At 44.1% G+C, this 72,089-nt stretch overlaps 1 protein-coding gene across 3 annotated transcripts; it reads left to right on the top strand.

Moving 5' to 3' along the window:
- The first annotated feature begins 45,554 nt into the window (after nt 1–45,554).
- Nucleotides 45,555–60,394, top strand: LOC120051703 (endophilin-A1-like). 3 transcript variants are annotated; one of them, XM_038998592.1, is made up of 9 exons: nt 45,555–45,578; nt 49,179–49,251; nt 49,462–49,605; nt 50,244–50,377; nt 54,999–55,157; nt 56,576–56,679; nt 57,166–57,278; nt 59,472–59,489; nt 59,929–60,394. In XM_038998592.1, exons 1-9 carry the CDS (start codon nt 45,570–45,572, stop codon nt 60,120–60,122), a joined length of 948 nt encoding a protein of 315 aa, XP_038854520.1. In that variant the 5' UTR covers nt 45,555–45,569; the 3' UTR covers nt 60,123–60,394. The 3 variants fall into 3 exon arrangements, with proteins under 3 accessions (XP_038854520.1, XP_038854518.1, XP_038854519.1); XM_038998590.1 differs by lacking the exon at nt 59,472–59,489 and adding an exon at nt 57,927–57,938; XM_038998591.1 differs by lacking the exon at nt 59,472–59,489.
- Nucleotides 60,395–72,089: the final 11,695 nt, after the last annotated feature.

Genomic DNA, 72,089 nt, shown 5'->3' with positions numbered 1-72,089 from the left:
GTTGATATATCACTGATACTGTCTCTCTTTTAGCTATTGTTTAGTTCTATGATGCCATTTTCAGCTGTAATGTAGTGATGTTGTATCGTATGATTTCTATTGAAGGATTAGGAACTACTTTGACTGGATCTGAATTTATACTCCAGTGCAGTGGTGACCCGTCGTTCAGGGCAGAGGTGACCCGTCGTTCAGGGCAGAGGTGACTGGATCTGAATTTATACTCCAGGGTAGTGGTGACCCGTCGTTCAGGGTAGTGATGACCCGTCGTTCAGGGCAGTGGTGACCCGTCGTTCAGGGCAGTGGTGACCCGTCGTTCAGGGCAGAGGTGACTGGATCTGAATTTATACTCCAGTGCAGTGGTTACCCGTCGTTCAGGGCAGTGGTGACCCGTCGTTCAGGGCAGTGGTGACCCGTCGTTCAGTGCAGTGGTGACCCGTCGTTCAGGGCAGAGGTGACTGGATCTGAATTTATACTCCAGTACAGTGGTGACCCGTCGTTCAGGGCAGTGGTGACCCGTCGTTCAGGGCAGTGGTGACCCGTCGTTCAGGGCAGTGGTGACCCGTCGTTCATGGCAGTGGTGACCCGTCGTTCAGGGCAGAGGTGACTGGATCTGAATTTATACTCCAGTGCAGTGGTGACCCGTCGTTCAGGGCAGAGGTGACTGGATCTGAATTTATACTCCAGTGCAGTGGTGACCCGTCGTTCAAGGCAGAGCCCCACCTGTTTTGAGCCACACACGTTTAGCTAAAAAAATATATCAATATATTTATTTTTATTTTTATTTTTTTTGTTGCCTGTTTTGCATGTTATTTTGGGATTAATACGTGTCACATATCAGTTTGCAATCAATTTAAAATATATAATTTTGAGTTAATAAAGCCGCATACAAACATGGTCTCTTTTTTTGCTTTCTTGAGTAAGGCAGCTCCAAAATGCAGTTGTTTCAGCCTAGCTCAGTGCTTTCTGTGTCGGTGGGGCAGCCAGCAAAAAATACAGAGTGTAGAGGTTGGTAATCTTCTCTGATTGCGCCGTAATTGGCTCAGTGTTCTGTCACTCATGGGAACACTACGTCACTGCAAACCTCAGTCTACACGGAGAGCTAGAAAGTTAAAGCCCCCTTGGGTGCTGCCATAGATTTACATCATAAGCGCCCATCTAAAAAGGCTCAAGGTCATTGGCCACAGATAAAATTACGTCAAATCTCGTTATATCTACAGTAGCTTTCTTTGGACTGATCATGTCAACATCTTACTTTCAAAGTCTTAGCTAACATCATCATGATTCATGTCAACAGTCTACTGGCAAATTATTTTCAATCCTTGTCATATGAAGAGAAATTGTAGATAAAACGTATCGGTGCTCATCGGCCATTGGACATAAACACTACACAAGTTGGAAATCGCAAATTCAACAATGAGTGGTTTGGAAGGAATCAGTGGCTAACTGCAAGCATTGCAAAGCAATCACTATTTTGCTTCCCCTCCCTGCTATTGAGTGGAGAGGGTGTGTGGTCCAAGTCTGTGTTTCAGGGTCTCTTTTCCAAGCTTAAAAGGATAAACATTCACACGCAACACCCTGGGCCAGAAAAGGTTGAATACATTGGCCATGCTGTCAATCCATCATGACTTCTGCCCTGTTCAAAACAACTGGAAACTCGGAACTGGGAAATCTCAGACTTCAGTGAGTTCAAGACAACTGGGAATTCGGAAAAAAATTAGCTCCGACTGGGAAAATAAGTTTTGAACAGTCATCCAACTCGGAATTTCAAGTCGGGAACTCAGCCTCTTTCTAGAGTTCCGACCTGAAGATCATTGACGTCATGATTCGACCTAGTTTTTGTCTGAGTTCCCAATAGTCTTGAAAGCACCATAAATCCATAGAATGCCAGACTGCCAAATTTTCCCACAAGAAGGACCGCCGCGCCACCTTCCTGTTCAAGTTAGCACAGCACAACGAGTCCAAATATGTATTGTATGCTGTTGCATAAATTATGTAATATGCCAGGGAAATATTTATACTGAGGCTAAGAAAGTAATACTTAGTGTATGTTGTGTAGTAAGCTGTTAGTAGCCCATGTGCCTCAACCTAATAATTTGGTCCCTTTCCCCCTCATTACTTAGCCTACTGTTCTGACTTGGTGGTGCACATGTACCTATAGCCTGTTTTAGAGAAATGTCATCATCGAATATTGTAGGAGCTTTCATTGTCTCCTTATATGCCCCCTTTATTTATCATACAGTTCTGACTTGGTGTACAGCGATAATACTGTAAGAACGGCCCATGTTCTGAATTCTGGCACTGTACACTTCAAAAGTGCTGAACAAATAGTTATATCGACTACGTCCGTCTTAGCTCGCTCCTTAATGTCTTAATCGAAGTTACGGATTGCCTCTTATCCGCTCATTGTTCCCTTATGCCATAGTTTGTACATCTCAATTGTCAGTAGAAACCACATTTGTTTAAGCAAGTCAGCCATATCAGTTATGTATTTATTTATTTTGAAGCCAGTAAATGAGGCTGAATGAACTGTTTCGCTGCCAGACAAGGCTCCGCTGATAGCCAGGTGTAGCATGGTAAGGATTCACTTCATGGTGCTGAAAAGAAAGCTCTGCTGTTGGGACAGATTTATGTTGGCCTTAACAGTTTGTGGGCACCTTTTGTCACCATTAATGTATTGTATAGTTGTATTGTATATTGTATAGTGGCTTTGCTAGCATACTTCTAAAAAATATATGTTGAGTTTGCCCTACCAAGATTTACATGCTAAAATCGACACTGCCCCAGTGGCATGTTAATTAGAGCGTAGATGCTTGTTCTGTCCATTGTTCATTCGCTGTGCGCCTAGGTCTACCATTTGACCACAAGGTGTCACCAAGACAATGCACTTTATCATTCAGGCAGACATGTATTTTAGCGTTTGGGCCTTAGGTGCTGTGTATACCATTTGACCACAAGGTGGCAGCAATACTGTGTTATACAGTCGTTCTGGAATAAATACATAGTGCCAGAGAGTCATGTTTTTTTAATAGATGCACTTTGGGTTGTTGTCCACATGATGGCCCTATTTCCCATAGGAAAGACTGGCCTGCCTGTACTGGCATTGACAAACTACTTTGTATGCCGGTTTGGGCCTAAGCCTACAGGCGAGTCGAATGTTGTGTTCACATTTGCTGGACGATTTAAATTGATTTGAGTCACACCGCCGCCTCCATGCTATATCACCATAATGCACTAATTACCTGCTTCTGCATTATTCACACGTATCACCATGAATCATACCCCATGTTGTTTATTAGTGTTAACCATATGTGTGAGTAATAGTGTTTATCACACTCAATATGACTCTCTCTCTCACACACACACACACACTGCGATCATATCCTAGGCCTAGACCTCCCACCACCGACACAGAAAATGCATAATATGGCTTCAGCTTGCAAAAATGAGCAATTAATCAGTAATACAATGTTATTGTTGCACATTGAGGCTGTTCACCAACAACCATAGATCTACTTGAGTTCTGTATTAGAGATAGTCAATGAACAGTGGGAAGAAAGCAATGAGTAAATTGAACTGACGTTATATAGTTACACAAGAATGAAGGCTACTCATTTCCAGGGCAGGCATATAAGCCAAGTCTTTAATTTCCACCAATATCTATTTCATAAGTTACCTATCACAGGGCCTCCAGCCACACAGCGTGTGATTTTATAGCTAGATATCGACATTTAGCTTGGGCCCTCTTCCAGGGCTGTAATATTGTCCATATTGGATGCATCTCAAACTGTTTGCCAAAATGCAACTATCGGCCTGCCATCTGGCGCCGAAGGGCTGAGCTGCAAAAATGTGAAGCTACTTCAGCTCAGTGTTAATTTAAGGACCATAGCTAGGCTACTTTTTGATAGTTTGCAGCCAAGAATATTGTGATGGCCGGATGGTGTGTAGGCTAGGTGTATTAGGATGGTGTGTAGGCTAGGTGTATTAGGCTATTCAATATGTGTAGACACATTTGATGTTTTAGTCGTATAATTATTGGAATTAAGTTTAGATTGAATAGGCTCAACTTTTGAACTGATGTATGTTTAATGTGTATTCATTGTCGTTATTAAGCTTGACCTTTAAGACTTCAGTTGGATTGTGGTCATAAGTGTCGAATCTATTTAATGTGTTAACTAGGAAAGGACCTTTAGCTCTGTGTCCCCAATCGTTCCTGCTAGAGCGCCCATGTTGGTTGCTGTCCATGGTGCTAGAACCGACTACGTACGTGGTGCTGAAACTCCCAACTCATAGCTACCGCGGATACAATGTCTGATAGGCTACATGCCTTCTTAATCTGTGGTGTATGTCAATGTCTTGACAAGGTTGTAATGCACATTGTTCTTTTTTGATTTCGTAGGCTATTAAAATAGGAATGAAAGGCCGATTCTTGATTCTAGCTTCAAGTGATGTAATTCCCTTCGTGTCAATTTGGTTTTTCATACTTGTCTGCCATGTCACGTCCCGATTTAGCGCGTATATCCCCTTATTCGCCACACTCTCCTCATTTAAAATGGCGTGATTACAGCGTATGCCCGTTTTAACATGCCTTGTCGTGCAGTGGTAGATAGACTGGCCAACTCTGTAGCCTACGCTGCTGCTTTAAAAAAGAGCCTGGTTGCGGAGCGCTGACGTCACTGGCGTGTCGTACATGTGGGTTTGACATTCGGTAGAATATGCTGATCACTGATCACGGCCCCCGCTCAAAGGAGATTCCCAATAGTTAAGAGCAATACAGAGGGGGTTTCCTCGGAAGCAATATCATCCCACGCAATTAGGAGCCGAGATTCCTGCAAAACAATCCCACATCAACTCGTAATCAATCTAGAATCGTCGTGTATAGCAGCAGCAGGAGCCATGTCTGTAGCAGGGTTTAAGAAACAGTTCCACAAAGCTACTCAGGTAAGCCGCATTGTTAATTCAAATAATAAAGGACATAGTCATGCCTTTTGGATGTAGTAGCCTAATCGTGTAGATGCATTGAGAATGTCAAGGGCTTTCGTGATTGCTGGTTAATGCTGTGTTGAAAGGATAACATAACGGTATCTGCCTCAGTTATGCGCAGCGTTTTTCCATGGTAGACCGTTTGTAGTATATTCGTGGTTGCGTCATGGCTAACACGGATTATTGTGAGGAATTTGATCTACCTACCCCAACTGCACTGCATGTATCCCTTCAATGGCGCTCGAATCCCCTAATGAATGACATTAAAAGGACTGGCGCGACGCAGCAATGCGCCACGGGCCGCTTCTTTCTTATCCCTCTGAAACGTGCAGAGAGAGTGATAAATTAACCTTTGACATCCTATGCAGAGTGATTTCAGGTCAAAAGAACAAAATGGGAATTGTTTTCACGATAATCACTTTGCTCTACGGTCCGTGCTATCCGGGATCCTTGGGATGTCCCTAGCGGATTGGAAAATTACATGTTTTAAATGGTTTAGGTTAAGATTAGGGTTTAGTGTAGGGACGTCCCAAGGATACCGGATAGCACTGACCGTTGGTCTACATCGCAGACCGTCGGTACAGGACAGATGGTCTGAAAATGTGATGGGTACACCTTCTCCACTTCACATGACGTTCCGCCTGTACCGGAGAAAGACTCCAGCTTGGAACAACGAATGATGTTATTATCTTTTTTTTACCTTAAGGGCTGGACCAGTGCATTATTAAATCGCCTTTATGTAACCGTTAAGTGCGTCCTGGTTGAAATCCTCCCATAACGGTTGCGCAGGTTGACCTTTCCGCCCTCTAAAACCGTGCATTTCACGACCGGCCTCTAACTGTCCTGACAAACTAGAGTTAGGCCCACTGAATCTAATTCCTCGCGGGGAGCTTTCTCCAACTTCCTGCCGATGCAGAAAACCGATATCTTAAATCTGTACAATGTGTGAAATGATCCGTATTTTCTGTATAATTGTAATGCATCCCGGTGGTTGAAAAGGATGGACGCATCTACACACTGCAATATGGTTTAGGGCCATCCCAATCTCTGTTTAGTGTTTTTACAGGTTTAAAAATAGACTATAGCTAATGCTGTTTTAATCACTTTGGACGGATCTAAGACACCATTAGGAACTCTCTGTGCGCCCCATTGGCCAGTCCCCTTAAAACGCCCGGCTCACCATGGTTCAGTCCAGCCTAGTTGATGTCCAAAGACGTGTTCTGCACTAGCCCTGAGTGTCTCTAACTGAAGGGCTTACAGTTTATATTCAAGCTGGGTTTAACCTCCCTGGAGAGTTTGCGGGGTGTGCGTTGGAGTGCAGGGTGACATGCGCTCTCAGCATCAACCAGCTCTGGGCCACATGCAGAGTCACTCTGGCCATGTCTACCCTTGACACTTACATGTGACTTCTGCTATCAGAATGCGTAAAATATTGTGTCCCAAAAAGACATGCCTAGACACACAAAAGTGGCTTTGTAGTGCGATTGTGTTCAGATCTGTCTGACCACTTCAGGAGGTGGTCAGGGCTGCATTGTGTGTGTGGATTTCTCCTCAGTCTGGATGCAATCAGGCTACTGAAAGCGCATACAGCGGGCGACGTCATCAGCACTCCTACCACAAGTCTCCAGAAAACCTGTGTTTTGGGACCGAGAGGCACCTTTTCATTATAACATTGGAGGAAATGTGTTCCTAGCGTGTGAGGAGCATGTTTGCTGGCCTTATAAATGCTAGCCAGCTAGCTAATATTTAGAAAAACTATTTTTTGTTTGGTAGTTATGCTAACCTGTTTGCATTCCCTGTAGCGTTGTTTGCTAACTTGCGGGCTAGCTACAGAGGTTAGCTGGCTAGTTAGCTACGGTAGTTAGCTACTGCCATCAGTTGTGTTACTATCATATTTAGCCTATTCCACCGTTTTGTAGAGTGAATACTGACATTTGAATATAGCGCTGGAAAAGGGAATCCAGACACACTGTGGACATGTTTCATGTAGATGCCTGACACGTTCGGAACTCTATGATCAGAACACTAAAACGGCATGAACGGTCAAGTCTAAACAAGGCCTCTGTCCTCTCTCACACTGGTTTAGTACACTACACACACACCCCATGACATTAGTCATCAGCTGACAGTCATTCAGCTATATTTGTATGTGTAGTCACTTGTTAAGAGACAAGCAAAGACAATGACTGAATCATACAGTCAATTAATACTGCCAAATGCACAGTAACAGGTCATTGAATGTCAGCTGCTTCGATCTCAACATTCAGTTCATGTTCAATACACTTTGAACATTGTGTCCCATAACTTTTACGCCACATGCAATGTCTTACCTGTGAATGATGCAGGTTAATGGTTGCTAATGTATTACAAGGCAGTTTCTACCTGTCAGAGTATATGTACTACTACTTTGAGAAACAGTGAGATGTACAAAGACCCTCGTCATGGTTTTGTGGTAGAAGTAGCCAAGCCATGTCTGGGTAGAATAGTGATGTAGTTGTGGTCAGTCACCTGAAGGAGGGAACTGTCTGTCACTGTCACAGTGGGAAACCTCATCTCTCCCTTTAGATTTGACCTCGGAGCACCCAAAGTGTGTGTGTCACCATAGACATACAGATGTACAGTAGTCATACATCATTGGTCCCTACAGCAGAGGGCCTATATGAGTATATAAACCCCAGGAGGTATAGTAGGAGCTCTCTCCTGCTATCTGCCTTTATACACACACACACACACACACACACACACACACACACACACACACACACACACACACACACACACACACACACACACACACACATGCTGCACTCAGTCTCCCATACAGTGACAACAGGGCTCCCTCTATTAATCTGAGAGCAAATGTTATGCCTGTCCCCTGACAGAGGAGATCAGTGGGGAAGATGGGTGGATGAACAGGCCTAAGGAGGGGGGAGGGGCTTATGGGTGGGGTTTCCACTTGGCTGACCCTCAACACTGGGACCCCTCAAGGGTGCGTGCTCAGCCCCCCTCCTGTACTCCCTGTTCACCCACGACTGCGTGGCCATGCACGCCTCCAACTCAATCATCAACTTTGCAGACGACACAACAGCAGTGGGCTTGATCACCAACAACGACGAGACGGCTACAGGGAGGAGGTGAGGGCAATCGGTGTGTGGTGTCAGGAAAACAACCTCTCACTCAACGTCAACAAAACAAAGGAGATGATTGTGGACTTCAGGAAAGAGCAGAGGGAGCACCCCCCTATCCACATCGAAGGGACAGCAGTGGAGAAGGTGGAAAGTTTTAAGTTCCTGGGCGTACACATCACAGAAAAACTGAAATGATCCACCCACACAGACAGCATGGTGAAGAAGGAGCAGCAGCGCTTCTTCAACCTCAGGAGGCTGAAGAAATGTGGCTTGTCACCCAAAACCCTGACAAACTTTTACAGATGCACAATCGGGAACATCCTGTCAGGCTGCATAACAGCCTGTTACGGCATCTGCTCTGTAAGGCTCTCCAGAGGGTGGTGCGGTCTGGACAACGCATCACCAGGGGCAAACTACCTGCCCTCCAGCTACAGCACCCAATGTCACAGGAAGGCCAAACAGATCATCAAGGACAACCGCCACCCGAGCCACTGCCTGTTCATGCCGCTACCATCCAGAAGGCGAGGTCAGTCCAGGTGCATCAAAGCTGGGACCGAGAGACTGAAAAAACAGCTTCTATCTCAAGGCCATCAGACTGCTAAACAGCAATCACTAACTCAGAAGCTGCTGCCTACATTGAGACCCAATCACTGGCCACTTTAATAAATTAATCACTAGTCACTTTAAATAATGCCATTTTTATAATGTTTACATATCTTACATTACTCATATCATATGTATATACTGTATTTTATACCGTCTATTGCACCTTGCCTATGCTGCTCGTCCATCGCTCATCCATATATTTATATGTAAATATTGTCATTCACCCCTTTAGATTTGTGTGTATTAGGTAGTTGTTGTGGAATTGTTAGATTACTTGTTAGTTATTACTGCACTGTCAGAACTAGAAGCATTTCGCTACACTTGCATTAACATCTGCTAACCATGTGTATGTGACCAATAAGATGTCATTTGATTTGGTAGATGTTTTTAATACAAAGCATCAATCTCTAAAAGGTCAAAAGTGTATATTGTTCCTTTGAAGGTTTACATCTGATCCAGGGTCACCTTTTGTGGCTTTGGTCCAGTGACCTGATCTGAAATCAGTTCTAACAGCTGCAATGATCCAGAACATTATTGTATTGGATGTCCCGGGAATCTCAACTGACCCGACATTGACCAGAGCTAATGCTAATGGCTAATTACCCATCAGACCCTGCCTTGCCTGTGTGATTATGTAGCAGATGCTTTGCGGTGTATATTTTATGTTCCATTTCCCTCCTGCACGCTGTGCATTACCCCTTCTTCACTCAGGCTTTATGGGCCAGGGCTCTGTGGGGAACAACGGGCCATAAAAAGCTGCTGGTTTCACTGAGGGATTTAGTACACACACTTAAACAGTTGTGTACACACACACACACACACACACACACACACACACACACTGTTCACTCTCTTACACAATCTCTCTCGCACGCACTGTACAAGGGCAACTGCAATGCAGTCCATTTAATATTGGTGAGAGAGGAGAGGGAAGCACGGGGCATGAAGGTTAAAGCAACCAAGTCTCCCTCCATCCCTTCACTGGACATGAATCCATCCATGGTCTCTTCCTAGAGAAGCTTTATAAGTTGCAATGAGATATTTTTCTAGAGACGTTTAATAAGGTGCAATGAGAAATAGTCTCTCCGGCTCACTGGGAAACATGGCTGTATTACGTCTTTGATTTGGGAAGCAATTAGGATGACTCACGCCTAGGATGGTTTTTCTCCAAATTGGTTGCGTTATTTAGAGTATTTATACAGGAAAGTGTGTGTGTGTTACGCCATCCGTCAACTTTGCCCTTGGTGAAAGAGAAAGAAGGAAATGGAGAGAAAGAACAGGAGAGAGGGACAGAGGGACAGAGAAAGAGCGCTGTGAGTCAGAAGCATCAGTTAGTGTGGAGGAGAACAGATGCTCTCCAAATTCCAGGCTTATATTCCCATGGTAGGATGAGAGGCCCCATACTGAATGTTAGCCATGGCATGATTGACTCACACGTCATAGACTACTGCTGATCCACAGCTACCCACATGATCTAGGCTAACGTTTGTTATGGAGCAAACACATGAACTAGGCTAACGTTTGTTATGGGGCAAACACATGAACTAGGCTAACGTTTGTTATGGAGCAAACACATGATCTAGGCTAACGTTTGTTATGGGGCAAACACATGAACTAGGCTAACGTTTGTTATGGGGCAAACACATGAACTAGGCTAACGTTTGTTATGGGGCAAACACATGAACTAGGCTAACGTTTGTTATGGGGCAAACACATGAACTAGGCTAACGTTTGTTATGGGGCAAACACATGAACTAGGCTAACGTTTGTTATGGGGCAAACACATGAACTAGGCTAACGTTTGTTATGGAGCAAACACATGAACTAGGCTAACGTTTGTTATGGAGCAAACACATGAACTAGGCTAACGTTTGTTATGGGGCAAACACATGAACTAGGCTAACGTTTGTTATGGGGCAAACACATGAACTAGGCTAACGTTTGTTATGGGGCAAACACATGAACTAGGCTAACGTTTGTTATGGGGCAAACACATGAACTAGGCTAACGTTTGTTATGGGGCAAACACATGAACTAGGCTAACGTTTGTTATGGGGCAAACACATGAACTAGGCTAACGTTTGCTATGGGGCAAACACATGAACTAGGCTAACGTTTGTTATGAGGCAAACACATGAACTAGGCTAACGTTTGTTATGGGGCAAACACATGAACTAGGCTAACGTTTGTTATGGGGCAAACACATGAACTAGGCTAACGTTTGTTATGGGGCAAACACATGAACTAGGCTAACGTTTGTTATGGGGCAAACACATGAACTAGGCTAACGTTTGTTATGGAGCAAACACATGATCTAGGCTAACGTTTGTTATGGGGCAAACACATGAACTAGGCTAACGTTTGTTATGGGGCAAACACATGAACTAGGCTAACGTTTGTTATGGGGCAAACACATGAACTAGGCTAACGTTTGTTATGGGGCAAACACATGAACTAGGATAACGTTTGTTATGAGGCAAACACATGAACTAGGCTAACGTTTGTTATGGAGCAAACACATGAACTAGGCTAACGTTTGTTATGGGGCAAACACATGAACTAGGCTAACGTTTGTTATGGGGCAAACACATGAACTAGGCTAACGTTTGTTATGGGGCAAACACATGAACTAGGCTAACGTTTGTTATGGGGCAAACACATGAACTAGGCTAACGTTTGTTATGGGGCAAACACATGAACTAGGCTAACGTTTGTTATGGGGCAAACACATGAACTAGGCTAACGTTTGTTATGGGGCAAACACATGAACTAGGCTAACGTTTGTTATGGGGCAAACACATGAACTAGGATAACGTTTGTTATGAGGCAAACACATGAACTAGGCTAACGTTTGTTATGGAGCAAACACATGAACTAGGCTAACGTTTGTTATGGGGCAAACACATGAACTAGGCTAACGTTTGTTATGGGGCAAACACATGAACTAGGCTAACGTTTGTTATGGGGCAAACACATGAACTAGGCTAACGTTTGTTATGGGGCAAACACATGAACTAGGCTAACGTTTGTTATGGGGCAAACACATGAACTAGGCTAACGTTTGTTATGGGGCAAACACATGAACTAGGCTAACGTTTGTTATGGGGCAAACACATGAACTAGGCTAACGTTTGTTATGGAGCAAACACATGATCTAGGCTAACGTTTGTTATGGGGCAAACACATGAACTAGGCTAACGTTTGTTATGGGGCAAACACATGAACTAGGCTAACGTTTGTTATGGGGCAAACACATGAACTAGGCTAACGTTTGTTATGGGGCAAACACATGAACTAGGATAACGTTTGTTATGAGGCAAACACATGAACTAGGCTAACGTTTGTTATGGAGCAAACACATGAACTAGGCTAACGTTTGTTATGGGGCAAACACATGAACTAGGCTAACGTTTGTTATGGGGCAAACACATGAACTAGGCTAACGTTTGTTATGGGGCAAACACATGAACTAGGCTAACGTTTGTTATGGAGCAAACACATGAACTAGGATAACGTTTGTTGTGGGGCAAACACATGAACTAGGCTAACGTTTGTTGTGGGGCAAACACATGAACTAGGCTAACGTTTGTTATGGGGCAAACACATGAACTAGGCTAACGTTTGTTATGGGGCAAACACATGAACTAGGCTAACGTTTGTTATGGGGCAAACACATGAACTAGGCTAACGTTTGTTATGGGGCAAACACATGAACTCGGCTAACGTTTGTTATGGGGCAAACACATGAACTAGGCTAACGTTTGTTATGAGGCAAACACATGAACTAGGCTAACGTTTGTTATGGGGCAAACACATGAACTAGGCTAACGTTTGTTATGGGGCAAACACATGAACTAGGCTAACGTTTGTTATGGGGCAAAAACATGAACTAGGCTAACGTTTGTTATGGGGCAAACACATGAACTAGGATAACGTTTGTTATGGGGCAAACACATGAACTAGGCTAACGTTTGTTATGGGGCAAACACATGAACTAGGCTAACGTTTGTTATGGGGCAAACACATGAACTAGGATAACGTTTGTTATGGGGCAAACACATGAACTAGGCTAACGTTTGTTATGGGGCAAACACATGATCTAGGCTAACGTTTGTTATGGGGCAAACACATGAACTAGGCTAACGTTTGTTATGGGGCAAACACATAAACTAGGCTAACGTTTGTTATGGGGCAAACACATGATCTAGGCTAACGTTTGTTATGGGGCAAACACATGAACTAGGCTAACGTTTGTTGTGGGGCAAACACATGAACTAGGCTAACGTTTGTTGTGGGGCAAACACATGAACTAGGCTAACGTTTGTTATGGGGCAAACACATGAACTAGGCTAACGTTTGTTATGGGGCAAACACATGATCTAGGCTAACGTTTGTTATGGGGCAAACACATGAACTAGGCTAACGTTTGTTATGGAGCAAACACATGAACTAGGCTAACGTTTGTTATGGGGCAAACACATGATCTAGGCTAACGTTTGTTATGGGGCAAACACATGAACTAGGCTAACGTTTGTTATGGGGCAAACACATGAACTAGGCTAACGTTTGTTATGGGGCAAACACATGAACTAGGCTAACGTTTGTTGTGGGGCAAACACATGAACTAGGCTAACGTTTGTTGTGGGGCAAACACATGAACTAGGCTAACGTTTGTTATGGGGCAAACACATGAACTAGGCTAACGTTTGTTATGGAGCAAACACATGAACTAGGCTAACGTTTGTTATGGGGCAAACACATGAACTAGGCTAACGTTTGTTATGGGGCAAACACATGAACTAGGCTAACGTTTGTTATGGAGCAAACACATGAACTAGGCTAACGTTTGTTATGTAGCAAACACATGAACTAGGCTAACGTTTGTTATGGGGCAAACACATGAACTAGGCTAACGTTTGTTATGGGGCAAACACATGATCTAGGCTAACGTTTGTTATGGGGCAAACACATGAACTAGGCTAACGTTTGTTATGGGGCAAACACATGAACTAGGCTAACGTTTGTTATGGGGCAAACACATGAACTAGGCTAACGTTTGTTATGGGGCAAACACATGAACTAGGCTAACGTTTGTTATGGGGCAAACACATGAACTAGGCTAACGTTTGTTGTGGGGCAAACACATGAACTAGGCTAACGTTTGTTATGGGGCAAACACATGAACTAGGCTAACGTTTGTTATGGGGCAAACACATGAACTAGGCTAACGTTTGTTATGGGGCAAACACATGAACTAGGCTAACGTTTGTTATGGGGCAAACACATGAACTAGGCTAACGTTTGTTATGGAGCAAACACATGAACTAGGCTAACGTTTGTTATGGGGCAAACACATGAACTAGGCTAACGTTTATTATGGAGCAAACACATGAACTAGGCTTACGTTTGTTATGGGGCAAACACATGAACTAGGCTAACGTTTGTTATGGGGCAAACACATGAACTAGGCTAACGTTTGTTATGGGGCAAACACATGAACTAGGCTAACGTTTGTTATGGGGCAAACACATGAACTAGGCTAACGTTTGTTATGGGGCAAACACATGAACTAGGCTAACGTTTGTTATGGGGCAAACACATGAACTAGGCTAACGTTTGTTATGGGGCAAACACATGAACTAGGCTAACGTTTGTTATGGGGCAAACACATGAACTAGGCTAACGTTTGTTATGGGGCAAACACATGAACTAGGCTAACGTTTGTTATGGAGCAAACACATGAACTAGGCTAACGTTTGTTGTGGGGCAAACACATGAACTAGGCTAACGTTTGTTATGGGGCAAACACATGAACTAGGCTAACGTTTGTTATGGGGCAAACACATGAACTAGGCTAACGTTTGTTATGGGGCAAACACATGAACTAGGCTAGTAGAATAGTAGAATGCACAAAGTGCAATTTCTAAATTGGGTAGTGCATCATCAGTTTCTCTTGTCATGTCAGTCATTTCATTACTTAGAGAGCTATTTATAACTTGTCAGAAATGTCCAGATCAAGTAGGCCATGTCAGCTAATGTTTTTTTTATTTAGGTTTTTAGCTCATACATATTGTTGTAATTTTTTTGTCACTCAAATATCACATGAATACACATTAGACATGGCAAATCTATAGAACTGCAAGAAAATTTGCTTTAAACTTGCAAAATTCTCTCCACCACCAAGAGGAGTGTGAACAGTTTGTGTCATGAACAGTGCTTGTACCCATAGAAATAGATGTGGCGCGTGCTGGATGTTCCCCAATGCTGTAAGGGGAGCCCCGAGTGAAAAAGTTTGGGAACCCCTGATCTACCCCATGTTCTGTTATGCTAGCCAAGGGGAAACCCTCTTCTTCACCAGAACATGCCCTCCTCAGAACATTGCTTGTGACATGTTCTGTTTTTAGCCCAGGGTAGCTCGGGGAGAGCTGTGACACACTGGTTTAGAGGCCGTTTGTTAATGCAATTTTGGCTCAGAATTTGAGTGATGGGTTTGATTGGTTCTCTCAAATGTATGCATATGAAAATCCAACAGTAGTAATGGAAGGGGGCGGAGCTCGGGGCCTGTGTGGTCGTCCATAAGTGAGAAAGACATGGAGGAGAACCAACCAGTAAAACCACAGACCCCCTTCATTATAAACACATCGTGCTGACAACATCAAAGAGCCACTCCGAGCTCCAACGTCTGAAGGAGGACTTCGAGAGTTAGGTCTTAGCCAGACTAATAGTCTGCCAACAGGTAACTAAAAATACCTTCAAAAACATCTACTGCTGGGGGAGGGAGAGGGGGAAGGAGGAGAGGAGATGGGGAGCTTAAGAAAGTGTCTGCAGGATCTTTGGCTGTGCAGAGTTTGGCTGTGCAGAGTTTGGCTGTGCAGAGTTTGGCTGTGCAGAGTTTGGCTGTACAGGGTTTGGCTGTGCAGAGTTTGGCTGTGCAGAGTTTGGCTGTGCAGAGTTTGTCTGTGCAGAGTTTGGCTGTGCAGAGATGGATGTTCTAGATAAATGTCAGAAGGGAAAGTCATGCCTCCCACACATTTAGTTGATTTTAATGCTGTCGACATTGGTGATTCTAAGCTATATGGCTACTGTAATCTTCTTATGCACTATTACATGGCAGGTTATTCCATTGGCTAATATGGTTGGCTTAGCCACATGGGTGAGAACAGGAGTAAAATAACATGGAGGTCTCTGTTCAATAGAAGGTTAAAGTGGAGCGTTGTGAACGTTGTGTGTTAAGTCACTCTTCTTAATGAAGCAGTGTTTTTTCACTCCACTGCTGTGTCTAATAAATGATAAATGATTCAGGCCTCTTGTGCTTTCTTCGTCTGAGAGCTACTGTGGTACAGATAGACCGCAGCAAGACAGCGTGCGAGCGGATGTGTCTGTCTGGTGTGTGTGTGTGTGTGTGTGTGTGTGTGTGTGTGTGTGTGTGTGTGTGTGTGTGTGTGTGTGTGTGTGTGTGTGTGTGTGTGTGTGTGTGTGTGTGTGTGTGTGTGTGTGTGTGTGTGTGTGTTCCTGAGATATGATGCTGCAGTTTCTCATTAGATTTCAGGTGGCAATAAGAGCTCCTAAACCAGGTCAATGGAAGACATCAGACATGTTTCTCCACATAGAAATGTAATGACAGATATGAATTCTATGACCGGTTCTATTTCTATGCTCCCCATCACATGGTAGTTATCAGAATAGCATAGACGACAACTTCAAGATGATGATGATGATGAGTAGAGAGATTGATAGTCATTTTGATGATGGTTTTATTACTAACTCCTCATCTCCAAATAAAGGACAAATGGGTGGTGTTTGTGTAACTCCTATGGACCGGTGCAAAACATGGCAGTGTTTATCCTAGGGTGGAGAACAGGGTTTCCATTGCTCTGCTTTGTCCGCAACAGCTGTGGTATCAGCATGAATCAACGTGTGGGGTTTTTGTTTTGGAAAGGTGTGTGTGTGTGACCGAGACAGAGCCATCTCTACATAATACGTGGAGGTGCATTCAACCTCTTATCTCTATCAGTCCAGCGTGGGTAGAGCTGTTACTGAATACTATCTCTTCTAGACTAGAGCTGTTATCATCATGCAGATATAGTATCACAACAGCATGGACATACATGAGGCAAGGTTATGTGCAAGTCACAAGTGCAAGAGGAATTGAGAAACTACAGCGATGGTTCTTTCCTACTTCTTCTTCTCTGTCTCTTTTGTGTTGTACAGTAGTTCCCCCTTCAGGGAGAAAATAATAAGTCGGTCCCAACTAGCCGCAGTTCTAATTAGAGATGGACAGTAGTATATTAGAAGAGAAGTCTCTCTCTTTCTGAAGTGTGTGCAGCATTTTTAAAACCTTAGAGCAGAGGTAATATTTAATAACGAAGTCATACACTTCAATCAGCCAATCAAATGTATTTATATAGCCCTTCTTACATCAGCTGATATCTCAAAGTGCTGTACAGAAACCCAGCCTAATACCCAAAACAGCAAGCAATGCAGGTGTAGAAGCAGGGTGGCTAGGAAAAACTCCCTAGAAAGGCCAGAACCTAGGAAGAAACCTAGAGAGGAACCAGGCTCTGAGGGGTGGCCAGTCCTCTTCTGGCTGTGCCGGGTGGAGATTATAAGAGTACATGGCCATTAAGGCCAGATTGTTCTTCAAGATGTTCAAACATTCATAGATGACCAGCAGGGTCAAATAATAATCACAGTGGTTGTAACAGGGTGCAACAGGTCAATACCTCAGGAGTAAATGTCAGTATGTTTTTCATAGCCGAGCATTCAGAGGTCAAGACAGCAGGTGCGGTAGAGAGCGAGTCGAAAACAGCAGGTGCAGGACAAGGTAGCACGTCCGGTGAACAGTTCAGGGTTCTATCGCCGCAGGCAGAACAGTTGAAACTGGAGCAGCAGCAGGTGGACTGGGGCATGGTCCTGCTGGGAAGGGAGGGAGAGAGAGAGAATTAGAGGGATCATACTTAAATTCACACAGACACCAGATAAGACAGGAGAATTCCACCAGATATAACAGACTGACCCTAGCCCCCCGGCACATAGACTATTGCAGCACTTACAACGTGTGGCATTGTGACAGGTGTCCCTTAAAGGCATTTGCTCTGCCTCCTGTCACTCACATTTCCCTGCCAATCAGAAGATTGGTAGTGTCATTGATCGTTTGCTGATTGGTGTAAAGTGGTTATTTAAAGGAAGAAGATGAATCTGAGAGCTGTTTACCATAGATGTGAGAGATGACAAAGGCATTGATGAATGTAATTTAATGATTATTTCCTTTGTATTTGATTTACTGTAACAAAGTACTGATGTTCTACCTTTGACCTGTTTAACTGCCAGTATCAAACGTCTGCCAGTGTTGAATGTTATGGTTACAGTTAGACGCCACCCTGAGCCGAGGGCACACTGATAAAGTCTCTGACATTGTGATTCTGTAGCAGCTGTTGCGTCTTCCTCTCAGCCTCTCAGGCTGGTGTTTCCAGAACATTTGGTGCCGTCTGATTAGAATATAAAGGGCCCGTCTCCAAGAGGCCAGCGAGACAAAACATCCGCGACTGCTCTTTACTTTTGTTCACTTGAAAATCCCCTTTCCATGGCTTATTGGAGAGGGAGAGAATCCACCCACTGTAATAGCAAGCAGTCACTGCAGCAAGAGCACACACAAACAATCACAATCATATTCAGCCTGACGTGTGTTTGCTGTGTCTGTGCCGAGTTGGAAGAGGGTCCAACACCATGTACATCAACAGTGTCTGGAGGACACGCATCATTAGAACAGTCCAAAGGCTGCCTCTAGCACTGCAGACCAGAGTCACTCAGTACATGGGAATCCCCTTCAGCTCAGGAAGATGTAGCTGTGGATTCCCAGGTTACCGTTGGATACCTTCTGGCATTTTATTCTCATGGAATAATGTCAGAACATTATGTTTTTTAAACAACGGAAATCATGTTTTTTATCGATTTTCATGTGTAATATTTCGTATGTATTCAGGACCACGGTATAATCCACCTGACCATAGTAATGCAGCAACGTATAACATTTAGCAGGGTGGCTTTGGGATGGATGTAGTTGGTGTCTTTGTGTTGAGGAGAGAGAGGTGTTGTGGGGAGAGCGGTGTTGAGGAGAGAGAGGTGTTGTGGGGAGAGGCGTTAGGATATGTCTACTTCAGGAATGGTGCATCCATTGTGATGGATTTAGTAGTGTTGTGTGTGCTGTGCGCTTGGTCAATACATGTTTATGTTTGCGTCCATTGTGATGGCGGATTTAGTAGTGTGTGTGTGTATGGGGCAGCAGCAGCTGCGTTGGACTCCCTGGATGTGGCTGCAGCCTGCCTAGGGGCCTGTAGGGCCGCAGATTGTGAGAGGAGAGGGTGAGTCATCTGGTCTGCCTCTCCTTCCTCTTTCTCATTCTGCTGCTGCTAGTCCTGTATACTGCAGTGCAGTGCAGGGGAGAACCGATCCATCTGGGAGATAAGAGAGGAGGGAGGGATAGTGCGAGAGGTGTGGAGGGAGACAGATGGAGAGAGAGAAATAAAGGGAGATGGTGGGAAAGGCAGGACTCATGCCAAAATACTGTAGGCAGGGGAACAAAGAAGAGAACAGTAGCTGAGAGGATCAAGTCCCAAACACCCAATGTACCTACACACACAGCACAATCTCTATAGTCATCTTTCACTGACTGGATTCTCACTTCAGCGCTGCCCTAATAAGCTAACACACACACACACACACACACACACTGCCTAATAGTCTTACACTAGAACTGCCTCATGAAGAAATGTATTGCTCCTGAAACCAGCTCAATATACCTTCATCAATGAGATGTTACGCAATGACTAACACTTTCTCACCCATCAATCTTGGTCTATTTCCTGGTTGATTTTGTTTTTCTTCTGAGCTCATAGGAAGATATTGTTTATTTGCACCACTGGTGAAAGTCCATTACTCAGTTATTGATGGGTGGAGTAAATGCCTTTACAGCGGTTGTATTGATTTGGGAAAAGACTGTTATAGTGAGAGATGGTGGTGAGTAGCTATGAATCTCCAGTGCTGTCTGTACTTCCTGTACTGAGCTTCAGTGAAAACTCTTGGGCTAAAGCACCCGAAGACCCAAGGATGCATGGATATTGTTCTGTTAGGAGTGGAGAATGGTAGATTTGTCAATTGAATTGTCCTAGAATGGACTAGCCGATAAATGTGTGTGTTCGTTCCTTGGTGCGTGGGTGTGTGTGAGGGTAGTTTAAATGTAGTTCTGCAGTGCAGCAGAAGTGGTGCTGTACACTGGACCCTCTCATCATTCCAGTACCTGAAGATATTCCTTACCCCTCCTTTTCATCTGCGCTTTGTTTTCTTCTTCAAAGTACCTCTATTACTCTGGATTTTTGCCTGCCAATTTCCTTCCCTCAGGATGTACAGTGTTTTTACTTACAGTACCATTTCTTGGAGTGTATTTGCTCAAAGTACTTTGGTTGTTGACGAGTGCACAGATGAGCTTCCCTGAGACGTTTCTGATAGTTTGTGTGCAGAAATTCTTTGGTTGTGCAAACCCACAGTTTCATCAGCTGTCCAGGTGGCTGGTTTCAGACGATCCAACAGGTGAAGAAGCCGGATGTGGAGGTCCTGGACTGGCGTGATTATACATGGTCTGCGGTTGTGAGGCCAGTTGGACGTACTGCCAAATTCTCCAAAACAACGTTGGAAGCAGCCTTTTATTGTCCCCAACACAATGTGCACCTGTGTAAAGGATCATGCTGTTTAAAACCCACTAGAGTCCATCCTAAGTAACATAATAAAAATGAATCTGTCAGTTTAGCTAGAGAGATGTTTTTTTGCGTGGGCTGCGTCTCAATCCACTGCATCCGCCTATGGAAAGCGTCAGAGCTACAGCGCTGTTTGTCAGACCAGGAGACGTCCCAAAAGTCAGCTTAGATCCTGGATCAGCACTCGTACTCAGAAACGCTTTGTGAGTACAGGCCCAGTCCATTAGGGTATTGAGTGAACTGAGCTTCTCAGATACAGAGAACAGGTACAGATACAGAGAACAGCGCTGGGCTGACTCTGGATCAGTATTATAGAGGTTAATATATGACATCCACAGATCCACTCCCGGTAATCCTATTCCCTTTGCCTTGGGTTAGAACGCCCCGTAGCTAGGCAACTAATGCCTAGAGAGAGACAATGAATGGTGACATGGACACTGATTAGGGAACAGCTAATTCCACTAATTAGCCTACCGTTCTAAAGTTCTCTCTGTGTTTGTGAATGACTGACCATTGAAAGGGACTCTCGAGAGGCAATGCATTCAGGAGCTTTTTTTAAACTATCCTCTCATCATAATGATTGTAGGCTGAAAGTGTTACAGGTGAGTGTAGTTCTATGAGCTAACAGCACAGTCACAGCCAGTCATCACTCATTCATTCCTATCTCAGCTTTTGTATTTCCCCGTCCCTGTCTTGGAGAGTGATGACGCCTGGACAATAAACTAGGCAGTTTGATAGGAGGCAGATATAGCAACTCTTTCTCATCTGTCTCTCCCCCTCCCCCTCCCCCCCATAACATCAGTATTCAGGCCATGAAAGATGTTTTATTCAGGAGTTAGATATTACATATTCTGGGCATTACCTACTGCGGCTGGGCAACACAGGAAGGCAGGCTGGGACTGAGAGGACGGACTGGGAGGGGAACGCTCCAGAAGCCTCCAGAAGGAAGACAGGTGAGGGGAGGGCATCCTTAACACATGATGTTCTAAAATCTATATATTGGTATTATGTGTTGATGATGGACTGTTTCATGTTCAGCATTGGCCTGGTCCAAGATGGAGGCAGTATTAGGGGCGTCACAAATAGGATGGATGCAATAGGAGTCATCAGTGCTACATCTGTGGCTTGTAAGGCACACCTGCACATGGTGACACGCCCCAGGAGAACACACACATGCATACTTACAAACACACATACACTTTCGCTGTGTGTTTAAACATGTGGAGCATCCAGGTCACACAGCTGTATTACCAGAATCCTATTAGAGATAGGATTCCCCCCACCTCACACACACACACACACAGTGTCTCTCAGTGTCTCTGTCTCAGTGACAACTCCATTGTGTCCTCCTCCCAGAGTGCTAAGAACCTTGGCGTGATCCTGGACAACACCCTGTCGTTCTCAACTAACATCAAGGCGGTGACCCGTTCCTGTAGGTTCATGCTCTACAACATTCGCAGAGTACGACCCTGCCTCACGCAGGAAGCGGCGCAGGTCCTAATCCAGGCACTTGTCATCTCCCGTCTGGATTACTGCAACTCGCTGTTGGCTGGGCTCCCTGCCTGTGCCATTAAACCCCTACAACTCATCCAGAACGCCGCAGCCCGTCTGGTGTTCAACTTTCCCAAGTTCTCTCACGTCACCCCGCTCCTCCGCTCTCTCCACTGGCTTCCAGTTGAAGCTCGCATCCGCTACAAGACCATGGTGCTTGCCTACGGAGCTGTGAGGGGAACGGCACCTCCGTACCTTCAGGCTCTGATCAGGCCCTACACCCAAACAAGGGCACTGCGTTCATCCACCTCTGGCCTGCTCGCCTCCCTACCTCTGAGGAAGTACAGTTCCCGCTCAGCCCAGTCAAAACTGTTCGCTGCTCTGGCACCCCAATGGTGGAACAAACTCCCTCACGACGCCAGGTCAGCGGAGTCAATCACCACCTTCCGGAGACACCTGAAACCCCACCTCTTTAAGGAATACCTAGGATAGGATAAAGTAATTCTTCTAACCCCCCCCCCCCTTAAAAGAGTTAGATGCACTATTGTAAAGTGGTTGTTCCACTGGATATCATAAGGTGAATGCACCAATTTGTAAGTCGCTCTGGATAAGAGCGTCTGCTAAATGACTTAAATGTAAATGTAAATGTGTCTGGAGACCAGACCACACACACGTGAGTTATAGATGGTGATTATAGATTGCTGTAGGTTCATACAGTGCCTTCAGAAAGTATTCATACATCTTGACTTATTCCATGTTTTGTTCCAGCCTGAATTCAAAATGAAATAAATAGATTTTGTTTCTCACCCATCTACACACAATACCCCATAATGACAAAGTGAAAACGTGTTTTTAAAAATGTTAGCACATTTGTTGAAAATATATGTATTCACAGCCCTGAGTCAATAAATGTTAGAATCACCTTTGGAAGTGATACAGCTGTGAGTCTTTCTGGGTAAGTCTCTAAGAGCTGTGAGTCTTTCTGGGTAAGTCTCTAAGAGATGTGAGTCTTTCTGGGTAAGTCTCTAAGAGCTCTACACACCTGGATTGTACAACATTTTACCCATTATTATTCCCTAAATTCTTCAAGCTCTGTCAAATGTGTTGTTGATCATTGCTAGAAAACCACTTTCAAGTCTTACTATAGATTGTTCAAGCATATTTAAGTCAAACTGTAACTCGGCCACTCAGGAACATTCACTGTCTTCTTGGTAAGCAAGTCCAGTGTAGATTTGGCCTTGTGTTTTAGGTTATTGTCCTGCTGAAAAGTGAATTCATCTCCCAGTGTCTGGTGGAAACCAGATTGAACCAGGTTTTCTTCTAGGATTTTGCTTGTGTTTAACAATTCCAAGCATCGCCATAACATGATGGTCACGTCTGGCTCAGTTGGTAGAGCATGGTGCTTGCAATGCCAGGGTTGTGGGTTCGATTCCCACGGCTGACCAGTATGAAAATGTTTCCACTCTGGATAAGAGCGTCCGCTAAATGACTAAAATGTAAGTGATGCAGCCACCACTATGCTTTAAATATGGAGAGTGGTACTCAGTAATGTGTTGTAATGGACTTTTCCTCAAACATTACACTGTGTATTCAGGACAAAAAGTTAATTGCTTTGCCACATTTTTTGCAGTTTTACTTTAGTGCCTTGTTGCAAACAGGATGCATGTATTCTGTACGGGCTTCCTTCTTTTCACTCTGTCATTTAGGTTATTATTGTGGAATAACTACAATGTTGTTGATCCATCCTCAGTTTTCTCCTATCACAGCCATTAAACTTTTTTAAAGTCACCATTGGCCTCATGGTGAAATCCCTGAGCGGTTTCCTTCCTCTCCGGCAACTGAGTTAGGAAGGACGCCTGTATCTTTGTAGCGACTGGGCGTATTGATACACCATCCAAAGTGTAATTAATGACTTCATCATGCTCAAAGGGATGTTCAATGTCTGCTTTTTTTATTTTGACCTATCTACCAATAGGTGCCATTTCTGTGAGGCATTGGAAAACCTCCCTGGTTTTTGTGGTTGAATCTGTGTTTCGAATTCACTGTTCGACTGAGGGATCTTACAGATAATTGTATGTGTGGGGTACAGAGATGAGGTAGTCATTCAAAAATCATGTTTAACACTTATTGCACACAGAGTGAGTTCATGAAACTTATTATGTGACTTGTTAATCACATGTTTACTCCTGAACGTAGTAAGGCCATAACAAAGGGGTGTGAATACTTTCTGAGGGCTCTGTATATGCTATACACAATTTAAGGCAGTTTGTGACAGGGGGAAAATATTCCCACAGCAGCAGGACATGTGAATTATAATTAATCACATTTTTGTAGAGGTTGATAGATTTTTCGTTTTTCAAAGTGGAAATTACGAACTTCAGAAGCCTTTTTCAACCTCAAATACACTACATGTTTTACATTTCTGCATCGCTGGAAAGTTCTCATGCAACAAGGCGATCAAATTAAAATCCTATATCTGTAACTATGATGGGTACTGTGGTCTCTGTCTGTGTCATTTGTGGACATGAGCATAATGCACTGGGTGTGTGTCAGGGTAATATCAGTGATCTATAGTCTCATTTCTCCTCTGATGTATCAGAGGGTCAGGTATTGGACAAGAGGGCATGAACCCATGGAGTATTGGTAGTTACAAGATTTCATTTCAAGCACATTTTATTGCAGTGTAAACCCATTGTCAATGAGTAAATGTGAAGGGTGTTGGGGTGGTGAACATTTTTGGATCCTTGCATGTGAGTCATTGTAACTCAGGAAGAGAGGGGGAGTAGAGAGGAAAGGATGAAAGAGGAACAGAAGAGGGGCCTATGGGCTTGGGCACTTATCAGGCCTCGGAGAGGAGGAGGAAGAGAGGGGGAGAAGAGGAGTGGAAGAGAGGAGGAGAGGAGAGGGTCTGTACAGGCCTCTGTAGCTGAATGACCAATGTGTCTGTCAGGTGAGATCAGCAGCAGGATAATGAATGGTGACTACAGAGACAGGGGACCAGCTCTGGGGCACTGTGTGAGGGTGCAGGCTTCGTGTGTGTGTGTGTGGGCTTTCATATATGCAGTGTGTGTGTGTCGGTGAGCATCCGTTCATTCCCATGGACCAATCGGGTCTACCGATGACTCATAGACACTAACAAGTGCTCCACCGCACAAACCCCCCTTGAGAAACCAGAGAGGTGTGTTTGGAGTGTGTGTGGTATTCATGTGTGTATGCAGTATTGGAGTGTGATTGTGGGTGTGGACTGTGATTAAGCATGTGTGTGCTTGAAGTGTGTGTTCTGTGTCCCTACACTTGATTCCTTTATGGTCTTGGGGAAGATCAATCAATAAATCAAATGTATTTATAAAGCTCTTTTTACACAGCAGTTGTCACAAAGTGCTTATACAGAAACCCAGCCTCAAACCCCAAACAGCAAGCAATGCAGATGTAGAAGCACAGTGGCTAGGAGGAAACCTTGAGAGGAGCCAGGCTCTGAGGCGTGGCCAGTCCTCATCTGGCTGTGCCAGATCTCAATTGTATACTCCTCACGTCCTCTCTTCTCTCTCCTTGGAGGAGAAGGTCATTGTATGGTAACACATACAGGGTGTAAACCCTCCACATACATACATACATACATACATACATACATACATACATACATACATACATACATACATACATACATACATACATACATATACACATACACACAATTCCACTGTGTTTTTACACATGTGGCGCATCCAGGTCATACAGCTTTATTACCAGAATAGGATTCCCTCCCACCTCTCTCACACACACATTTGTTTTACTATCCTTGAGGGGACCAAACAATTGATTCCCATTCAAAATTCTATTTTCCCTAACTCTTAACCCCTAACTCCTAACCCTTAACCTAACCCCTAAATCTAACCCTAATTGTAGCCCTAAACCTAACCCCTAAATCTAACCCTAATTGTAGCCCTAAACCTAACCCCTAAGCCTAATACTTTTAAAATACACTCTTCTTTTCCTTCCTTCCTTCCTTCCTTCCTGTCTTCCTTGAAGTACGTCACAGATCTGACGTGACTTAATAGGTGAAAGCCATGTGGCTAGCGCTAATCTCTGATGTCACTAATTATAAATGCTGGCTCAAGGAAAGAAAGCAACTTGTTGTCTGTTTGGCCCACTCCTGAAATCATCACTGCAATCTAGTAACCACATTATCTTATGTTATGGCCAGTTGAGATCTATTCAATCTAGGAACCACATTATCTTATGTTATGGCCAGTTGAGATCTATTCAATCTAGGAACCACATTATCTTATGTTATGGCCAGTTGAGATCTATTCAATCTAGGAACCACATTATCTTATGTTATGGCCAGTTGAGATCTATTCAATCTAGTAACCACATTATCTTATGTTATGGCCAGTTGAGATCTATTCAATCTAGGAACCACATTATCTTATGTTATGGCCAGTTGAGATCTATTCAATCTAGGAACCACATTATCTTATGTTATGGCCAGTTGAGATCTGTTCACATTAGTCTCCCTTTATGCGTATTTGCTATTCCATACTAGTTATCCTGCAGTTTAAATCCCATCTTCCTAAATTAGCTCCATGGTTTGAATTGTGTACACACATAAAGACTCATTATTATCCAAAATGCACCTGCAGAAACAAACATCTGTGCATTATGGGTAAACACTATCTAATGTTGTGCTCCCCCTTGGCTGTGACAAACACCCCAATGAATGAGGGATTAGACAGCTTAGATTAAACGAGAAAATAAAGAAAGGATTTAGGTATTTGTAATTACTGTGTGAGTCACTTAGCTGGAAGTGTTGATTTCACATCCGTCATCTGTTGGACATGTTAGAGGCCTGGTTAATACCTGTGCTGTGGATAATGCCGTTGTGTCACGACTGTGTTTCCCCCTCACTGAATCGTGTGTGTGTGTGTGGGGACTGTGGAGAACACTTGCGGAAAAAGAAATGAATGATTGAGAGAGGTAGAACAAAGACAGAGAAAGGGGGAAGAGGTCAGAGACTTGAGAGTTGGTTGGTATGGCAACGCTAAGAGGAGAAAGTTGACTGTGCGGTTCCGGCAGCCTTGGTAGTGTGTGTCCACAGTCCCCCAACTTGTACAGAAACACCTTCTGATATGTTAATATATGAAATCCTCAAAGGGGCTTTCTCCAGTCATTCCTAGGGATTTCCCAGTTGTGTGTTTCTGAATGACTCCTTGGGCACACTTCCAATTCCCATCAGCCCCATCACCCTGAATTGCTTGCCTTAGAAAGGCTTTGAGAACCAGCAATTGCTTATTCCCGTTATCGCATGCAGTAGTCATTAAATATGGATGAGTACACATCACACACACACCCACCCACGTATGCTTCATTCATTCGTACATACACACAGTACATACGCACATACACACACTTACACACACACAGTACATACGCACATATATATACACACACATGCGGTTTTGTGTTTTTCTACCCTCCCTCCCCCTGTGCTATCTTAGCTTTATAACCAAAGCCTGGATGTGTATTATGTCAATGGGGGAAGTTGTCTCAGTGCTATCTCAAATCAAACTTTATTTGTCACATGCGCCGAATACAACAAGTGTAGACTTTACCGTGAAATACTTATTTACAAGCCCTTAACCAACAGTGTTGGTGTAGTAGATCCAGGATTGTAATGATATACCCAGACCTCAGGGCTCAGACTGTCATCAAGCCAACTGAATACAGAGTAGGAGAGACAAGGGCAGAAAATATTTACCAAGTAGACTAAAGTAAAAAAGAATCATAAAAAGTAACACAATAACGAGTCTATATACAGGTGGTACCAGTACCGAGTCAGTGTGCAGGGGTACAGGCTAGTTGAGGTAATCTGTACATGTAGGTGGGGGTGAAGTGACTATGCATAGATAATAAACAGTGAGTAGCAGCAGTGTACAAAAGGGGGGGGTCAATGTAAATTGTCTGGTGGCCATTTTATTAATTGTTCAGCGGTCTTATGGCTTGGAGGTAGAAGCTATTAAGGAGCTTTTTGGTCCTAGACTTGATGCTCCGGTACCGCTTGCTGTGCAGTAGCAGAGAAAACAGTCTATAATTTGGGTGACTGGATTCTCTGACAATTTTTTGTGCCTTCCTCTGACACCGCCTATTATATAGGTCCTGGATGGCAGGAAGTTTGGCCCCAGTGATGTACTGGGCCGTTCACACTACCCTCTGTAGTGCCTACGGTCAGATGCCGAGCAGTTGCCATACCAGGCGGTGATGCAACCAGTCAGGATGCTCTCGATGGTGCAGCTGTAGAACTTTTTGAGGATCTGGGGACCCATGCCAAATATTTTCAGTCTCCTGAGGGGGAAAAGGTGTTGTCGTGCCCTCTTCACGACTGTCTTGGTGTGTTTGGACCATGATAGTTTGTTGGTGATGTGGACACCAAGGATCTTTAAACTCTCGACCCACTCCACTACAGCCCCGTCGATGTTAATGGGGGCCTGTTCGGCACTCCTTTTCCTGTAGTCCACGATCAGCTCCTTTGTCTTGCTCACATTGAGGGAGAGGTTGTTGTCCTGGCACCACACTGCCAGTTCTCTGACCACCTCCCTATAGGCCGTCTCTCCTCCCTATAGGCCGTTTCATCTGAAGCTGTCTCAGTGCTATCTGAAGCTGGCTGATATCTGTTCAGCCTTGCTTGTTTATAGTTTGTTTATCAGTGGGACAATATTGAGACCCGATGATGACCCAATGATGTTCAGAATACCAAGAGAATACACCGTGTAATGGATGTTTGTGTGGAGAAATAAGCATGGAATTGATTCTCCTGCTGTGCGTTGATGATAATGATATCATGTTTGGTATCATCACTGTTCATGTGTTGAGCCCTGAAGGGATTCAGCTAGGAATAGACCACTGGAATGCTGATATAATACAATGCAGTGGAGGCTGCTGAGGGGAGGACGGCTCATAATATTGGCTGGAGTGGAGTCAATGGAATGGTATCAAACACGTAGTCTCCATGTCTTTGATACCATTGCATTGACTCCATTCCAGACATTATTATGAGCCGTCCTCCCCTCAGCAGCGTCCACTGATGTAATGTAGCCTCTATCTCAGCCCTACAGTATAGAGAAAGGGTTGTGGTGTCTTCATAGTCTACAGTGGCTTCGTCTCCCCTTCAGTTGCACTGAGTTGAAGGGACTGGACTGGTGAATGAACTTTTGTGGTAGAGGGTCACCATATGGCTGTCACCTGTGCTGTGTTCTCAGAACTGCCCAGGTGAAGGAGAGGGGGGGAGGAAGCCACTCTGACTATTGAGATGCGGCCCTTGTCTCTCCTGCTCTGTATTCATTTGGCTTGATGACAGTCTGAGCCCTGAGGCCTGGGTATATCATTGCAATCCTGGATCTCCTTTCCCTCCCAGTCACAACCTTATCAACAGAGAGGAAATTCAATCAAATAAACCCTGTGCTCAATGTAATGGACCGACATGTGAGTCTTTAAGGGGGCTTTGTAATTACTCACAGCGGGTTGAGTCACTGATGTCAACATTATGCATATCTGTTTTTTTTGTGTGTTTTTAAAAATATATATATATCTGGGCTCGGCCGGTGCTGTCTGATTGACGGTCTGCGGGAGCGTTTGCTTAGGCCTGTGAGGATGAGGAATGGGTTTCTGCTGCAGTATTGATTTAGGCGTCCACAGCCGACTGCTTGTCTTTCCCAGCTCCCAGGCAAGCCATGAATAACACTACTGCCCTTGATGGTTTGTCGCTGTAGTGAGACGGAGAGGGAACCACTCACATTTCTCTTTATCAGACTGACATGTAGCCAATGTTCCTTTGAGCTCGACTCCATTAATTTTCATCTTGTTTTATGAGATTCATCTGGAAGGTACAGTTTATCTAGTAACGTAGACCAAATTTATAAACACCTTTTTATTTATGCCATGAATATTAGAAATGACCGTATCAATGTACAGAGTAGAAGTGGTATAGGAGATCACTAAGTTAATGTGCAGTGTGCATACTGTGCAGTAAGAAAGTAGCTAAGGATAAAGACTGTATGTCATGTACAGTGAGTTGTAAGAAACAGGACCGTTGACCATGTGGGTGTAATCATTACCGCAAACAAGTTTCTATTGGACACATTCAGGTAGGTCCCTCCCTGTTTTTGTTCTGTTTGGTTCCTAGTGAATACACCCCATGACTCGGTGAAACCTGACACCTGCTGCAGGCTGTAGTGATTCAGAAGCCCCTAGGCTCCCCCTCTCTCAATACCTACAGACCCTGAGGTGGTTTATCACCAACTCCTGAGAGAGACCCTGAGGTGGTTTATCACCAACTCCTGAGAGAGACCCTGAGGTGGTTTATCACCAACTCCTGAGAGAGACCCTGAGGTGGTTAATCACCAACTCCTGAGAGAGACCCTGAGGTGGTTTATCACCAACTCCTGAGAGAGACCCTGAGGTGGTTTATCACCAACTCCTGAGAGAGACCCTGAGGTGGTTAATCACCAACTCCTGAGAGAGACCCTGAGGTGGTTAATCACCAACTCCTGAGAGAGACCCTGAGGTGGTTTATCACCAACTCCTGAGAGAGACCCTGAGGTGGTTTATCACCAACTCCTGAGAGAGAAACCTGAGGTGGTTTATCACCAACTCCTGAGAGAGAAACCTGAGGTGGTTTATCACCAACTCCTGAGAGAGAAACCTGAGGTGGTTTATCACCAACTCCTGAGAGAGAAACTGAGGTGGTTTATCACCAACTCCTGAGAGAGAAACTGAGGTGGTTTATCACCAACTCCTGAGAGAGAAACCTGAGGTGGTTTATCACCAACTCCTGAGAGAGAAACCTGAGGTGGTTTATCACCAACTCCTGAGAGAGAAACCTGAGGTGGTTTATCACCAACTCCTGAGAGAGACCCTGAGGTGGTTTATCACCAACTCCTGAGAGAGACCCTGAGGTGGTTTATCACCAACTCCTGAGAGAGAAACCTGAGGTGGTTTATCACCAACTCCTGAGAGAGACCCTGAGGTGGTTTATCACCAACTCCTGAGAGAGACCCTGAGGTGGTTTATCACCAACTCCTGAGAGAGACCCTGAGAATGAACTGCCATACAGTTACTCCTCCTCTGTTCCTTTTCTCTGCTTTCAGAATGTAATTAATAGCCTCTCTATATTTCCTTGTTTTCCCTCCTGGAGCTGTACATTATAGCACCATAACTACAGCCCACCACATACTACCACCGTATATGAAGCTGTCAGTAACAATCAGGTTCTTGTTATATTTCGCCTGCCGCTACTCTTCCCTCAAGCGACGTTAGCGACTGCAGCTAGCTACGTTGCCTCGGCTTTACATATTCTCTCCCAGATTTACATATTTTAACCGTGGTGTAGTGTTCATGTGCCGTTAAACCGCCACAGAGCAGTTTCACCTTCTACTGTAGCAGATTAAAAGTACTTAGTACAAATGGTGATTCAAAGTGGTGCCGTTGACCTGGGGCTCTGCACTCGTTTGACTTTGTGTGTTCAAGCAGTTCATCCTGTCAGTTTGTCATGACCGTGTAGTCTGGGTGAGGGCTTCTAATAGCCTGGAATCCAAACTGATAGGTTCTGTTTGTTGTTACTAGGTGTTACTAGGTGAAACAGAATTCTAGGCTGGGGTTGTAATGGCCCACCATTGATGTCGTGGATCTTTGTGACTGTGTTAGGGTAAGGTAGGGGATTTCTCCCTTGGCATAGACACCAGTAGTCCAGACCATACTGACACAGAGAGGACTGGTGATGGATTCACCTACCAGAGAGGCCATTACTGCCTCCACAACCACTTGAGACTGAGATGCTGGATGGTGTGTGTATATGTCTACACACACACACACACACACACACACACACACACACACACACACACACACACACACACACACACACACACACACACACACACACACACACACACACACACACACACACACACACACACACTCTCCAAAGACTCATATAACCTGAGTTCTTTCACCTGAGAGAGACATAGCTCCAGAACCATGTATTATCTGGACAATGTAAGCTTTGATCAGGTTCCAGATGTTATAGGACTTCATAACCCTCTGGAGACATCATGGTCTTTCTACATCCCCAGTGTCACAGTACAATCCTCTATTCTTATGTGTCCAGCAACAGTTTGATGTTTTACAATCCTATTCAGTCAATACAGTTCAGTTGTACCGAATCTGTTTTAGTCTGCCTTGTAGTGTCTGTCTGTTTGTAATGAGAGAATGAAGTGTGCTACAAAGGCAAATATATTATAGCCTTGATTTTGTTTGTATAGTAATTCAACACATTTATAAAAAATAATATGTTGTTTTGCTGTCTTCCATTTAGATAAATCATGATTGGTTTATTATTTTTGACATGTCGCTGAGGATGTACCTTTACTTCTTGTTGGAGCTCAGGCAGAATGTATTTAGACGGGGCAATCAGAAGCGCTCTGACAGGGAGCTAGTGAGTTATAGGAGAGGCTTTTCACATATTTTTAGGATGAATGGGCCTCTCATGGATCCAAGGATTAGGACACACACATACGTCACTAAAGATGATCTTAAGCTGTAAGAAATGTCTGTGTCAAAAGAATTGGTTTTGAATGCCAAGTTACATCAAAACAGACAGAGAGCATTTACTGTTAATTCAAACATATCATTGAGAGATCAACCAGATGGTGACAGAATTAGGCTACGTATTGTGAGATTGTATAGACACATTTATAGAAAAGCATTTTCCCCAGCAGAGTACTAATGCCAAGGATCTTATGATATTCATACCAACAAGATGGTGGATGGTACTATCTACACTCTGTCCAGTATGCCACGCCTGAAGCCCCCGAGTCATAAGCCGAATCACCACTGACAAGCTGTTAGCCACTGTGTTAACACCCTAATCACATCCTCACAACATTATAATAACATTAGACAACCCCTCAAGGACAATCCATCTCCCTGTGTGGTGTCATGTCGTAGGAAGTCAAGGCCATCTACAGTCAAATCACTCTCATTATTCCATGTCATTATCCCATGTCATTATCCCTCTCATTCCTTTTCCCCTTTGAAATGGAGATTCCGGCGCAGGCTGGGGCTCGGGCTCGTGATGCATTGTTGGCATGACGACGATGCTGGAAAAAAGAAGGGGTGAGTCACTGGTCGTCGTGGCAGCAGCAGTAGTGTGGAGGATGGAGCCTCTGCACTCCGAGTCGTGACAAATTTCTCTCCTTGTCTTGTCTCGCTCTCTCTCTTTCTCCACCCTCGTGTCTTTCTCTCTCTCCACCCTCGTGATGAGAGGCTTTCTAACCAGGATGAAAGCCTTGGACCCTCCTCACTAAATCCGGCGCTGGCAGAATAGTCGTCGCCCAGAACCGTTCATTTACATAACTCCCAAGGGCCCTTCTGGGACTGAGACGCCTTCTGCCGTATGAGAGAGAGATGCCTACTGCCATGTAGCTGTTGAGAGAGGAGGAGAAAAGCGAGGAAGTTGGAGAGAAAATGACAGGTAGTGGGTGTAGAGAAGTCGAGAAAGGCAGGGAGTAGATTGTTCTGTTATTCACACATTTAGCAAAAATTTCTTCTTGAACGGTGACTGAATGGGAGAGGACATGTTCTAATGACATGTGTGGCTGTGGAATGACAATACCTCCATTTTCATTCTCTTCATATACAGTGGCAAGAAAAAGTATGTGAACCCTTTGTAATTACCTGGATTTCTGCATAAATTGGTCATAAAATTTGATCTGATCTTCATCTAAGTCACAACAATAGACACTGTCTGTTTACACTAATAATGCACAAACATTTATACGTTTTCATGTCTTTATTGAACACACCGCATACACATTCACAGTGCAGGGTGGGAAAAGTATGTGAATCCTTGGATTTAATAACTGGTTGACCCTCCTTTGGCAGCAATAACCTCAACCAAATGTTTTCGGTAGTTTTCTGCACAATGGTCAGGAGGGGTTTTGGACCATTTCGTCTTTACAAAACTGTTTCAGTTCAGCAATATTCTTGAGATGTTTGTTGTGAACTGCTCTCTTGAGGTCATGCCACAGCATCTCAATCTGGTTGAGGTCAGGACTCTGACTGGGCCACTCCAGAAAGACCGATAGCCTTACATTCTCCTGCAAAATGACTTGATAAACTTGGGAATTCATTTTTCTGTCGACGATAGCAAGCTGTCCAGGCCCTGAGGCAGCAAAGCAGCCCCAAACCATGATGCTCCCTCCACCATACTTTACAGTTGGGATGAGGTTTTGATGTTGGTGTGCTGGGCATTTTCTTCACCCATAGTGTTGTGTGTTCCTTCCAAACAACTAAACTTAGTTTCATCTGTCCACAGAATATTTTGTCAGTACCGCTGTGGAACATCCAGGAGCTCTTTTGCGAACTTCAGCAGTGGCTTCTCCCGTGATGTCCTCCCATGAACACCATTCTTGTTTAGTGTTTTACGTATTGTAGACTCGTCAATAGAGATGCTAGCATGTTCCAGAGATTTCTGTAAGTCTTTAGCTGACACTCTAGGATTCTTCTTAACCTCATTGAGCATTCTGTGCTGTGCTCTTGCAGTCATCTTTGCAGGACGACCACTCCTAGGGAGAGTATCAACAGTGCTGCACTTTCTCCATTTATAGACAATTTGTCTACCCATGGACTAATGAACATCAAGGATTTTATAGATACTTTTGTAACCCTTTCCAGCTTTATGCAAGTTAACTATTCTTAATCTTAGGTCTTCTGAGATCTCTTTTGTTTGAGGCATGGTAAGGCAATGCTTCTTGTGAATAGTAAACTCACATTTTGTGAGTTTTTTACAAGGCAGGGCAGCTCTAAACATCTCCAATCTCGTCTCATTGATTGGACTCCAGGTTAGCTGACTCCTGACTCCAATTAGCTTTTGGAGATGTCATTAGCCTAGGGGTTCACATACTTTTTCCAACCTACACTGTGAATGTTTAAAGGATGTATTCAATATAGACAACACAAATACAATAATTTGTGTGTTATTAGTTTAAGCACACTGTGTTTGTCTATTGTTGTGACTTTTGTAAAATTGTATGACCAATTTATGCAGAAATCCAGGTAATCCCAAAGGGTTCACATACTTTTTCTTGCCACTGTAGATATCTATATACAGCCTGTTGTTACAGATTATTTAGACATTCCAGTTAGTAAGACCTGGTTATGGGCGAAATGACATTGAGGAAAGGTGTCGTGATATTTTATCGTCATCTGTTTATCAGATGGGTGTAATTAGTTTTTATGTAAATTTGATCAATTCATTTTATTATGAATACGTTGCTAGCTGATTGAATGACACGAGTACAGCAATGATAGACAGTGTTAATGTCTTGTTGCATGCCAGGGTAGTGTCCTCCACTGTTAATCACATGTGATCAAGTTTATGGTTAGTCCACTGTTAGTAAGGTAAGTAATACCACAGTAGTCAGTGTACACTCATAGTAGATACCGTGTTTATTGTGCAGGAAGGTCAGGCAATGACCCCAGAGGAATGAGGTCGAAGTTATCGTGTGATTCCTCACAAAGCATCATGGGTTATGTGCTGCGCCACGAGTCTCATGCATGCAGGATTAGAATTCTCTCTTTCTCTCTCTGATGGGGGGATGAGAATGAAGGTAGTTGTTCTTTTTACGGCTGGATTACCCCTCTAGATTACACACACACACACACACACACACACACACAATCAAATCAAACAGTTTTAGCAGATGTCATAGCGGGTGCAGCAATGTGCTTCTGTTACCAGCTCTTAACAGTGCAGCAGAAATGTCAAACAAGTACACAAATAATAGTCGAAAGCATGAAATCACGAATGTAATAAGAAGGAATCCATCTCACTGGCATGACTCACCTTAACATGCACACAACATAGACATTCTCAGTCTGTGTACTGTCATCACTCACGCACATTTGCACACTTATGAGTACAAAAGCACAATCTCTTTTGTACTCAAAAACACACACACACACACACAAACAGCGCCAGCTGGTGCTCTTCCCCTCCCCTGTCTCTCCAGCGGCACATGGATGGGGAGGAATGGACACATCTCTCCTCGCGCGCCAACTCATCCTCCCACTGTTACATAAGAGCCATGCAAAGGCTTACAGATCAGATTAGAGCAGCCAGGGGCCCTATACACAACACAACACACACACACACACATGGGTTGGTGACGCAGCACAGCCTGCCAAGGCCTGGGGCCCAGACATGGGTTTGGACATGAGGGTTGACCTCCTCTGTGTGCATGCTCCATTCAACATTATGTATGGAGTCTCTCTCACTCAGATCTATAGAAAGACTGATGCTACACTCCTGTGCTGGAAGGCATTGCTTTACCGAGAGGTAAATCAAGGTTTGTCTTGATTAGGGATTTAGACTCTAGCGACTGAAGACTTGTTTTTGTAGGCTGACTTAAATGACACCCTGTTCCCTATATAGTGTACTACTTTTGACCTGGACCCTATGTTCCCTGGTCAACAGTACTACACCATATATGGTGCCATTTAGGATGCAGCCTTAGATGATGTCATCCATTGGGTGGGAGGCTTTCAATGCCGCTGTGTTGTCTCTGTGGTCTTGTCCACGTCACAGGCTTTCAATGCCGCTGTGTTGTCTCTGTGGTCTTGTCCACGTCACAGGCTTTCAATGCCGCTGTGTTGTCTCTGTGGTCTTGTCCACGTCACAGGCTTTCAATGCCGCTGTGTTGTCTCTGTGGTCTTGTCCACGTCACAGGCTTTCAATGCCGCTGTGTTGTCTCTGTGGTCTTGTCCACGTCACAGGCTTTCAATGCCGCTGTGTTGTCTCTGTGGTCTTGTCCACGTCACAGGCTTTCAATGCCGCTGTGTTGTCTCTGTGGTCTTGTCCACGTCACAGGCTTTCAATGCCGCTGTGTTGTCTCTGTGGTCTTGTCCACGTCACAGGCTTTCAATGCCGCTGTGTTGTCTCTGTGGTCTTGTCCACGTCACAGGCTTTCAATGCCGCTGTGTTGTCTCTGTGGTCTTGTCCACGTCACAGGCTTTCAATGCCGCTGTGTTGTCTCTGTGGTCTTGTCCACGTCACAGGCTTTCAATGCCGCTGTGTTGTCTCTGTGGTCTTGTCCACGTCACAGGCTTTCAATGCCGCTGTGTTGTCTCTGTGGTCTTGTCCACGTCACAGGCTTTCAATGCCGCTGTGTTGTCTCTGTGGTCTTGTCCACGTCACAGGCTTTCAATGCCGCTGTGTTGTCTCTGTGGTCTTGTCCACGTCACAGGCTTTCAATGCCGCTGTGTTGTCTCTGTGGTCTTGTCCACGTCACAGGCTTTCAATGCCGCTGTGTTGTCTCTGTGGTCTTGTCCACGTCACAGGCTTTCAATGCCACTGTGTTGTTTCTGCTGCTATTGGAATCATTACTACTGTAAAGCGGAAGAGTGGGCCGACCACCACCCATGTGCAGTCCTAAATGTAGCACTTCAGGATTTGAGGATCACCACAATCATGATTTTCCTGGAGCGAGAGCGTCTGTGGTCGAAACGAAGGAAAGACAATGAGGGTATAGATTTGTTTTTCCGCTGCATTGAAATTGCATTAATATCAGTCTGAATTTAGATGTTTAAATTGTAATTGCTTGTCTCGTTCTCTCGATTCAGCATATATCTGTGTTAGTAGATTCTTGACACGTGTCTGTGTGCATCCAAACTGACACCCTATTCCCTTCTATAGTGCACTACTTTTGACCAGAGCCCATAGGGAATAGGGTGCCATTTGGGAAACATCCTAAATTAATGTACTTTGGTTTCTGCTGAGTCACAATGCAGTCCGGTCCAGCAGAGAGGAGAGCTGCATCGTAGCATGAGAAGAGAGCTGCCTGCTCTCCCCACCAAAGTGTTGATGAGGACACACAGACCCCCAAGGACTTTGGGAGGGAGAAGGAGAGAGGGAGGGAGAGAAGGGAGTAAGTGAGAGTGGAGTTGGAGAAAGAGGGAAGAGGAGGGAGAGGGAAAGGGAGAGAGACAGTGGGGGGGAGAGACTGGTGGAGGGAGGGAGGGAGGGAGGGAGGGAGGGAGGGAGGGAGGGAGGGAGGGAGGGAGGGAGGGAGGGAGGGAGGGAGGGAAAGAAATAACTATTCTGGGCATTGTTACGCAAGTGTTTTCCTAACCACAACATTTGGCAAAGTCACATACCCCTCTCGCACACCATCTCCCCATCCACCCTCCCTCTCAACCGTCTGGACAGAGAGCGAGAGACTGAGGGAGAGAGCGAGAGTGGGGTAGAGAGGGACTGGGAGAGACTGAGGGAGAGAGGGAGGAAGAAAGATGGAAATATTTTGAAGCTTATTCTGCTCGACAGTGGAATGAGAGAGTAGTCAGAGGACGGGAGGAATAACCTCCTACTCCATGATTGCACATCGGGAGATCCCCTGTTCTCCCCCACAGAGGAAAGAGGGATGAAAAGGAGCGGTAAATCTGAGAGGAAGTGTCAGTTAGGTCTGTGTCCAGCCCAGCTGCTGGCCGGGACGCTCCAGTCTCTTTATAACCTCCTAATCTGGCCTACTGTAGTTTTTAATCCCTGCCCACTGACAGACGTATTTAAAGCAGGGGCCTCAATGTGCCCAGGCCGGATTAGAACCAGGGAGGAGAGGATCTATTAGGATGGAGGGAGGGAGGAAGAAGAGGAGAGGGGGAGGGAGGGAGGAAGAAGAGGAGAGGGGGAGGGAGGGAGGAAGAAGAGGAGAGGGGGAGGGAGGGAGTGTGGAGCAGCAGCAGTGGCCTCTCCACGTGTGGCTCACAAGGGGGCTCCATGTGACGCTGCCGGCCCCGATGCTACCTAGCGCTAAAGCTAACGTTGTATAGCACAGTAACACCCACTAATGATGCGTAGCGTGTTATTTTGGAACACTGCTGAGAGGACAGAGGGGATGGATGGATGGCTAGAGGGAGATTGGGTACAGTGGGGCTATCTTTGAGGATTGTCATTGATCCATGTCACCCTGCCCAGAGATTTACACCAATGGGGAGAGAGAGAGAGCGGAAAGAGAGGATAGGAGGTTATTTCAGGCCGAACTGCTTCCCAGACCACGAGCCAAAGTAATTACACCACATATTCCAATTAGATAATAGAACACACACACACACACACCATATCCTACATTCAGTGATATAACTACACATCTTCATACTGTCCATACATGTGGAATGTACATGGGTAGGTTTGTGTCTAATGGTTAAAGTTAGAATTGGGAGTAGGGAATCTGATCCTAGATCTGTGGTTAAGGGTAGCTTCCACCACTGCTGTTGGATTGACTGGTAGTGTGAGAGCACACTAAGCACCAAGCATCCTCTCTTAGATCTTACTGTGTATGAGGATTTCATCCAGGACATTTGTCTCTTCACACCTATTGAAGGACTTATAGGCAGGACACTGGGCCTGAAGGAAAGCCTTGAGCTTAACACTCTCACATCATGGTCAATGGTGGCCAGGCCTGTAGCCTTTCTAGTAATCTGACTGGCTGGATGGGTATTTATAGAGGAGGACGTGCTGGAGCGCTGCGGAAGGGAGTCTCAGTGGACACACAGTAGAATGAATTGGCTGAGTGCTCTCTCTGTCTCTCTGTCTCCCTGTCTCTCTGTCTCCCTGTCTCCCTGTCTCTCTGTCTCCCTGTCTCTCTGTCTTTCTGTCTCTCTCTCTGTCTCCCTGCCTCTCTATCTCTCTGTCTCTCTGTCTCTCTGCCTCTCTGCCTCTCTGCCTCTCTGCCTCTCTGCCTCTCTCTCTCGTCTGTTATTTAATTCACACAGTGGAACAATTGAGCTTGATCCACTCTGGAGAGGTTAACAGTTGTTTTGGTTTCTTTGGGTGTTAACAATAATCATAATCACATGTTTAATTTATATAGCGCTTTTCATTACATGAAAGGTCTCAAAGACGCTTTTAAAACAGAACAAAGGATCTTCCGGGCCTATTGTATCTATCAGTATAGTTTTAAATGAGAGCGCATCATTTCTGGGAGAAAGACACAACCGTGTTAGATTAACATCTGGCCCTGAGCTTTGTTGAACAAAACACTCTTGTGGAAACGACTAAATGGGATTTTGTTGTTGGAATGTTGTTTCACCTTGAGAAGAAAGCGAGGGTGATGTAGGGAAAAAAGACAGAGGGTGTTGATGCCTGAAGGAAAGGTTAGGTCCCTCCCTCCCTCACTCTGTCACCCATTGGAGCGGGTGACAGTTATAAAGGTCACAGGAGGGGGCATGCGATGTCACCACTCAGTGGGCTAATTACTATCGACTGTTTTGAGCCTCCGAGGCGTTTAGTTCTTTGGGGGGGAAATGAGTCCCTCTAACCTCTGGTAGACTAATGGTGCTTTCTGGTGCTGACATTCAGGTAAATACTCTTTAATTGTTTAGGTTATAAGCGCTTGTTGTATATAACCATCATTCATATTGTTTTTTTCAACCTTTTTTTAAACCAGGTAAGTCAGTGAGATTGACTTCTCTTTTTCAAGTTAAGAAAAGCAGCAATTCATATGAACGAATCATAATAATAATTATACTTCATTCATAACCATTCCTTCAACCATCATTTGTTAACTACGAAGAACCCAAAGCCCAGAATGGAGCTTCAACTAAAAATCCCTGCTAGAAAAACAACCTCCCTGCCTTTCACCACCTGAGCGCACAATCAGATGAAATGGAGTGTTGAGGAGAAAGTGGTTTTACTTATTAGTGACGGGTGATGTATTGATATGGGTTTGTCCCTGAGCTTTCAGTGATTACATTACTGTGGGTGCTGACTCATGTGTTACAGTGCAGCTGTCCAGGATCTAACGGCAGTGAGTGACTTTGAGAACAATACAATATATCCCCAACAGCATAGTAGGGCCTACTGTAACGCCAGGAGAATGATGGGTGTAGAGTCAGGCGCAGAGAGAGCAGAAGTTTACGGGAACAAAACGCTTTAATGTCCACAGTGAAAACAGGAACAGGTACAAAAGGGGTGACGCCAAAACACTGGCGCAAACACAACCCACAGACCAACTGTTTAAAATAAACTGGACAGCGAAAACCCACAATCAAAATAATCCACTCCTGACGTAACATGAACACACAATAAGCCCGCACAAACACTAGCGGGCGAAACTAACCTAAATAGAACCCCTCCCAAAAGCCCAACAAGAAACAGGTGAAAACAATTAGACAGACATAAACGAAAAGGAAAAAGGGATCGGTGGCAGCTAGTAGACCGGCGACGACGACCGCCAAGCGCCACCCGAACGGGAAGGGGAGTCACCTTCGGTAGTATTCGTGACACCTACACACTACCCAGTACCATATTCATCAACTGCAATCTGGAATCAAATCCATTTTATTTATGTAGGTGAATCAAGTGAATGAAAAATTCCCCTTTCTCCATCTGCAGCTGATGTTAAAGAATTGGACCGGTGTAAATAAATTCCCAGCAACACCCATTCCTAAGTGGCGTCTACCGTGCCTGTGTTGTCAGATCAATACAGGTGAGGGAGAGGAAGCCACTTTAGACTATTGAGATGCACCCCTAAGGGCTGGTTTCCCGGACACACATTAAACCTTGACTAAAAAGCATTTTTAATGGAAACTCTCAATTGAAATTTTGTAGCTTTTTAGTCTAGGACTAGGCTTAATCGGTGTCTGAGAATCTGGACACTAATCTAATTAAGCATCGGATGTCACTGCCCTGGTCAGAAGGTAAACAAGGTCATGCCAGTCTGTTTGACCCACAGTGATGATGTGACACGAATGAGGAGGATTTATCAGGTGACATATGAGCCGAGGTGTCCTCCATTGAACCAAACATACTTGACTTGGCAGAGTTTCTATAAATATCGGGGTAAATCCTAACTTGTTCTTTCACTTAGTCAAGCATTGAGATCAATGGGCGACTAAGTTTTTTTTTTAAATACTGAAGAGGATGTTAGGATTCACCCCCCAAGTGAATATTATGAATATTGTGCGTCTTGGCATTGTTGTTCTCAACGGAGTGCCAGAGATTCCTGTGAAAGCTATCCTACAGTATGTCATGCTGCTATGCCCTGGGGTCCTGTGAGTCAATTGTGTGTACTTTTACCTATTCTGTGTGCTCACTGTGTGAAGTCCTATCCACAACACTGCAGTCACTAGTGACGTCACTGCTTGCACCTCCACGTAACTGCTTCAAGGCCACTATTCGCATAACTGACAGCATTAAGTCATTGGCTCTCGTGTTCATTTCAGGCTTTTTTTCACATTTACTGTCATGATTTTGTCCAGGGGGTAGAACTGAATGCAGCTGGCCTATCTAAGGGGAAATCAATGTCAAAATTGGCTCTATTGTAAAAATTCATGGAATGAAGTGGAGCTCGTCGACGTAGATTTTAAAAATCAGATTTTAAGTCTACCTCTAACCTTAACACATTGCTAACCCTAAATTAAGACTAAAAAGCATTTCTTGTTTTTTCATTTCCTGGTGTTCTTACTGTATGTCGCCCACCCCAACATGCCCTCTCGTTTCCTCTCATTTTCTGTTCCTCTATTTTCTCTGTTCTCCATCTCTGGATCTCTTTTTGTACTGCTAACACTACCTATTTTTGTTTTGTCTCCCTCTTTCTCCTTTCTCTCTAATTATCCCCTGTCTTTCTCTTCCTCTCACTGTCACTCACTCTCCCTCTCTCTCTCTCTCTCTCTCTCTCTCTCATTCACCTCTGCTCTCAGGGGCACTCCAGCCATCCCCTATCCTTGCCAAGTGCTATCTTGGGTCAGGGCCACTTGCACACCATCCTCCATTTTGTCTCTGTCCTGCAGCAGACACTCAATTCTACAGTGTAGATCAGGAAAGTGCTGCAGTGAAGGGGACACAAGCAGACAGTAAACACAGTTTCTCCAGCCCACTGACATAGAAACATTACACTCAAAGCAACTCATCCTGTGTCTCCTTAGAGAAGCAATGGGTTCCCATTGGTTCTGCGTGATTTAGTCGCGTTTCATCTAATTAGGTTCTGACGGCCAGACTTCCTGCTTTGCCGGGCAGATCCGCTATTGTGCCAGTCACTGTTAGCTAAAGCTATGCCCCATGTCACGTGTCTCCTCTCCCCTGCATCTTATTCAGAAACACTTCATGAGTTGGGTTTGGACACCATCACCATCGCCGTATGCCTATCTCTATAAAGCATCTGTCAATGTGCGCTCCCAATGTGTGCTTCACTGATATTTCAATCAACGGGATGTTTCTATCGAGGGGAACATTTAATGATCTGCTTTTTTTATGTGTGTGTGTGTGTGTGTGTGTGTGTGTGTGTGTGTGTGTGTGTGTGTGTGTGTGTGTGTGTGTGTGTGTGTGTGTGTGTGTGTGTGTGTGTGTGTGTGTGTGTGTGTGTGTGTGTGTGTGTGTGTGTGTGTCCAGCAGGGGAAGCGATGAAGGCTGCAATGTGCAGTCATGGGTAGTCACAGCACTGGGGTGGCAGACAAGCCATACACACACCATAGCTGTATCCCATCTTGTGATACCTCTCAATACGGTACATGATGTAGTTAAGGAGGAATGCATTAAGATACAGAGTTACTTCACCTATTTATAGTCCTGTGGAGAAATGCAAGTGGCATCTCTCTCGCTCTCTTTCTGTCTCTCACGTTCTCTTTCTTTCTTTCACTCTCTGCCGAAAACAACTTTTCTATCTTAAAAGCCCTAACCTCCAATAGATTTGCAAAATCTATGACAAGGGTCGGCCAATGTTGTTCTGACCATGATTGAATTGGTGATGTTCTGGGAATCGTGTTGTAGGATTGTCCTTGTAGTAATGAAATATGAGATTGGTACATGATGTCTGTCTGGCCTGACGCACACACACACACACACACACACATACACACACACACACACACAAATGCCCTGTTATAGAGGGCTTAATGTTCTGATGCCCGCCCTGTCTGTACCCTGCTCTCAGCCTCCGTGATGTGACACACTGCCGCATATTATCACATATCATTGACCTCCATCTTAGGACTCACAGCGTCACTGGGCTGGCATCACTGTCAGCATTACTGTCCTCTATCCAGAGATGATGATGACACAACCGCACTGCGAAAGAGTCAGAGGCTCTCTCTCTTTCTTTCTCTCTTCCTCCCTCCATGTCTCTCCTGGGTTTGGCCTTTGATCGTTGTGGATGTGTCTGGTATTCCAGGGAGTAGCAGCGGGAGAGGAAAAGGGAGTGGGGGAAGGAGTGAGGAAGGGAGGGAGATGGGGGAGAGATTTGGGAGCAGGAGACACATAGCCAACAAGCCGAACCAGGCAGGTGCCTGTCTCCATGGCAACAACCGGCAACTGTTTCACGGAAGATTTAAAGATTTCTGAGTGACGTTAAGCAGAAACTGATGACAGGAGAAGGTCTTTGCTCTCTTCGTGTGTGTTCTCTGCATAGCGGGAGGAATTTAGTGTCGTTTTCACCATCTCATCATGAGTAGGATAAAGGCTGATTTTTAGAGCCCTTGTGCCTACAATGAATTAGGTCCTTACGTAATACAAGTCATATCACCGTCTCTCTCTAGTAATCTTTCTATCTTCTTAGTCATTTTCCATCTTGTATGATACAATCTCAAAGGAGCACTGCAAATTCCCACTCTCCCTAAACAAGCTTGCTCACAGCAATTGATCCTTCAGTCACAAAATTGACTTCTCCTTAATTCCCTCTCATCTCTCATCCTGCCCTCTGTGAGCTGCTCGTCTGGCCTGGATGTGTCAGATTGTAGGCCTCCTGGGCACCAGGTTACGTCACAGGCTGTGGTTGTGGTGACTGAGTTTATATCACAAAGCCTTGAATAAGACAGCTCCTCTAACCAGATGGCCTTGTGTGTGTGTGTGTGTGTGTGTGTGTGTGTGTGTGTGTGTGTGTGTGTGTGTGTGTGTGTGTGTGTGTGTGTGTGTGTGTGTGTGTGTGTGTGTGTGTGTGTGTGTGGAATTGTAAACTGACAAGGTTAATCTGATATGTCTCTCTTTGTGGTGTCATCATCTTAATTATAATATGAACAGGGGTCACAACCTTAGTGTTGGTGTACACTGATGACAGAGCAGACATGAGACAGCAACAACATGCAAGACACTGGCTCATATAGACGCAACACAAAACAACAGGAGGGGAATAACCAGGAGGGTAATAACTGTAGCTAGGAGAACGATTTCTGTTCAAATAGTTCAATGTCTGGAGTTTATTCACTGCATGTTTTGAGAGACTGGCTGATTACAAACGTAGCTGAAATTGAAATGCTTTTGTCCAGCACTTGAATAAAAAGACTTGATTAATAATTAAATTAGTTGTGAATTAAATTGTACACCCTGGGGATTTTTCCATTTCAGTGTCCAACGTGGAAGCTATATTGACTGAAAAAAAAAAAAAATTGCTGTATATTCTGGTTTTGGTATCTTTGACATTTGATTCTACCTTTTACATTCACCTATCGTTTTTCTTGAGGTGCAAAAAGCTTTTAAATGTTATTAACCTTGACATGTCTTTGTGTCTTCTTGCAGAGGGTGAGCGAGAAGGTTGGGGGAGCAGAGGGGACTAAACATGATGATGACTTCACTGAAATGGAAAAGGCAAGAATTCTCTCTTTCTCTCTAAGAATCCTGTCTTTATTTCTCTAAGAATCCTCTCTTTCCACTTCTCTAAGAATCCTCTCTTTCCACTTCTCTAAGAATCCTCTCTTTCTATTTCTCTAAGAATCCTCTCTTTCCACTTCTCTAAGAATCCTCTCTTTCTATTTCTCTAAGAATCCTCTCTTTCCACTTCTCTAAGAATCCTCTCTTTCCACTTCTCTAAGAATCCTCTCTTTCTATTTCTCTAAGAATCCTCTCTTTCCACTTCTCTAAGAATCCTCTCTTTCCACTTCTCTAAGAATCCTCTCTTTCTATTTCTCTAAGAATCCTCTCTTTCTATTTCTCTAAGAATCCTCTCTTTCTATTTCTCTAAGAATCCTCTCTTTCTATTTCTCTAAGAATCCTCTCTTTCTATTTCTCTAAGAATCCTCTTTCTATTTCTCTAAGAATCCGCTTTCTATTTCTCTAAGAATCCTCTCTTTCTATTTCTCTAAGAATCCTCTCTTTCTACTTCTCTAAGAATCCTCTCTTTCTACTTCTCTAAGAATCCTCTCTTTCTACTTCTCTAAGAATCCTCTCTTTCTATTTCTCTAAGAATCCTCTCTTTCTACTTCTCTAAGAATCCTCTCTTTCTATTTCTCTAAGAATCCTCTCTTTCTACTTCTCTAAGAATCCTCTCTTTCTACTTCTCTAAGAATCCTCTCTTTCTACTTCTCTAAGAATCCTCTCTTTCTACTTCTCTAAGAATCCTCTCTTTCTACTTCTCTAAGAATCCTCTCTTTCTACTTCTCTAAGAATCCTCTCTTTCTACTTCTCTAAGAATCCTCTCTTTCTACTTCTCTAAGAATCCTCTCTTTCTATTTCTCTAATAATCCCCTCGTTCTATTTCTCTAAGAATCCTCTTTCTATTTCTCTAAGAATCCTCTCTCTATTTCTCTAAGAATCCTCTCTCTATTTCTCTAAGAATCCTCTCTTTCTATTTCTCTAAGAATCCTCTCTTTCTATTTCTCTAAGAATCCTCTCTTTCTATTTCTCTAATAATCCTCTCGTTCTATTTCTCTAAGAATCCTCTCGTTCTATTTCTCTAAGAATCCTCTCGTTCTTCTTCTTCAATATTACAATGTTGTGATGAATGAGCCCATTCTCCCAAGCCTTGTTCATTTGTGTTAGAAACGATATCCTCACCACTCCATCTTTTATTCACTCCAAGGGGTTATCCCGTAGTCCTATTGTATTACATTGTGCTGTGCACTGCACATAGACTTTTTTTTCCATAAAAGAGAGAAGTTTTTCTCAATTTAAATGCCTTGGAAAAATTCTTATGAAATTGCTTCTAGAAAGTGGGAAAATAGTGTGCGTGCATTGTGATTGGGGAGAGACCAAGCCATCATTCTGTAGTGTAGTCTCTTATTCTAGACAGCTGGGGAGGCTGAGTGGTGTATAGCAGAGCCATGTATTTAAATATAGGGCTCTGGTGTATAGTAGTGTGAGGTCTGTGTTGAAGAAGGCAGAGAACTGGCATATCTGACCAGCATCAAGTGGGAACACAAAAGCAATCTTCACCACCTGTCAGCTTTGCATGTTGTCTCTCCCTCCACCACCACACTACAGAGTAAAGCCCCTTCATGTTCTGTCCAGGCATGTTGTCTCTCCCTCCACCTCCACACTACAGAGTAAAGCACCTTCATGTTCTGTCCAGGCATGTTGTCTCTCCCTCCACCTCCACACTCCAGAGTAAAGCCCCTTCATGTTCTGTCCAGGCATGTTGTCTCTCCCTCCACCTCCACACTCCAGAGTAAAGCCCCTTCATGTTCTGTCCAGGCATGTTGTCTCTCCCTCCACCTCCACACTCCAGAGTAAAGCCCCTTCATGTTCTGTCCAGGCATGTTGTCTCTCCCTCCACCTCCACACTCCAGAGTAAAGCCCATTCATGTTCTGTCCAGGCATGTTGTCTCTCCCTCCACCACCACACTCCAGAGTAAAGCCCCTTCATGTTCTGTCCAGGCATGTTGTCTCTCCCTCCACCACCACACTACAGAGTAAAGCCCCTTCATGTTCTGTCCAGGCATGTTGTCTCTCCCTCCACCTCCACACTCCAGAGTAAAGCCCCTTCATGTTCTGTCCAGGCATGTTGTCTCTCCCTCCACCACCACACTACAGAGTAAAGCCCCTTCATGTTCTGTCCAGGCATGTTGTCTCTCCCTCCACCTCCACACTCCAGAGTAAAGCCCCTTCATGTTCTGTCCAGGCATGTTGTCTCTCCCTCCACCTCCACACTCCAGAGTAAAGCCCCTTCATGTTCTGTCCAGGCATGTTGTCTCTCCCTCCACCTCCACACTCCAGAGTAAAGCCCCTTCATGTTCTGTCCAGGCATGTTGTCTCTCCCTCCACCACCACACTCCAGAGTAAAGCCCCTTCATGTTCTGTCCAGGCTTGTTGTCTCTCCCTCCACCACCACACTCCAGAGTAAAGCCCCTTCATGTTCTGTCCAGGCATGTTGTCTCTCCCTCCACCACCACACTCCAGAGTAAAGCCCCTTCATGTTCTGTCCAGGCATGTTGTCTCTCCCTCCACCACCACACTACAGAGTAAAGCCCCTTCATGTTCTGTCCAGGCATGTTGTCTCTCCCTCCACCACCACACTACAGAGTAAAGCCCCTTCATGTTCTGTCCAGGCATGTTGTCTCTCCCTCCACCACCACACTACAGAGTAAAGCCCCTTCATGTTCTGTCCAGGCATGTTGTCTCTCCCTCCACCTCCACACTCCAGAGTAAAGCCCCTTCATGTTCTGTCCAGGCATGTTGTCTCTCCCTCCACCTCCACACTCCAGAGTAAAGCCCCTTCATGTTCTGTCCAGGCATGTTGTCTCTCCCTCCACCTCCACACTCCAGAGTAAAGCCCATTCATGTTCTGTCCAGGCATGTTGTCTCTCCCTCCACCACCACACTACAGAGTAAAGCCCCTTCATGTTCTGTCCAGGCATGTTGTCTCTCCCTCCACCTCCACACTCCAGAGTAAAGCCCATTCATGTTCTGTCCAGGCATGTTGTCTCTCCCTCCACCACCACACTACAGAGTAAAGCCCCTTCATGTTCTGTCCAGGCATGTTGTCTCTCCCTCCACCACCACACTACAGAGTAAAGCCCATTCATGTTCTGTCCAGGCATGTTGTCTCTCCCTTCACACTACAGAGTAAAGCCCCTTCATGTTCTGTCCAGGCATGTTGTCTCCACCTCCACACTACAGAGTAAAGCCCCTTCATGTTCTGTCCAGGCATGCTGTACAACATGACAGCCTCAAAGGAACCAAAGCCTTCCTCCTCCTTCAGTGTTTTCTCTCATTCTCTCCATCTTTTATCCTTCTTCTCTCTTCCTCCCCTACACCCCAGCTCTCTCTTTTCTGTCTTAATCTCCCACTTCTCTCTCTTCTGTCTTTCTGCCTTAATCTCTCGCTTCTCTCGCTCCCTCTCCTCTCTTTCTTTTCTGTCTTAATCTCTTTCTTCCCTCTTGCCCCCCCTCTCTTTTCTGTCTTTGTCATCATCTCTCTCTCCTTTTTTAAATTAAAAATATATATATATATCTCTCTCTGTGTGGGTTGTAGAAGGTGGACACCACCAGTAGGGCGGTGATGGACATTATGACCAAGACCACAGAGTATCTGCAGCCCAACCCAGGTGAGAGACACATACCTGGTCTCCGATGGCACCCTATCCCCTATATAGTGCACTACATTTGTTTTGGTCAACCCTTTTTATAGATTTTAATTTTATCAATTATACACATGACAATACACCATAATCAAGTGCATGTTTAAAAAGTTAACTTGTATAACAAGTTTAATTGATTGAGTGATTCATGAATGAATGAATTGTTTGCGTGTACAGCCTCCAGAGCCAAGATGACCATGATCAACTCCATGTCTAAGATGCGTGGCCAGGAGAAGGGTCTGGGCTACATCCAGACTGAGACCGTCCTGGGAGAGTCCATGCAGAAGTTTGGCAGGGAGCTCGGGGAAGAGTCCAACTTTGGTAAGTCACTATGGCCGTGTCAGAATACCCGTACTTGCCTTCTAAATAGTAGGCTTTTGGGTATACGAAAATATATCGTTTTATAGGATGTGACATTTCTAAAATGTTGTATGGTTTAAATGCCAGGATGTTATACTCATTTAGTCTTTTCATCAAGTAGAATTCACTGCACACTATTGAAGAGAATCATCTTGTTGCACCTGTTTGAACATGTTTGACAACAGCTCATTATCAGAATAGGGGACTCGCTCTACAAAAATTTACTATTGACGGGGAACAAACGCGATTGCGCATTTCATGATGCCTTCTCAGTATGGATGAGTAGTATGTTGAAATGATACTTGTTGCTTACTGCATACCTTTCTACTAAACAGAATGTAGTACTATTAGTACCCAGTATGTAGTTTTAGTTAGTAGTAGGCAAGACATATTTCGATCACCGCCATTGTCTATTTATAATGGTGCTGATTGCTAGCCTGCCCCCACATTTGTTTGTGCGGTCTTGCCGACTCATAAGACCAAACAAACAATGGAGCGGGCTAGCTTAGCGCTCATAAACAACATCGGTGTGCAAACTCCTCAACTTTTCTGGAGGAGATGGAGGAGTACATGTTATATTCTGCCCCTGTGTGTTCCAGGCCTGGCTCTGATCGATGCTGGGGAGTCCATGCGTGAGCTGGGGGAGGTGAAGGATGCTCTAGACATGGAGGTCAAGCAGAACTTCCTGGACCCGCTGCAGACCCTCCACGACAAAGACCTCAAGGAGATTGCGGTGAGACTGGATTTATTCATTTTATTTTACATTTTATGCAACATTGAGACCCAGACAGGGGTGAAAGTAAGGCCGTCCGGTAATACAACATGCCCCAAAACTATAGGCTACTACACCACTATTTAACATTGCTGCAAGTCAGCCGTGAATTGACTGGAAACTGGGTGGTTTAAGCTCCATATTGCTTTGTGGTTTGAGGAGAACACTTACATTTTGTCAAGGCGGAGATGAGTGGCCGAGACCGAGGTGTGCATGGACAACAGTGGATTAATCAAGTGTAGGCCAAATGACAATGGCAGAATGTCATTACAATACACATAAGTGTTTTTGTAACAGATGTTTCTTTCAATTAATCAAATTGCGGGTGCACAGAGCACTGTTGGGGTTTGGATGCTGAAATAATTTTCTGAGTGAACGAATGTGCGCCGGTAGGCTACAGGAGCGCCTTGGTTAAGTGATTGTTTGACAATCAGATGAAAACATCATGACTGGTTGTGTTTATGCCACAATTAGAAGGCATATGCGGCGTGTCCATAAGGCTAGGGCAAGCTCTCCCTAAAGTACATTTGAAGTAGCTTCTTTTAAAAAAAAGCTGTAGATTTGTAACGTCCTGACCAGAGTTCTTATGTGTTGTGCTTGTTTTAGTGTTGGTCAGGACGTGAGCTGGGTGGGCATTCTATGTTGTGTGTCTAGTTTGTCTGTTTCTGTGTTCAGCCTAATATGGTTCTCAATCAGAGGCAGCTGTCAATCGTTGTCCCTGATTGAGAATCATATATAGGTGGCTTGTTTTGTGTTGGGATTTTGTGGGTGGTTGTTTTCTGTGTCAGTGTTTGTACCACACGGGACTGTTTCGTTTGTTTAGTCTGATCCTGTTCGTGCGTTCTTCGTTATATGTAAGTTCACATGTTCAGGTCTGTTGACGTCGTTTGTTGTTTTATATAGTTTTTTCAAGTGTGTTTCGTGTTCGTCTTGTTTAAATAAAATCTCATTATGTACTCCACAAAAGCTGCGTTTTGGTCCGATCCCTGCTCCTCCTCAGACGAGGAGGAGAACAATCGTTACAAGATTGTTTGAAATCGCATAGCCCACAGTCGAAGGGCCCGCAATTTGGGCAAATACCAAATAGAGGATTGTTGAGTTGCGACTATCAGTGAGAAGAAGAGAGACCCAGCCAGGCATATTGCAATATTTAAATTGCAATTTTAAATAAAAACTGTTTGGAAAGCAAATGGCTATTGCTGTAAAGAGATGACAATGAAAATACTCAGCTGTCTTTTAGTTCGCTCAATTAAGTTATGGATTTTGATAACAGTAGCGGAGAACATCAGCCATATCCCCGGTGAGTCTGTATATTCACTGTCTTTGTCATTGGGTCAGTACCACTTTTGTTTGTTTTTGGACAAACATTTCTTCCTTCAGGTTGTATTTGTGTGTCTCCTTCCCATAGGACGATTAGATGGATCAGTCAACATGGTTTTTATTGATCTGTTTGTCAGTGTCAGCAGAGTAGGCTACTCTGTCATTTTTGTAGTATAAGTGTCTCGTACCCGGTAAGAAATTAAATCTACTTTCACCCCTGGAGCCAGGCCTCTTTGTTGAGTGAGTACTGCATAAAAAAAAGCCCTACGTACAAAATACAAGGATAACAAGAACAGTGCACTCGCATGACATCACAAGACAGACATAATAACAAAACTGCAAAACAGACATAACACAATAACAACATGGCAAGCTAGACACAACACCGTAATAACAACATGGCAAGCTAGACACAACACCCTAATAACAACACGGCAAGCTAGACACACCACCGTAATAACACGGCAAGCTAGACACACCACCGTAATAACAACACGGCAAGCTAGACACAACACCCTAATAACAACACGGCAAGCTAGACACACCACCCTAATAACAACACGGCAAGCTAGACACAACACCCTAATAACAACACGGCAAGCTAGACACAACACCGTAATAACAACACGGCAAGCTAGACACAACACCCTAATAACAACACGGCAAGCTAGACACAACACCCTAATAACAACACGGCAAGCTAGACACAACACCCTAATAACAACACGGCAAGCTAGACACAACACCCTAATAACAACACGGCAAGCTAGACACAACACCCTAATAACAACACGGCAAGCTAGACACAACACCCTAATAACAACACGGCAAGCTAGACACAACACCCTAATAACAACACGGCAAGCTAGACACACCACCGTAATAACAACACGGCAAGCTAGACACAACACCCTAATAACAACACGGCAAGCTAGACACAACACCCTAATAACAACACGGCAAGCTAGACACAACACCCTAATAACAACACGGCAAGCTAGACACACCACCGTAATAACAACACGGCAAGCTAGACACACCACCGTAATAACAACACGGCAAGCTAGACACACCACCGTAATAACAACACGGCAAGCTAGACACACCACCGTAATAACAACACGGCAAGCTAGACACACCACCGTAATAACAACACGGCAAGCTAGACACACCACCGTAATAACAACACGGAAAGCTAGACACACCACCGTAATAACAACACGGCAAGCTAGACACACCACCGTAATAACAACACGGCAAGCTAGACACAACACCCTAATAACAACACGGCAAGCTAGACACACCACCGTAATAACAACACGGCAAGCTAGACACACCACCCTAATAACAACACGGCAAGCTAGACACAACACCCTAATAACAACACGGCAAGCTAGACACACCACCGTAATAACAACACGGCAAGCTAGACACAACACCCTAATAACAACACGGCAAGCTAGACACAACACCCTAATAACAACACGGCAAGCTAGACACACCACCGTAATAACAACACGGCAAGCTAGACACACCACCGTAATAACAACACGGCAAGCTAGACACACCACCGTAATAACAACACGGCAAGCTAGACACACCACCGTAATAACAACACGGCAAGCTAGACACACCACCGTAATAACAACACGGCAAGCTAGACACACCACCGTAATAACAACACGGCAAGCTAGACACACCACCGTAATAACAACACGGCAAGCTAGACACACCACCGTAATAACAACACGGCAAGCTAGACACAACACCCTAATAACAACACGGCAAGCTAGACACACCACCGTAATAACAACACGGCAAGCTAGACACACCACCCTAATAACAACACGGCAAGCTAGACACAACACCCTAATAACAACACGGCAAGCTAGACACACCACCGTAATAACAACACGGCAAGCTAGACACAACACCCTAATAACAACACGGCAAGCTAGACACAACACCCTAATAACAACACGGCAAGCTAGACACAACACCCTAATAACAACACGGCAAGCTAGACACACCACCGTAATAACAACACGGCAAGCTAGACACAACACCCTAATAACAACACGGCAAGCTAGACACAACACCCTAATAACAACACGGCAAGCTAGACACACCACCGTAATAACAACACGGCAAGCTAGACACACCACCGTAATAACAACACGGCAAGCTAGACACACCACCGTAATAACAACACGGCAAGCTAGACACAACACCCTAATAACAACACGGCAAGCTAGACACACCACCGTAATAACAACACGGCAAGCTAGACACAACACCCTAATAACAACACGGCAAGCTAGACACAACACCCTAATAACAACACGGCAAGCTAGACACAACACCCTAATAACAACACGGCAAGCTAGACACAACACCCTAATAACAACACGGCAAGCTAGACACAACACCCTAATAACAACACGGCAAGCTAGACACACCACCATAATAACAACACGGCAAGCTAGACATAACATGGTAAGCTAGACTGATGTACCGTCAATTTTCTATGTCATTAATGAGACACATTGGAAGTCATTGCATACATTACAACATACAACTCAAATCCTAGTCACGTCGAAAGCAGACCAGGAAAATTTTAATTTAAAAAAATTGAACGGTAATGCCAACGTTGCATCTTTATATGCACATAAATAAGTGGAGTAACAATCACTTCATCTAGACATTGACATCAGTGGGATGACTCCTAATGCTCAGTCAATGTTTACTGCCCTGGAGGGAGAGGCAGCATGTTTACTCTCTCGTTGGAGTTGCCCAATGCAATTACATCCGTCTCCCTGCCAGACCACAGAATCAATACTCAGCTGATAAAGTTTAGATTCTCGGAGAGCTTCATTTAGACTTTTTTGTCCTAAGGGCAGAGGGAAAATCAACTCTAGCATACTAAAAGTTTATAATTAACTCTGAATAATCATATGCCTGAAGGTGTCTGATACGGGTAAGCATTAGTGAAGGCACCACCTTCAGATTATGTGGCTGGGATCTCTAGTCATGTTGCTGGCATATGCCTGTCCAATCTGAGGTCAGGGGTTGTTTCAGGACTGGGCCATGAGTTGACTCACAGCCCTGAGCAAAACTGGGCCAAGCTGAGCTGGACCAGTACGGTTTGGGTTGGTACGATAGTGTGAAAAGGATGAAGTTGTCTGACCATTTGGAGTGATCCCTGTCTAACCTGTCACTCTTGTCACCCTTTCTTCCTTCCTTTTCCTTCCTCTCCTCGCAGCATCACCTGAAGAAACTGGAAGGCCGCCGTCTGGACTTCGACTACAAGAAGAAGCGTCAGGGCAAGGTGACGGACGACGAGATCAAACAGGCTCTGGAGAAGTTTGACGATACCAAGGAGATCGCTGAGCTCAGCATGTTCAACCTGTTGGAGAGTGATGTAAGGAATATGTTTCTACCGTTACTCCTACTTCCCACACAGGGTGTGTGTGTGTGTGTGTGTGTGTGTGTGTGTGTGTGTGTGTGTGTGTGTGTGTGTGTGTGTGTGTGTGTGTGTGTGTGTGTGTGTGTGTGTGTGTGTGTGTGTGATTACCCACCATTGACACATGAGCACCATGTTTTTCCTCCTGTACTGTAGGTTCAGTGTGAAGTGGTGAACTAGTTAGTAAATGCAAGTATACTGTTTACCTGTGGGTCTAAGCACTAAATATCTATATTCCTAGTAGTAGTAAGTAGCAGTACTAAGTAGTAGTAGTAAGCAGTAGTAGTAGTAAGCAGCAGGTAGTAGTAGTAGGCAGGAGTAGTAAGCGGTAATAGTAGCAGCAGTGGTAGTAGCAGCAGTGGTAGTAGTAGTCGTCATGTCTTTACACTGCGTTTTCTGTCCATCACTGAGCACATGTACACGTTTGATGTTCAATAGTTGTATTTTTTCTCAGCAAACTGTGTCTGTCTATTCTCTAGTCTCTGTCCTCTTCTCTCCCTCCCTGTCTCTAGTCCAAGTCACTTCCCCCTCTGGCCAGCTGCAACCACGGCAACGGAGGGGGTCACGAGTCAAAGCTCTTGTTCTACTTCTGTCAGTGGAAGAGCATCACAGGCTGATTTTGACTCACTGTGTATTGTCTGCATGTAACGTGTTGTGTGGACTGGAGGTTCTCATCAAGGCAGTATCAGGGAACCTAGAGCCTCAGATATCAGATGAACAGGACTTCTATAGAGATAATTGTAATAACAGTTGAGCTCTACGTTCTATAATGGCTCCTCCACCCATCTATCGATCCATCCAGTCTTTCTTGACCACGTGTTGTCATATCAAAGTATCTGTACGTTAGCCAGTTGTCACGAACCGGCTCGTAGCCCGTAACAAGAAGGGAGACAACATGGAGCTCAAGGAATAGCAAAAATATGTTGATTAACTAAAGTAAACTAAACAAGTAACAATGGTGTGTGTAGTCAGTAGTGTAAGTGAGTGGTTGCGTGCATAAATGTGATAATGAGGGTTGTTGAAAGGTGCCAAAGCAAACAAACAAGACAGCCACAAAAATGCCACAACCAACAGTGTGTCTGCATGGAGAGAGTCTCCCCAATGAATGGGGGAAAGGTGTATTTATCCCCAGGACACACCGGAGCCCACCGACATCCTAATAAGGAAAACAAGAGCAAAGAGAAAGAATTCGGCAGATCGAGTGGGAGGGTCGTCACACAGTAAGGCGGATGTGTTCTGTGTTGACCTTGCAGTACCATACTGTAGTTTCTGTATGTTAGCCAGACCAGTGAGTCCGGATGTATACTGTAGGACTTGGGCCACGCCGCCCATATGTAACAGTCGTCCCGTTGGGCCTTTTGTGTTTGCGTCAGCAGATTGAACAGGTGAGCCAGCTAGCCGCACTGGTCCAAGCCCAGGTGGAGTACCATCGTCAGTGTGCTGAGATCCTCACCCAGCTGCAGTCCAAGATGGAGGACCGGTCAGTATTTATAATAATATATATATCATTATATATCATTATAATCTGTGTGTCTGTCTCCATGACCGGTCAGTACCGGCTGGAGGTACGGAGGATTTTTGCGAAATTACTGAAATTTACCCAAAGTTCACAGGTTTTTTATTTTGAAAACCTGGTTGGAGAAAAACCTGGGAATGTTGGGAAAGTTTCCGGAATTCTCGCAACCCTAGTAGAGAGTACGGGGGCCATACCATACCAATCGTCTTCGGATCAAGAATTGAAACCGCCTGATTATTCCTTTCCTGAATTCTCTGAGTTCGCCAGAAGTGAGATGGAATTGATCCCAATAACCCTTGACCCCAACCCTTAAGTATGCCGCAGAAATAGAATGAATAGATTCTATTAATTCTTTCAACGAGCGATGCGGCAGGGGGTGGGGGGGGTGGGGGATTGGGATCAACACCCTCTTCACTATTTGGGCTTGTTTCTGCAATGTATTATCCATAGGATAAGGGATTCCTCCAACAAGCCCAAGAAAGAGTTCATACCTAAGCCGCGTCAGTCCTTGGACCTCTCTAGTGAAAACCACAATGGAGCCATCCAAGGATCCAGGTCCCCAGGTGAGACTCTCCCCTCCTACCATGAAGCCAGACATCTCTCTCTCTCTCTACATCACTAGGTGTTATGAAATGTAATTTTATGTTGTATTTTAAACTGTATGTAACTGTCTTATGTTGCTGGACCCCAGGATGAGTAGCTGCTGCACCCCAGGAAGAGTAGCTGCTGCCTTGGCAGGAACTAATGGGGATCCATAATAAATACAATCCATCCCTCTCTCTCTCCATCACTATCAATGTCTCTCTCTTCTCTCTCTTTTCCTTATGTCTATTTCTGTCTCTGTCTGTGTCTTCCCATCGTCTATCTATCTCCCCATCTCTACATTCATCCACTTATCAGGCAAATGAAAATATATACCTGTCTACTCTTTCTTCTCTTTTCCTTTCTGTTATTCCATCCAGCAACAAGGTCTCCAGGTGAGATAAGTCATCTGTCTGTTTGTCTATCTATCTGGCTGGCTGGCTGGCTAATCATCTTATCTTCACATCTCTTCATTTCTCAATCTCGTCATCTCTCCATAGTTTCATTTCTTCACCACTCCATCTCTCCATCCATCCACTTCCCAAATGCTATAAATCACAAATGTATTTGTTCTACCTGTGTGGCTTGCTTTTTCCTCCTTTGCGTTTGAATTTCTCTCCTCTTTGCAGCAAGGTCTCCAGGTAAACCAAGAGTGAACCCTGGAGAGATACCATAATATCACTGTCTATTTCTATCACTGTCTTTCTGTCTGTCCGTACGTCCGTCTCCGTCCATCTGTTTGGTGATTGTCCAAGCCATCTCTTCATTGCCATAATGCACCCATCCATCCATTTATCCAACTATGTCAATTGCAGTTAAACATAAATACCTCTTCTCTTTCTCCCACATTTGCTCTCTCTCTCTTTCTTCCTCTTTGCAGCAAGGTCTCCAGGTGAGCCTAGAGTGAATTCTGGAGAGATACGACAGAATATCTCTACTTTATCACTCTGTCTGTGTGTCCATATGAACGGTCTGTCTCTCGCTCTTTCCTGGACTGTCTTTCTGGCTCCAGTCTGTTTCCTGATTTCTCTCCCGTCTCTCTCTCTGTTTGTATTCCAAGTTTTTGTTGTCAGTATTCCGCTCTTTGTTTCTCTCTGTCTGCCTTTTTGTCTGCGCGTTTGTCTTTTCGATATGTTTATCAATCAATCGGCAACACAAACCAACATTTTTACGTCTTTCTCTTCTCTGACTGGCCTTGTCTCCCTTTGTCTCTGTCTTTTTTGTCTGTTAGTGTTGCACGATATACCGAAACTTCAATACTTTATCCATACTAGAACATGAAAAACGGTTCGATACAAGCATTTCTGTTACTTTCGGTACTTTTGTCAAATGTCTCTCAAGGATCAAGCACGTCTATCAGCGCCGCCGACCCCTTATTCTAGCGCGCACCGTGCCTGCTCCACCTACTCACTGCTAGCCTGCACTGGGAGTTTTCAGTTCATTGTTCGCCGGTAGGGCGTCCTGCCTGCTCCCTATGGTGAATGAGATGTGAACGAGAGGCTTGTAGAATCATGACTCTTACGAGTTTTCAGTTCATTGTTCGCCGGTAGGGGGTCTTGCGTTCTCAAATGAACTAAATGAGTCGAAAGATTCAAAATTTTTGACTGAACGAGTCAAATCTGTTCTCCTTCCATCTGGGACTTGTTTTATTGTACTGATCAACAACATTTGCATAAAGTGGCTTCTTTAATAAAATGTGCTCTCTCTCTTTAACCAGTAATGATGTCATTCACGAGGCCAAAAAAAACGAAGTGAAATTGATTGTATAATTGATTCATTAATGGATACATGGCTGTCTCTGAAAAATGTTGACTTAAAAAAGTTAGATTGTAATGATATTGAACTCAAAAGTTGCCCAACGATTGAACAGAGCAGTAGCTAAGTTTATCTGTCTGGATCAAGTGCATTCTGTGGCTTTGGCTAATATGCCTTCTTTTTTTGCCATGGTATCATTTTGATATCGAGTATTGTGATGGTATTGAGTTTTCGTGATACAGTACTAAACCTGGTATCGATGTCAAAATTCTGGTATCGTGACAACACTCCTGTCTGTTCAATATGTCTATCAATCGATCACCTAAATACACATTCATTTTTATGCATTTCTCTCTTCTTTGCCTTGTCTCCCTCTCCCTCTTTCTTCCTCCTCCGTCTGCCCTCCATCCCCCTTTCAGCAAGGTCTCCAGGTAAGAGCTTTACTCCAGAGGTAATCTTATCTTTCTTTTACTATAGGAATAACCCTAACTTCTATTTAAGACAAATTTTCACTTAGTTGAATTAACTTCATTTTCGCTCATCCATTGATGTCAATTGGAGTCGAAGTGAAGATTTGACCTTGTGGAAGTTAGGATTCACCCCCATCTTTCTGTCTATACCATAGACCTCTCCAGCCATACACTATAACACTATAACTGCTTTCTCTTCTCTTCTCTCCATCTATCCCTTTCCATCGGTCCACCGCTCAATCTCTCCTTTCTCTTTCTTTCTTTCACACTCCCCATCCCTCCCTCTTTCTCTCTCTCTTTCTTTCACACTCTCCCCATCCCTCCCTCTTTCTTTCTCTCTCTCTCTCACCATCTCTCCATCCATCACTCTCTCTCTCTCTCGCTCTCTCTCTCTCTCTCATTCCAGCTCCCCTAGACCAGCCATCCTGCAGGGCGCTGTATGACTTCGACCCCGAGAACGAGGGCGAGCTGGGCTTCAAGGAGGGGGACATCATCACTCTCACCAACAAGATCGACGACAACTGGTACGAGGGTATGATCCACGGCAGCTCTGGATTTTTCCCCGTCAACTACGTGGATATCCTGGTGCCCCTGCCCTAAAGTCGTTGCCACGGCAACGGCGCATCAGCAACAGCAGTTTTCCCAGGCGACAAATCCTAATCCTTGCATCCCCAGCTCCCGCCACCCCCAAACATTCCCGGAAACCCACCCTTTCACTCCGCTAAAAAGGAGATCTAACTACAATGAAGATATGATGACGAAATCGTCTGTGGCGTGATCAACAACAGCATGGTGTCACACCAACGAGTGCTAACGAAACAGACTTGAAAAAAAAATATGGAAAAATAAGCAATGATGCCGTTTTGAATGCCATCGTGGACATTTACCATCAAACCAATAAAATGCTGTGGTTGTTTTTTCTTTTGTTTCCAAAAAGAGTGTTTCTCGGTTTTGTCCTCAGAAGTTTTTTTTTCCTTCAGGAGCTTCTACAGTTCCTCAATCCTTGTCTTTCCTGGCTTCATCTAGGTTTACATTGGCTGTGTGTCTTTCAAAATGGCCGTTACTATCCTTCTCTGTACTTTGTGGAAACTTCTAGACTAGCATAATTTCCTCATCGTCACATATTGTAGGCTACTATTTCTGGGCGGTTATCTGGTCCGTTAGATCACGTTTAGGTCATGTTTCACACTTTGTTAGACAATGTAGGTCAGGCATGTTTTAGTGTTTTATCTTATCAGATTTACTTCTTCTGAGTACGTTCAAGCTAAATATATGTTATTCCTGTTTGAGAAGGGTAGACTTCTGTTTGCATGCATGGATTGTTTCCTAGAGAGACTGTGTCCATTTCATGCTAAACAACAGATTTATGTTTATGACGGATCCCTTCACATTTGTCTCGTAATGGTTGCGGGCTTGGTCAAAGAGGTGGTTGGTAAAGAACTTGAAACCCTCTCAATCCCTGCGCTAAGGAGGGGATATCTTTTGATGTGTCTTTTCATACAGACCTAAACTGAGAGTGAGGTATGTAAGGATTCAGTGTGATTTAATCAAGGCACCATAGTTAGACCAAACTGGCCACCTATGCAGGAGGATAGGCCTACAGCAGGGCTGAGTGGTGTCAATGGCAGGTCTACTCGCTTTTCTATCCAAGGGTGTAGTTCGTTTGCAATCTACATGGTTTTGTTGGCATTCTATATCACACAAGTCCTCTGTGTGATTTAGGTATGTCTCATGATTACATCTAGTGTATTTGAGCCAATGGTTATAAATTGGTGATGAATATTTACGGAAACAAAAGACTAAATTGTGTAGTTCAATTGTTTTCTAAGTGGCGTATAAGCAAAAACTGGAACCGTTTCCATAATATGAAATCATGTTAAAAAATCTTCTCAATGTGTATTTTACCAATGACGTGGAAATATTTGTGAAAATGGTTGCTGTATTGTGCTATTTCATATAGGAGTTTACCGCTTATCGGACTTAGCCTTATTTTCTTCAACCGTTGGCGAAGTTGTTTTCACTGCATCAGAATGTCCTTTAAGTCAGATAGACAAATAACACTATATTGAAGACTATAAGTCATGGAATCTGATAGGACTAGCTTTAGCTGACAATGCTCACAGACAAATACTGTATTACGAGGCCAATGGAATACACAAGCAATGCTGTCTCAATCAGAAAAGGGAACATTTTATAAAAAGTGAAAACGGTGGCATATTTAATTCAAGGATACTAACATCAATAACCAGATGCAAATTCCCCTACCCCTTTGTATCTTACACTTTGTCTAAATGTTGTCAGGTAATCTAGGCAACTTCTCTCTGTCAGGAGTCTAGGTCTGAAATAACCCATTCATACTGTATGTGTACCTCTTACTGGTCCATACTGTGTGTCTGTTTACTGAAGGGTCATGGGATCCTTAGTACCTGGTTGATTGTCCTTCCCTTGTCATATCCCAGGAATGAATGGGATATGTCATGTAACAATACACAATATAAGGTACCAAAGCAACAGACTGTTGCATATAATCATCATCATTTGGTGGGAACAAGTGTGTATTAATATGCATGTATGAGTTGGAAATGTGTTTTTTTGCATATCCCACTCCCCCTGAAACACCCCGGGAGAGTGGGGTCACGGCCAGAGTCTACTAAAGCAATTGGATACTACTGTACACTCAACTCTGGCCTCTGGATCTGTCTAGGTTTTCTCCAGCATTTTGAGGACTTCATTCACAGTGGTTTTCCCTTCTGCAAATCCAATGTGAAACTGTATGTGTGTAACAGACAGGGCAATAAGTGTTTCACCTATTTATCATTGTTGTGTGACTGGGTGGATGTGGTTTGGTTGGGCCGAGGTTGGTATGTGTTTTGTGAAGGGAGAAGGGGTTGTATGCGCCACAGGTGGTTTGGTCTACTGTGGTTTGTATCTATGAAGTGCACATTTCTATTTTTTCTGTCAGTATTATTTTTCCTTCATTGAAATCCTCCTGGGTGTATATTTGATAAAGGACCGATACAGTATAGCGCAATGATACTATTGTTGAAGCTGAACCAACCGAAAACCCATCTATAGCGTTTTTTTTTTTTTAAGGGAAGCACAACTTGAAACGGTCTCGTTTGTTGGCAGAATAAGCAGATTCAGCTTGGAACTGGCTGTGCGTTCAAGTTTTTTTTAAAGGCTATATATTTCCTTCATTTTCTTTTCTCTATCTTTTTTTAAACAATTATCGTGTGTATCTTTGCCCTCAATGAGGACTGTACAGCTTTTCAGTGATTTTGTTTTCACCGTGTGTGTGTGTGTAGTAGCGCATCTACGGTATCGTATTTTATTTTTGTAACTGTGATAAAGTACATGCATATATATACAGTAATTATATAGAACTATTGTGATGGGAGGGATTATTTGTGCTGCAGACAATTGTCGTTTTTGGATTCTTTGTTTGTTTTGGTTTCATCCCTTGCACCGGATTACAAGACAATATGCTTGATGTTAAAAATGACAAAAATATCTCAATGTAATTTATTCAAATAAACAACAAGGTTAGAATTGTTTGTTGTTGTTGTCTCTCTGTTGAGAAGGAGAAGTTGGTCTGGAAGGAACGTCTCTTTCTATAGAAGATCTGAAGGATATTCTCCTCCAATGCGTTTTGAGAAGGCGGCAAGGAGAGAGGATCAATGTAAGAAAGACCTTGAGAAAGATCAATAACAATTGCAACCTCCACTAGTGCCGCCAGGTGGTGCGGTGATGGTCCAGTTCTGGGGAAAGCGTCATGAAGAGGATATAGCTGTGGCCAAGGCCTCACACATACTTTAACAGCTGATTACCACTAGATGGTGCAGACAACCATCAAAATGATGCACAGATTTGACTTATGGTGTTATTGTGCGTGTGTGTGCGTAAAAAGTGTGTGGCGACTTGGTGGAGTAAAGCTGTTACGGAATAGGCAGGGATGGGCAAAAAAATACAATTACAAAATACCATAAAGATCAATGTATCAACATAAACTACAAATGACTTGTATTTTGAAATCAAATACATTTGCAAGTAGCTGGCCCGAACAGCATCAACATTCTCAGTAACGGTTACAGAAACGTTTTACTATGACTGTGATGTTGTTGATCTACCTTAATGCACTGATTGTAAGTCACTCTGGATAAGAGTGTATGCTAAATGACAAATGTATATATGAAAATGAACAACAAAGCACACTGGGTATTATTATTGGCCTTGTTTCAGGGTCATGTCTAGAAGGGATACAGTTTAACCTAATTCTCCCAACCTGCTAGTTAATTATCCTAACCTGTTGCATAAAGTTTCCTAAACCTGCTACGAATTAGTCAATTTTGACAAAAGCTATATCATGTCTAGACAAACCTTGTTTTGGGGCCGTAGCCATTATAATACTGATTTGTCAATTTTTCCATAGACATTAATATTTAGTTAATTTAGCAGACGCTCGTATCACACCATAGTGCCATCAGACTTCTGATATCAATGCAGGGTGAAAGGGGGCCACAAAATGGTATAGAAAATTATTTTGTTACAAAATATATTGGAGTTCAGACCAGTATAATACAAATAACTAAATACTCAGAAGTAATTGAAATAGTGCACATCTCTGCTTATAGGTGGTAGTTACACATGGGTTGCGACCCGCACGTTTGCCAGTTTGAATCGCGATTGCAACTTGTTTTCCAACCTTACTTCTAATGTATTAACTTTGGGGCCAATTCCGATTTAGGAAATGTACGTCATTCTACCGCACTTCTCGGTAGTTGGTGTCCAGACTTATCTAATGCAGATGCCTAGAGCTTTGGAGGTGTGGTTCTCTTGCGCGCTCCCACTTGCTGGCCAACATATTTTCTATTGGTGCTTTCATTCAATAGGGTTTTCAGTACATTTATCTTAAATACGGTGTACCTTTAATTAGAATGTTGTTGACAGACTCACTAGAATACGTTGAGAGAACGGGTTCTGAATATATGGATCAATGAAAGAAAGCCATCTAAATATATATGTTGCTTCAGCACCAACTGGTAGATTTAAAAATACTCTGGTCTTGTAGATTATTTAGGCACATTTTATGGTTTTGGAATGGACCTATTAATCATAAAAGGTAACGTTATGGAGAGACTTTACGCACTAATAAAGCACATACATCAACTCAGCAGGTCCAGCCCTCCAGAAACTTTTACCTTGGGTCTCCAAATATCATACACGCAAATTTTGAGCGCAGGCAATGAAAATTCGGAATAACAGCACAGCTATTCATAGCCTACTTCACTGTGGAAAAGGTGCCGCAATACATGTCATGTTGATATGATTTTCAGTTTGCTTCCATATGACTGGTTTCACATTAGTCTACAGGGATCATAAGGAAAAATTCTCTAAAACAATTGCTATGTGTATTTACAATCCCCTTTTCCAAATGGATTTCTCATTCACTAGCTTATAAATTTATAAATTACAGTGCATGGAGAATGCTGTTATTTCTATAGGGAAAAATAAAGTAGATGCTTTTTCCATTTGGAACCGGCAGGATAGCCCGACCTTATTCATGGTTTCCTCACATCTAAAGGTGGTGGAATTAAGGCCTAGATTCAAACAGATCAAGCGTTGACTGACGATAGCAGAAACCCGCATAGTTCAAGGTCAGAAAAGGCATAGAGAGAAAACTGCATAAAAAGGGAATTCCATTCCATTTACCGCTTAAATCAGGTTGAAAACGTCCTTTTTCTAACTTTGAACAATCAATCAATCAAATGTATTTATAAAGCCCTTTTTATATCAGCCGATGTCACAAAGTGCTGTACAGAAACCCAGCCTAAAACTCCAAACAGCAAGCACTGCAGATGTTGTGTAACGGCGTTCCTCCTCCTCATCCGAAGAGGAGGAGCAGGGATTGAACCAAAATGCAGCGTTTGAATTCGACATAATATTTATTTACAAAACGGAAAAACACGACAACACTTTAACAAACTACAAAACAATAAACGACGTAGACAGACCTGGACGACGAACTTACATGAAACACGAAGAACGCATGAACAGGAAAACTGACTACATAAAAGAACGAACGTACAAACAAACCGAGACAGTCCCGTGTGGCGCGACAAACAGACACAGGAGACAACCACCCACAAACAAACAGTGTGAAAACACCTACCTTAATATGGCTCTCAATCAGAGGAAATGAAAACCACCTGCCTCTAATTGAGAGCCATATCAGGTCACCCTTTAAACCAACATAGAAACAGAAAACATAGACTGCCCACCCAAACTCACGTCCTGACCAACTAACACATACAAAACTAACAGAAAACAGGTCAGGAACGTGACATGTTGAAGCATGGTGGCTAGGAAAAACTCCCTAGAAAGGCCAGTCCAGGCTCTGGCCAGTCCTCTTCTGGCTGTGCAGGGTGGAGATTATAACAGAACATGGCCAAGATGTTCAAACATTCATAAATGACCAGCAGGATCAGATAATAATAATCACAGTGGTTGTAGAGGGTGCAACAGGTCAGCACCTCAGAAGTAAATGTCAGTTGGCTTTTCATAGCCTCTCATTCAGAGTTAGAGACAGCAGGTGCGGTAGAGAGAGAGTCCAAAACAGCAGGTCCGGGACAAGGTAGCACATCCAGTGAACAGGTCAGGTTTCCATAGCCGCAGGCAGAACAGTTGAAACTGGAGCAGCAGCATGACCAGGTGGACTGGGGACAGCAAGGAGTCATCAGGACAGGTAGTCCTGAGCCATGGTCCGAGGGCTCAGGTCCTCTGAGAAAAGAGAGAGAGAAGGAGAGAAAAAGAGAGATAAAGAAAGAGAGAGAATTAGAGGGAAGCATACTTAAATTCACACAGGACACCGGATAAGACAGGAGAAATACTCCAGATATAACAGACCTACCCTAGCCCCCCGACACATAAACTATTGCAGCATAAATACTGGAGGCTGAGACCGGAGGGGTCGGGAGACTACACTCTACACTCAATCATAGGACCTACTGAAGAGATGAGTCTTCAATAAAGACTTAAAGGTCGAGACCGAGTCTGCGTCTCTCACATGGATAGGCAGACCATTCCATAAAAATTTAGCTCTATAGGAGAAAGCCGTGCCTCCAGCTGTTTGCTTAGTAGTTCAAGGGACAAAAAGCAGGCCTGCATCTTGTGACCGTAGCATACGTGTAGGTATGTACGGCAGGACCAAATCGGAAAGATAGGTAGGAGCAAGCCCATGTAATGCTTTATAGTTTAATAGTTACAACCTTGAAATCAGCCCTAGCCTTAACAGGAAGCCAGTGTAGAGAGGCTAGCACTGGAGTAATATGATGAAATGTTTTGGTTGGTTCTAGTCAAGATTCTAGCAGCCGTGTTTAGTACTAATTTAAGTTTATTTAGTGCTTTATCCGGCTAGCCAGAAAGCAGAGCATTGCAGTAGTCTAATCTAGAAAGGACAAAAGCATGGATGAATTTTTCTGCATAATTTTTGGACAGAAAGTTTCAGATTTTTGCAATGTTACGTGGATGGAAAAAAGCTGCCCTTGAAACAGTCTTGAGATGTTCGTCAAAAGAGATATCAGGGTCCAGAGTAACGCCAAGGTCCTTCACAGTTTTATTTGAGACGACTGTACAACCATCAAGATTAATTGTCAGATCCAACAGAAGATATCTTTGTTTCTTGGGACCTAAAACTAGTATCTCTGTTTTGTTCGAGTTTAAAAGTAAAACATTTGCCACCATCCACTTCCTTATGTCTGAAACACAGGCTTCCAGGGAGGGAAATTTTGGGGCTTCACCATGTTTCATCGAAATGTACAGCTGTGTATCGTCCACATAGCAGTGAAAGTTAACATTATGTTTCCAAATGACATCATCAAGAGGTAAAATATATAGTGTAAACAATAGTGGTCCTAAAACGGAACCTTGAGGAACACCGAAATTTACAGTTGATTTGTCAGAGGACAAACCATCCACAGAGAGAAACTGATGTCTTTCCAACAGATCAGATCTAAACCAGGGCAGAACTTGTCCGTGTAGACCAATTTGGGTTCCAGTCTCTCCAAAAAATGTGGTCATCGATGGTATCAAAAGCAGCACTAAGGTCTAGGAGCACGAGGACAGATGCAGAGCCTTGGACTAATGCCATTAAAAGGTCATTTACCACCTTAACAAGTGCAGTCTCAGTGCTATGATGGGGTCTAAAACCAGACTGAAGTGTTTCTTATACATTGTTTGTCTTCAGGAAGGCAGTGAGTTGCTGTGCAACAGCTTTTTCTAAAATGTTTGAGAGGAATGGGAGATTCGATATAGGCCAATAGTTATTTTTTTTTTCTGGGGCAAGGTTTGGCTTTTTCAAGAGGCTTTATTACTGCCACTTTTAGTGAGTTTGGTACACATCCGGTGGATAGGGAGCCGTTTATTATGTTCAACATAGGAGGGCCAAGCACAGGAAGCAGCTCTTTCAGTAGTTTAGTTGGAATAGGGTCCAGTATGCCGTTTGAAGGTTTAGAGGCCATGACTATTTTCATCAATGTGTCAAGAAATATAGTATTTAAAAAACTTGAGTGTCTCCCTTGATCCTAGGTCCTGGCAGTGTTGTGCAGACTCAGGACAACTGAGCTTTGTGGAGAAATACACAGATTTAAAGAGGAGTCTGTTTGCTTTCTAATGATCATTATCTTTTTGTCAAAGAAGTTAATGAATTTATCACTGCTGAAGTGAAAGCTATCCTCTCTTGGTGGAATGATGCTTTTTAGTTAGCTTTGCGACAGTATCAAAAATACATTTTGGATTGTCCTTATTCTCCTCAATTAAGTTGGAAAAATAGGATGATCGAGCAGCAGTGAGGGCTCTTCGATACTGCACGGTACTGTCTTTCCAAGCTAATCGGAAGACTTCCAGTTTGGTGTAACGTCATTTCCTGTTGTGCTGCAGAATGAGGACCCAAAAGCGACGTAATAGTAACAGAGTCTTTATTCCAGAATAAAACAAATAATGATTCTCCTGGATACTATCCTCTCGTCAACAGAGAGGAACGACTGGAGACGCGACCACAGACTGCAGGTCGCTTCAGGAAGGCACTGGCCGTAGCTGACATTGACACCTGCTCACACGCAGCATCTGAAGAAGGCAAAGAACACGACAGGGCGGAACAAGGACACAGGAACAGCAAACGTCAAACAAGAATCCGACAAGGACAGAAGCGGAAAACAGAGGGAGAAATAGGGACTCTAATCAGAGGGCAAAATAGGGGACAGGTGTGAAAGAGTAAATGAGGTCGTTAGGAGAATGAGAAACAGCTGGGAGCAGGAACGGAACGATAGAGAGAGAGAAAGAGGGAAAGAACCTAATAAGACCAGCAGAGGGAAGCACAGGGACAAGACATGATGAAAGACAAAACATGACATTTCCGTTCTAATTTTCTGGAAGCTTGCTTCAGGGCTCGGGTATTTTCTGTATACCAGGGAGCTAGTTTCTTATGACAAATGTTTTTTGTTTTTAGGGGTGCGACTGCATCTAGGGCATTACGCAAGGTTAAACTAACTTCCTCAGTTAGGTGGTTAACTGATTGTTGTACTCTGACGTTCTTGGGTAGGTGGAGGGAGTCTGGAAGGGCATCTTGGAATCTTTGGGTTGTCTGAGAATTTATAGCAGGGTTTTTGATGATTCTTGGTTGGGGTCTGAGCAGATTATTTGTTGCAATTGCAAATTTAATAAAATGGTGGTCCGATAATCCAGGATTATGAGGAAAAACATTAAGATCCACAATATTTATTCCACGGAACAAAACTAGGTCCAGAGTATGACTGTGGCAGTGAGTAGGTCCGGAGACATGTTGGACAAAACCCACTGAGTCGACGATGGCTCCGAAAGCCTTTTGGAGTGGGTTTGTGGACTTTTCCATATGAATGTTAAAGTCACCAAAAATGTGAATATTATCTGCCATGACTACAAGGTCCGATAGAATTCAGGGAACTCAGTGAGGAACGCCGTATACGGCCCAGGAGGTCTATAACAGTAGCTATAAAAAGTGATTGAGTAGGCTGTATAGATTTCATGACTAGAAGCTCAAAGACGAAAATGCAGTCTTTTTTTTGTAAATTGAAATTTGGTATCGTAAATGTTAGCAACACCTCCGCCTTTGCAGGATGCACTGGGGATATGGTCACTAGTGTAACCAGGAGGAGAGGCCTCATTTATCACAGAAAATGCATCAGGCTTAAGCCATGTTCCAGTCAGGCCAATCACATCAAGATTATGATCAGTGGTTCATTGACTATAACTGCCTTGGAAGTGAGGGATCTAATATTAAGTAGCCCTATTTTGAGATGTGAGATATCACAATCTCTTTCAATAATTAGAGGAATGGAGGAGGTCTTAATTCCAGTGAGATTTCTAAGGCGAACACCGCCAAGTTTAGTTTTGCCCAACCTAGATCGAGGCACAGACACGATCTCAATGGGGATAGCTGAGCTGACTACACTGACTGTGCTAGTGGCAGACTCCTCTAAACTGTCAGGCTGGCTAACAGTCTACTGCCTGGCCTGCACCCTATTTCATTGTGGAGCTAGAGTCCTGTCTATGTTCATAGATAAGATGAGAGCACCCCTCCAGCTAGGATGGAGTCCGTCACTCCTCAGCAGGCCAGGCTTGGTCCTGTTTGTGGGTGAGTCCCAGAAAGAGGGCAAATTATCTACAAATTCTATCTTTTGGAAGGGGCAGAAAACAATTTTCAACCAGCGATTGAGTTGTAGAGCTCATCACTCCCCCTAACTGGGAGGGGGCCAGAGACAATTACTCGATGCTGACACATCTTTCTAGCTGATTTACACGCTGAATCTATGTTGCGCTTGGTGACCTCTGACTGTTTCATCCTAACATCGTTGGTGCCGACGTGGAAAACAGCATCCCTATACTCTCTACATTCGCCAGTTTTAGCCTTAGCCAGCACCATCTTCAGATTAGCCTTAATGTCGGTAGCCCTGCCCCCTGGTAAACAGTGTATGATCGCTGGATGATTCTTTTTAAGTCTAATGCTGCGGGTAATGGAGTCACCAATGACTAGGGTTTTCAATTCGTCAGAGTTAATGGTGGGAGGCTTCGACGTCTCAGACCCCGTAACGGGAGGAGTAGAGACCAGAGAAGGCTCTGCCTCTGACTCCGACTCGTTGCTTAATGGGGAGAACCAGAACAGGTTGAAAGTTTCTTTCAGCTGAATGACCGACACCGGTTGAGCATTCCTACAGCATTTCCTTCCAGAAGCCATGAGAAAATTGTCCGGCTGCAGGGACAGTGCGAGGGGATTTATACTACTATCTATACTTATTGGTGGCACAGACGCTGTTTCATCCTTTCCTACACTGAAATTACCCTTGCCTAACGATTGCGTCTGAAGCTGGGCTTGCAGCACGGCTATCCTCACCATAAGGCGATCGTTCTCCTGCGTATTATGAGTACAGCGACTGCAATTAGAAGGCATAATGTTAATGTTACTACTTAGCTTCGGCTGGTAGAGGTCAAGTAGAACCATGTCCAGATAAAGCATCCGGGGTGAAAAAGTTGAATGAAAAAAGTTGACAGAGGGAATTTAAAAATATATAAAACCGTAATTAAAAAGTAAAAACCGTAAAGTTGGCAGGTAGCAAAGTAACGCTAGCAACAAAACGCACAGCAGCACGTAAACAAGTCCACAAGTTGTGACTGGAAATGCCTTGTGTATGAGGTATCAGACCTCAGGTTGTCTTTTGGAGGTATCAGGCCTCAGGTTGCATTCTGGAGGTATCAGAACCCAGGTTGATGGTCTTCTGGAGGTATCAGGCCTCAGGTTGGTTGTCTTCTGGAGGTATCAGGCCTCAGGTTGTCTTCTGGAGGTATCAAGTCTCAGGTTGTCTTCTGGAGGTACAGTATCAGGCCTCAGGTTGTCTTCTGGAAGTATCAGGCCTCAGGTTGCCTTCTGGAGGTATCAGGCCTCAAGTTGGTTGTCTTCTGGAGGTATCAGGCTTCAGGTTGGTTGTCTTCTGGAGGTGTCAGAACCCAGGTTGGTTGTCTTCTGGAGGTATCAGGCCTCAGGTTGGTTGTCTTCTGGAGGTATCAGGCCTCAGGTTGGTTGTCTTCTGGAGATATCAGGCCTCAGGTTGGTTGTCTTCTGGAGGTGTCAGAACCCAGGTTGGTTGTCTTCTGGAGGTATCAGGCCCCAGGTTGGTTGTCTTCTGGAGGTATCAGGCCTCAGGTTGGTTGTCTTCTGGAGGTGTCAGAACCCAGGTTGGTTGCATTCTGGAGGTATCAGGCCTCAGGTTGGTTGTCTTATGGAGGTATCAGGCCTCAGGTTGGTTGTCTTCTAGAAGTATCAGGTCTCAGGTTGTCTTCTGGAAGTATCAGGTCTCAGGTTGTCTTCTGGAGGTATCAGGTCTGAGGTTGGTTGTCTTCTGGAAGTCTCAGGTCTCAGGTTGTCTTCTGGAGGTATCAGGCCTCAGGTTGGTTGTCTTCTGGAGGTATCAGGCCTCAGGTTGGTTGTCTTCTGGAGGTATCAGGCCTCAGGTTGGTTGTCTTCTGGAAGTATCAGGTCTC

Source organism: Salvelinus namaycush, chromosome 8 (assembly GCF_016432855.1).
Source record: "Salvelinus namaycush isolate Seneca chromosome 8, SaNama_1.0, whole genome shotgun sequence".
NCBI lineage: Eukaryota > Metazoa > Chordata > Actinopteri > Salmoniformes > Salmonidae > Salvelinus > Salvelinus namaycush.
Note: the sequence above shows the minus strand (reverse complement) of the source record. Positions and strands in the feature narration are given on the sequence as shown.

What these genes read in the sequence shown, in the direction of transcription:
- LOC120051703 (XM_038998592.1), top strand. An exon ending in TCAACCTGTTGGAGAGTGAT is followed by an intron (nt 55,158 to 56,575) that starts GTAAGGAATATG and finishes TTGCGTCAGCAG; the next exon opens with ATTGAACAGGTGAGCCAGCT. An exon ending in CAGTCCAAGATGGAGGACCG is followed by an intron (nt 56,680 to 57,165) that starts GTCAGTATTTAT and finishes TATTATCCATAG; the next exon opens with GATAAGGGATTCCTCCAACA.